Below are 72,089 nucleotides of genomic sequence, written 5' to 3'. Positions count from 1 at the left end.
TAGATACTAACCAGTAGCTGGGTAAATAGATACTAACCAGTAGCAGGGTAAATAGATAGATACTAACCAGTAGCTGGGTAAATAGATAGATACTAACCAGTAGCTGGGTAAATAGACAGATACTAACCAGTAGCATGATAAATAGATAGTAACTAACCAGTAGCAGGGTAAATAGATACTAACCAGTAGCAGGGTAAATAGATAGATACTAACCAGTAGCAGGGTAAATAGATAGATACTAACCAGTAGCAAGGTAAATAGATAGATACTAACCAGTAGCAGGGTAAATAGATAGATACTAACCAGTAGCAGGGTAAATAGATAGATACTAACCAGTAGCAAAGTAAATAGATAGATACTAACCAGTAGCAGGGTAAATAGATAGATACTAACCAGTAGCATGGTAAATAGATAGATAGTAACCAGTAGCTGGGTAAATAGATAGATACTAACCAGTAGGAGGGTAAATAGATAGATACTAACCAGTAGCAGGGTAAATAGATAGATACTAACCAGTAGCAGGGTAAATAGATAGATTCTAACCAGTAGCAGGGTAAATAGATAGATACTAACCAGTAGCAGGGTAAATAGATAGATAGTAACCAGTAGCAGGGTAAATAGATAGATACTAACCAGTAGGAGGGTAAATAGATAGATACTAATCAGTAGCAGGGTAAATAGATAGATACTAACCAGTAGGAGGGTAAATAGATAGATACTAACCAGTAGCAGGGTAAATAGATAGATACTAACCAGTAGGAGGGTAAATAGATAGATACTAACCAGTAGCTGGGTAAATAGATACTAACCAGTAGCAGGGTAAATAGATACTAACCAGTAGCAGGGTAAATAGATAGATACTAACCAGTAGCTGGGTAAATAGATACTAACCAGTAGCAGGGTAAATAGATAGATACTAACCAGTAGCTGGGTAAATAGATAGATACTAACCAGTAGCTGGGTAAATAGACAGATACTAACCAGTAGCATGATAAATAGATAGATACTAACCAGTAGCAGGGTAAATAGATACTAACCAGTAGCAGGGTAAATAGATAGATACTAACCAGTAGCAGGGTAAATAGATAGATACTAACCAGTAGCAAGGTAAATAGATAGATACTAACCAGTAGCAGGGTAAATAGATAGATACTAACCAGTAGCAGGGTAAATAGATAGATACTAACCAGTAGCAAAGTAAATAGATAGATACTAACCAGTAGCAGGGTAAATAGATAGATACTAACCAGTAGCATGGTAAATAGATAGATACTAACCAGTAGCTGGGTAAATAGATAGATACTAACCAGTAGGAGGGTAAATAGATAGATACTAACCAGTAGCAGGGTAAATAGATAGATACTAACCAGTAGCAGGGTAAATAGATAGATTCTAACCAGTAGCAGGGTAAATAGATAGATACTAACCAGTAGCAGGGTAAATAGATAGATAGTAACCAGTAGCAGGGTAAATAGATAGATACTAACCAGTAGGAGGGTAAATAGATAGATACTAATCAGTAGCAGGGTAAATAGATAGATACTAACCAGTAGGAGGGTAAATAGATAGATACTAACCAGTAGCAGGGTAAATAGATAGATACTAACCAGTAGGAGGGTAAATAGATAGATACTAACCAGTAGCTGGGTAAATAGATACTAACCAGTAGCAGGGTAAATAGATACTAACCAGTAGCAGGGTAAATAGATAGATACTAACCAGTAGCAGGGTAAATAGATAGATACTAACCTGTAGCTGGGTAAATAGATAGATACTAACCAGTAGCAGGGTAAATAGATAGATAGTAACCAGTAGCAGGGTAAATAGATACTAACCAGTAGCAGGGTAAAAAGATAGATACTAACCAGTAGCAGGGTAAATAGATAGATACTAACCAGTAGCATTGTAAATAGATACTAACCAGTAGCTGGGTAAATAGATACTAACCAGTAGCATGGTAAATAGATAGATACTAACCAGTAGCAGGGTAAATAGATAGATACTAACCAGTAGCATGGTAAATAGATAGATACTAACCAGTAGCAGGGTACATAGATAGATTCTAACCAGTAGCAGGGTAAATAGATAGATACTAACCAGTAGCAGGGTAAATAGATAGATAGTAACCAGTAGCAGGGTAAATAGATAGATACTAACCAGTAGGAGGGTAAATAGATAGATACTAACCAGTAGCAGGGTAAATAGATAGATACTAACCAGTAGGAGGGTAAATAGATAGATACTAACCAGTAGGAGGGTAAATAGATAGATACTAACCAGTTGCAGGGTAAATAGATACTAACCAGTAGCAGGGTAAATAGATAGATACTAACCAGTAGCAGGGTAAATAGATAGATACTAACCAGTAGCAGGGTAAATATATAGTAACCAGTAGCAGGGTAAATAGATAGATACTAACCAGTAGCAAGGTAAATAGATAGATACTAACCAGTAGCTGGGTAAATAGATAGATAGTAACCAGTAGCAGGGTAAATAGATAGATACTAACCAGTAGCTGGGTAAATAGATAGATACTAACCAGTAGCAGGGTAAATAGATAGATACTAACCAGTAGCAAGGTAAATAGATAGATACTAACCAGTAGCAAGGTAAATAGATAGATACTAACCAGTAGCAGGGTAAATAGATAGATACTAACCAGTAGAAGGGTAAATAGATAGATACTTGTCACGTCTGCTCCCGCTCTTCCCCCCCCCCCCCCCCCTCTGGCGCTTGAGGGCTCCAGAATGACTTGCATCACTCACTCCTGCCATCCATCACGTACACCTGCCTTTCCTCGTCACGCGCATCAGCGTTATTGGACTCACCTGGACTCTCTTATCACCTGTTCATTTCCTCCCCTATATGTGTCAGTTCCCCAGCTCTGTTCCCCGCTTCTGCATTGATTGTTTTCTGTTTGCTAACGCTGTTTATGTCTCGTTCCATGTCCATTATTTATTAAATGTTACTCCCCGTACCTGCTTCGTCTCTCCAGCGTCATCATTGTGACAGATACTAACCAGTAGCAGGGTAAATAGATAGATACTAACCAGTAGCAAGGTAAATAGTTAGATACTAACCAGTAGCAGGGTAAATAGATAGATACTAACCAGTAGCAGGGTAAATAGATAGATACTAACCAGTAGCTGGGTAAATAGATCGATACTAACCAGTAGCTGGGTAAATAGATAGATACTAACCAGTAGCAGGGTAAATAGATACTAACCAGTAGCAGGGTAAATATATAGATACTAACCACTAGCAGGGTAAATAGATACTAACCAGTAGCAGGGTAAATAGATACTAACCAGTAGCATGGTAAATAGATAGATACTAACCAGTAGCAGGGTAAATAGATAGATACTAACCAGTAGCAGGGTAAATAGATAGATACTAACCAGTAGCAGGGTAAATAGATAGATACTAACCAGTAGCAGGGTAAAAAGATAGATACTAACCAGTAGCATGGTAAATAGATAGATACTAACCAGTAGCAGGGTAAATATATAGATACTAACCAGTAGCTGGGTAAATAGATAGATACTAACCAGTAGCAGGGTAAATAGATAGATACCAACCAGTAGCAGGGTAAATAGATAGATACTAACCAGTAGCAGGGTAAATATATAGATACTAACCAGTAGCAGGATAAATAGATAGATACTAACCAGTAGCAGGGTAAATAGATAGATACTAACCAGTAGCAGGGTAAATAGATAGATACTAACCAATAGCAGGGTAAATAGATACTAACCAGTAGCAGGGTAAATAGATAGATACTAACCAATAGCAGGGTAAATAGATACTAACCAGTAGCAGGGTAAATAGATAGATACTAACCAGTAGCCTGGTAAATAGATAGATACTAACCAGTAGCAGGGTAAATAGATAGATACTAACCAGTAGCAGGGTAAATAGATAGATACTAACCAGTAGCAGGGTAAATAGATAGATACTAACCAGTAGCAGGGTAAATAGATAGATACTAACCAGTAGCAGGGTAAATAGATAGATACTAACCAGTAGCAGGGTAAATAGATAGATACTAACCAGTAGCATGGTAAATAGATAGATACTAACCAGTAGCAGGGTAAATAGATAGATACTAACCAGTAGCAGGGTAAATAGATAGATACTAACCAGTAGCAGGGTAAATAGATACTAACCAGTAGCAGGGTAAATAGATACTAACCAGTAGCTGGGTAAATAGATAGATAATAACCAGTAGCATGATAAATAGATAGATACTAACCAGTAGCAGGGTAAATAGATAGATAATAACCAGTAGCATGATAAATAGATAGATACTAACCAGTAGCAGGGTAAATAGATACTAACCAGTAGCAGGGTAAATAGATAGATACTAACCAGTAGCATGATAAATAGATAGATACTAACCAGTAGCAGGATAAATAGATAGATACTAACCAGTAGCAGGGTAAATAGATAGATACTAACCAGTAGCAAGGTAAATAGATAGATACTAACCAGTAGCAAGGTAAATAGATAGATACTAACCAGTAGCAGTTTAAATAGATAGATACTAACCAGTAGCAGGGTAAATAGATAGATACTAACCAGTAGCAGGGTAAATAGATAGATACTAACCAGTAGCAGGGTAAATAGATAGATACTAACCAGTAGCATGATAATCAGATAGATACTAACCAGTAGCAGTTTAAATAGATAGATACTAACCAGTAGCAGGGTAAATAGATAGATACTAACCAGTAGCATTGTAAATAGATACTAACCAGTAGCAGGGTAAATAGATAGATACTAACCAGTAGCTGGGTAAATAGATAGATACTAACCAGTAGCTGGGTAAATAGATACTAACCAGTAGCAGGGTAAATATATAGATACTAACCAGTAGCTGGGTAAATAGATAGATACTAACCACTAGCTGGGTAAATAGACAGATACTAACCAGTAGCATGATAAATAGATAGATACTAACCAGTAGCAGCGTAAATAGATACTAACCAGTAGCAGGGTAAATAGATAGATACTAACCAGTAGCAGGGTAAATAGATAGATACTAACCAGTAGCAAGGTAAATAGATAGATACTAACCAGTAGCAGGGTAAATAGATAGATACTAACAAGTAGCAGGGTAAATAGATAGATACTAACCAGTAGCAAGGTAAATAGATAGATACTAACCAGTAGCAGGGTAAATAGATAGATACTAACCAGTAGCATGGTAAATAGATAGATAGTAACCAGTAGCTGGGTAAATAGATAGATACTAACCAGTAGGAGGGTAAATAGATAGATACTAACCAGTAGCAGGGTAAATAGATAGATACTAACCAGTAGCAGGGTAAATAGATAGATTCTAACCAGTAGCAGGGTAAATAGATAGATACTAACCAGTAGCAGGGTAAATAGATAGATAGTAACCAGTAGCAGGGTAAATAGATAGATACTAACCAGTAGGAGGGTAAATAGATAGATACTAATCAGTAGCAGGGTAAATAGATAGATCCTAACCAGTAGGAGGGTAAATAGATAGATACTAACCAGTACCTGGGTAAATAGATACTAACCAGTAGCAGGGTAAATAGATACTAACCAGTAGCAGGGTAAATAGATAGATACTAACCAGTAGCAGGGTAAATAGATAGATACTAACCTGTAGCTGGGTAAATAGATAGATACTAACCAGTAGCAGGGTAAATAGATAGATAGTAACCAGTAGCTGGGTAAATAGATAGATACTAACCAGTAGCAGGGTAAATAGATACTAACCAGTAGCAGGGTAAATAGATAGATACTAACCAGTAGCATGATAAATAGATAGATACTAACCAGTAGCAGGGTAAATAGATACTAACCAGTAGCAGGGTAAATAGATAGATACTAACCAGTAGCAGGGTAAATAGATAGATACTAACCAGTAGCAAGGTAAATAGATAGATACTAACCAGTAGCAGGGTAAATAGATAGATACTAACCAGTAGCAGGGTAAATAGATAGATACTAACCAGTAGCAAGGTAAATAGATAGATACTAACCAGTAGCAGGGTAAATAGATAGATACTAACCAGTAGCATGGTAAATAGATAGATAGTAACCAGTAGCTGGGTAAATAGATAGATACTAACCAGTAGGAGGTTAAATAGATAGATTCTAACCAGTAGCAGGGTAAATAGATAGATACTAACCAGTAGCAGGGTAAATAGATAGATAGTAACCAGTAGCAGGGTAAATAGATAGATACTAACCAGTAGGAGGGTAAATAGATAGATACTAACCAGTAGGAGGGTAAATAGATAGATACTAACCAGTACCTGGGTAAATAGATACTAACCAGTAGCAGGGTAAATAGATACTAACCAGTAGCAGGGTAAATAAATAGATACTAACCAGTAGCAGGGTAAATAGATAGATACTAACCTGTAGCTGGGTAAATAGATAGATACTAACCAGTAGCAGGGTAAATAGATAGATAGTAACCAGTAGCAGGGTAAATAGATACTAACCAGTAGCAGGGTAAAAAGATAGATACTAACCAGTAGCAGGGTAAATAGATAGATACTAACCAGTAGCAGGGTAAATAGATACTAACCAGTAGCTGGGTAAATAGATACTAACCAGTAGCATGGTAAATAGATAGATACTAACCAGTAGCAGGGTAAATAGATAGATACTAACCAGTAGCATGGTAAATAGATAGATACTAACCAGTAGCAGGGTAAATAGATATATTCTAACCAGTAGCAGGGTAAATAGATAGATACTAACCAGTAGCAGGGTAAATAGATAGATAGTAACCAGTAGCAGGGTAAATAGATAGATACTAACCAGTAGGAGGGTAAATAGATAGATACTAACCAGTAGCAGGGTAAATAGATAGATACTAACCAGTAGGAGGGTAAATAGATAGATACTAACCAGTAGGAGGGTAAATAGATAGATACTAACCAGTAGCAGGGTAAATAGATACTAACCAGTAGCAGGGTAAATAGATAGATACTAACCAGTAGCAGGGTAAATAGATAGATACTAACCAGTAGCAGGGTAAATAGATACTAACCAGTAGCAGGGTAAATAGATACTAACCAGTAGCAGGGTAAATAGATAGATAATAACCAGTAGCATGATAAATAGATAGATACTAACCAGTAGCAGGGTAAATAGATAGATAATAACCAGTAGCATGATAAATAGATAGATACTAACCAGTAGCAGGGTAAATAGATACTAACCAGTAGCAGGGTAAATAGATAGATACTAACCTGTAGCTGGGTAAATAGATAGATACTAACCAGTAGCAGGGTAAATAGATAGATAGTAACCAGTAGCAGGGTAAATAGATACTAACCAGTAGCAGGGTAAAAAGATAGATACTAACCAGTAGCAGGGTAAATAGATAGATACTAACCAGTAGCAGGGTAAATAGATACTAACCAGTAGCTGGGTAAATAGATACTAACCAGTAGCATGGTAAATAGATAGATACTAACCAGTAGCAGGGTAAATAGATAGATACTAACCAGTAGCATGGTAAATAGATAGATACTAACCAGTAGCAGGGTAAATAGATATATTCTAACCAGTAGCAGGGTAAATAGATAGATACTAACCAGTAGCAGGGTAAATAGATAGATAGTAACCAGTAGCAGGGTAAATAGATAGATACTAACCAGTAGGAGGGTAAATAGATAGATACTAACCAGTAGCAGGATAAATAGATAGATACTAACCAGTAGCAGGGTAAATAGATAGATACTAACCAGTAGCAAGGTAAATAGATAGATACTAACCAGTAGCAAGGTAAATAGATAGATACTAACCAGTAGCAGTTTAAATAGATAGATACTAACCAGTAGCAGGGTAAATAGATAGATACTAACCAGTAGCAGGGTAAATAGATAGATACTAACCAGTAGCAGGGTAAATAGATAGATACTAACCAGTAGCATGATAATCAGATAGATACTAACCAGTAGCAGTTTAAATAGATAGATACTAACCAGTAGCAGGGTAAATAGATAGATACTAACCAGTAGCATTGTAAATAGATACTAACCAGTAGCAGGGTAAATAGATAGATACTAACCAGTAGCTGGGTAAATAGATAGATACTAACCAGTAGCTGGGTAAATAGATACTAACCAGTAGCAGGGTAAATATATAGATACTAACCAGTAGCTGGGTAAATAGATAGATACTAACCACTAGCTGGGTAAATAGACAGATACTAACCAGTAGCATGATAAATAGATAGATACTAACCAGTAGCAGCGTAAATAGATACTAACCAGTAGCAGGGTAAATAGATAGATACTAACCAGTAGCAGGGTAAATAGATAGATACTAACCAGTAGCAAGGTAAATAGATAGATACTAACCAGTAGCAGGGTAAATAGATAGATACTAACAAGTAGCAGGGTAAATAGATAGATACTAACCAGTAGCAAGGTAAATAGATAGATACTAACCAGTAGCAGGGTAAATAGATAGATACTAACCAGTAGCATGGTAAATAGATAGATAGTAACCAGTAGCTGGGTAAATAGATAGATACTAACCAGTAGGAGGGTAAATAGATAGATACTAACCAGTAGCAGGGTAAATAGATAGATACTAACCAGTAGCAGGGTAAATAGATAGATTCTAACCAGTAGCAGGGTAAATAGATAGATACTAACCAGTAGCAGGGTAAATAGATAGATAGTAACCAGTAGCAGGGTAAATAGATAGATACTAACCAGTAGGAGGGTAAATAGATAGATACTAATCAGTAGCAGGGTAAATAGATAGATCCTAACCAGTAGGAGGGTAAATAGATAGATACTAACCAGTACCTGGGTAAATAGATACTAACCAGTAGCAGGGTAAATAGATACTAACCAGTAGCAGGGTAAATAGATAGATACTAACCAGTAGCAGGGTAAATAGATAGATACTAACCTGTAGCTGGGTAAATAGATAGATACTAACCAGTAGCAGGGTAAATAGATAGATAGTAACCAGTAGCTGGGTAAATAGATAGATACTAACCAGTAGCAGGGTAAATAGATACTAACCAGTAGCAGGGTAAATAGATAGATACTAACCAGTAGCATGATAAATAGATAGATACTAACCAGTAGCAGGGTAAATAGATACTAACCAGTAGCAGGGTAAATAGATAGATACTAACCAGTAGCAGGGTAAATAGATAGATACTAACCAGTAGCAAGGTAAATAGATAGATACTAACCAGTAGCAGGGTAAATAGATAGATACTAACCAGTAGCAGGGTAAATAGATAGATACTAACCAGTAGCAAGGTAAATAGATAGATACTAACCAGTAGCAGGGTAAATAGATAGATACTAACCAGTAGCATGGTAAATAGATAGATAGTAACCAGTAGCTGGGTAAATAGATAGATACTAACCAGTAGGAGGTTAAATAGATAGATTCTAACCAGTAGCAGGGTAAATAGATAGATACTAACCAGTAGCAGGGTAAATAGATAGATAGTAACCAGTAGCAGGGTAAATAGATAGATACTAACCAGTAGGAGGGTAAATAGATAGATACTAACCAGTAGGAGGGTAAATAGATAGATACTAACCAGTACCTGGGTAAATAGATACTAACCAGTAGCAGGGTAAATAGATACTAACCAGTAGCAGGGTAAATAAATAGATACTAACCAGTAGCAGGGTAAATAGATAGATACTAACCTGTAGCTGGGTAAATAGATAGATACTAACCAGTAGCAGGGTAAATAGATAGATAGTAACCAGTAGCAGGGTAAATAGATACTAACCAGTAGCAGGGTAAAAAGATAGATACTAACCAGTAGCAGGGTAAATAGATAGATACTAACCAGTAGCAGGGTAAATAGATACTAACCAGTAGCTGGGTAAATAGATACTAACCAGTAGCATGGTAAATAGATAGATACTAACCAGTAGCAGGGTAAATAGATAGATACTAACCAGTAGCATGGTAAATAGATAGATACTAACCAGTAGCAGGGTAAATAGATATATTCTAACCAGTAGCAGGGTAAATAGATAGATACTAACCAGTAGCAGGGTAAATAGATAGATAGTAACCAGTAGCAGGGTAAATAGATAGATACTAACCAGTAGGAGGGTAAATAGATAGATACTAACCAGTAGCAGGGTAAATAGATAGATACTAACCAGTAGGAGGGTAAATAGATAGATACTAACCAGTAGGAGGGTAAATAGATAGATACTAACCAGTAGCAGGGTAAATAGATACTAACCAGTAGCAGGGTAAATAGATAGATACTAACCAGTAGCAGGGTAAATAGATAGATACTAACCAGTAGCAGGGTAAATAGATACTAACCAGTAGCAGGGTAAATAGATACTAACCAGTAGCAGGGTAAATAGATAGATAATAACCAGTAGCATGATAAATAGATAGATACTAACCAGTAGCAGGGTAAATAGATAGATAATAACCAGTAGCATGATAAATAGATAGATACTAACCAGTAGCAGGGTAAATAGATACTAACCAGTAGCAGGGTAAATAGATAGATACTAACCAGTAGCATGATAAATAGATAGATACTAACCAGTAGCAGGGTAAATAGATAGATACTAACCAGTAGCAGGGTAAATAGATAGATACTAACCAGTAGCAAGGTAAATAGATAGATACTAACCAGTAGCAAGGTAAATAGATAGATACTAACCAGTAGCAGTTTAAATAGATAGATACTAACCAGTAGCAGGGTAAATAGATAGATACTAACCAGTAGCAGGGTAAATAGATAGATACTAACCAGTAGCAGGGTAAATAGATAGATACTAACCAGTAGCATGATAATCAGATAGATACTAACCAGTAGCAGTTTAAATAGATAGATACTAACCAGTAGCAGGGTAAATAGATAGATACTAACCAGTAGCAGGGTAAATAGATACTAACCAGTAGCAGGGTAAATAGATAGATACTAACCAGTAGCTGGGTAAATAGATAGATACTAACCAGTAGCTGGGTAAATAGATACTAACCAGTAGCAGGGTAAATAGATAGATACTAACCAGTAGCTGGGTAAATAGATAGATACTAACCAGTAGCTGGGTAATTAGACAGATACTAACCAGTAGCATGATAAATAGATAGATACTAACCAGTAGCAGGGTAAATAGATACTAACCAGTAGCAGGGTAAATAGATAGATACTAACCAGTAGCAGGGTAAATAGATAGATACTAACCAGTAGCAAGGTAAATAGATAGATACTAACCAGTAGCAGGGTAAATAGATAGATACTAACCAGTAGCAGGGTAAATAGATAGATACTAACCAGTAGCAAGGTAAATAGATAGATACTAACCAGTAGCAGGGTAAATAGATAGATACCAACCAGTAGCATGGTAAATAGATAGATAGTAACCAGTAGCTGGGTAAATAGATAGATACTAACCAGTAGGAGGGTAAATAGATAGATACTAACCAGTAGCTGGGTAAATAGATAGATACTAACCAGTAGCTGGGTAAATAGACAGATACTAACCAGTAGCATGATAAATAGATAGATACTAACCAGTAGCAGGGTAAATAGATACTAACCAGTAGGAGGGTAAATAGATAGATACTAACCAGTAGCAGGGTAAATAGATAGATACTAACCAGTAGCAGGGTAAATAGATAGATTCTAACCAGTAGCAGGGTAAATAGATAGATACTAACCAGTAGCAGGGTAACTAGATAGATAGTAACCAGTAGCAGGGTAAATAGATAGATACTAACCAGTAGGAGGGTAAATAGATAGATACTAATCAGTAGCAGGGTAAATAGATAGATACTAACCAGTAGGAGGGTAAATAGATAGATACTAACCAGTACCTGGGTAAATAGATACTAACCAGTAGCAGAGTAAATAGATACTAACCAGTAGCAGGGTAAATAGATAGATACTAACCAGTAGCAGGGTAAATAGATAGATACTAACCAGTAGCAGGGTAAATATATAGTAACCAGTAGCAGGGTAAATAGATAGATACTAACCAGTAGCAAGGTAAATAGATAGATACTAACCAGTAGCTGGGTAAATAGATAGATAGTAACCAGTAGCAGGGTAAATAGATAGATACTAACCAGTAGCTGGGTAAATAGATAGATACTAACCAGTAGCAGGGTAAATAGATAGATACTAACCAGTAGCAAGGTAAATAGATAGATACTAACCAGTAGCAGGGTAAATAGATAGATACTAACCAGTAGCAGGGTAAATAGATAGATACTAACCAGTAGCAGGGTAAATAGATAGATACTAACCAGTAGCTGGGTAAATAGATAGATACTAACCAGTAGCAGGGTAAATAGATAGATACTAACCAGTAGAAGGGTAAATAGATAGATACTTGTCACGTCTGCTCCCGCTCTTCCCCCTCCCCCTCCCCCCCCCCCTGGCGCTTGAGGGCGCCAGAATGACTTGCATCACTCACTCCTGCCATCCATCACGTACACCTGCCTTTCCTCGTCACGCGCATCAGCGTTATTGGACTCACCTGGACTCTCTTATCACCTGTTCATTTCCTCCCCTATATGTGTCAGTTCCCCAGCTCTGTTCCCCGCTTCTGCATTGATTGTTTTCTGTTTGCTAACGCTGTTTATGTCTCGTTCCATGTCCATTATTTATCAAATGTTACTCCCCGTACCTGCTTCGTCTCTCCAGCGTCATCATTGTGACAGATACTAACCAGTAGCATGGTAAATAGATAGATACTAACCAGTAGCAGGGTAAATAGATACTAACCAGTAGCTTGGTAAATAGATAGATACTAACCAGTAGCAGGGTAAATATATAGATACTAACCACTAGCAGGGTAAATAGATACTAACCAGTAGCATGGTAAATAGATAGATACTAACCAGTAGCAGGGTAAATAGATAGATACTAACCAGTAGCAGGGTAAATAGATAGATACTAACCAGTAGCAGGGTAAATAGATAGATACTAACCAGTAGCAGGGTAAAAAGATAGATACTAACCAGTAGCATGGTAAATAGATAGATACTAACCAGTAGCAGGGTAAATATATAGATACTAACCAGTAGCTGGGTAAATAGATAGATACTAACCAGTAGCAGGGTAAATAGATAGATACCAACCAGTAGCAGGGTAAATAGATAGATACTAACCAGTAGCAGGGTAAATAGATAGATACTAACCAGTAGCAGGGTAAATATATAGATACTAACCAGTAGCAGGATAAATAGATAGATACTAACCAGTAGCAGGGTAAATAGATAGATACTAACCAGTAGCAGGGTAAATATATAGATACTAACCAGTAGCAGGGTAAATAGATAGATACTAACCAATAGCAGGGTAAATAGATACTAACCAGTAGCAGGGTAAATAGATAGATACTAACCAGTAGCAGGGTAAATAGATAGATACTAACCAGTAGCAGGGTAAATAGATAGATACTAACCAGTAGCATGGTAAATAGATAGATACTAACCAGTAGCAGGGTAAATAGATAGATACTAACCAGTAGCAGGGTAAATAGATAGATACTAACCAGTAGCAGGGTAAATAGATAGATACTAACCAGTAGCAGGGTAAATAGATAGATACTAACCAGTAGCATGGTAAATAGATAGATACTAACCAGTAGCAGGGTAAATAGATAGATACTAAACAGTAGCAGGGTAAATAGATAGATACTAACCAATAGCAGGATAAATAGATACTAACCAGTAGCAGGGTAAATAGATAGATACTAACCAGTTGCAGGGTAAATATATAGATACTAACCAGTAGCAGGATAAATAGATACTAACGAGTAGCAGGGTAAATAGATAGATACTAACCAGTAGCAGGGTAAATAGATAGATACTAACCAGTAGCAGGGTAAATAGATAGATACTAACCAGTAGCAGGGTAAATAGATACTAACAAGTAGCAGGGTAAATAGATAGATAATAACCAGTAGCATGATAAATAGATAGATACTAACCAGTAGCAGAGTAAATAGATAGATAATAACCAGTAGCATGATAAATAGATAGATACTAACCAGTAGCAGGGTAAATAGATACTAACCAGTAGCAGGGTAAATAGATAGATACTAACCAGTAGCATGATAAATAGATAGATACTAACCAGTAGCAGGGTAAATAGATAGATACTAACCAGTAGCAGGGTAAATAGATAGATACTAGCCAGTAGCAAGGTAAATAGATAGATACTAACCAGTAGCAAGGTAAATAGATAGATACTAACCAGTAGCAGTTTAAATAGATAGATACTAACCAGTAGCAGGGTAAATAGATAGATACTAACCAGTAGCAGGGTAAATAGATAGATACTAACCAGTAGCAGGGTAAATAGATAGATACTAACCAGTAGCATGATAATCAGATAGATACTAACCAGTAGCAGTTTAAATAGATAGATACTAACCAGTAGCAGGGTAAATAGATAGATACTAACCAGTAGCAGGGTAAATAGATACTAACCAGTAGCAGGGTAAATAGATAGATACTAACCAGTAGCTGGGTAAATAGATAGATACTAACCAGTAGCAGGGTAAATAGATAGATACTAACCAGTTGTAACAGTCCTGACCTGTTTTATGTTGTTTTTATGTGTTTATGGTCAGGGCATGTGTTTTGGGTGGGCAGTCTATGTTATTCGTTTCTATGTTGGTTTTGGTTTGCCTGGTATGGCTCTTGATTAGAGGCAGGTGGTTTGCATTTTCCTCTAATCAAGAGTCATATTTAGGTAGGGCGTTATCACTGTGTGTTTGTGGGTGATTGTCTCCTGTGATGTCTATCGTGTTGTCGATGTTTTTCACATTTGGAGCTGTTTTGCTGTTCGTTCGTTTTGATGTTCGTTCCTGTTCGTAAGTTTACGTTTGTCCATGTAAGTTTATGTTCAGGTTCCGTTGTACGTCGTTTTCTTATTTTGTAAGTTTTTTGAAAGTATTTTTGTTTTGTTTCGTGTTGCCATCAGTTCATCGTTATAAATAAAGATGGCATATTTTCCAACTGCTGCATTTTGGTCCGTTAATCCGCCACACGATCGTAACAGAATCACCCACCTACAAACAGTGACCAAGCGGTATGGGAATGCTCGACGGAGCAATAAGAACTTCTGGACTTGGGAGGAGATCTTGGACGGTAGAGGACCTTGGGCTCAACCAGGGGAATATCGCCGTCCAAAGGAGGAATTGGAAGCAGCGAAGGCTGAGCGGCGCTGGTATGAGGAGGCAGCGAGACGACGCGGTTGGGAGCCGGTGAGTCAGACCAAAAAATTTCTTGGGGGGGGGCACACGAGGAGTGTGGCAAAGCCGGGTAAGATACCCGAGCAAACTCCCCGTGCTTACCGTGGAGGTAGAAGGCGTCGTATTGGTAAGACACCCTGTTATGCGGTAGAGCGCACGGTGTCCCCAGTACGCGTGCTTAGCCCAGTGCGGGCTATTCCACCTTGCCGCACTGGGAGGGCTAGGTTGGGCATCGAGCCGAGTACCATGAAGCCGGCCCAACGTAGCTGGTCTCCAGTACGTCTCCTCGGGCCGGTGTACATGGCACCAGCCTTACAGGTGGTGTCCCCGGTTCGCCTGCATAGCCCAGTGCGGGCTATTCCACCTCGCCGCACTGGCAGGGCTACGGGGTTCATTCAACCTGGTGGGGTTGGGGAGGCTCGGTGCTCAAGAGCACGTGTCCTCCTTCACGGTCCGGTATATCCGGTGCCACCTCCATGTACCAGTCCTCCGGTGGCAGCCCCCCGTACCAGGCTGTCTCTCCGGGTTCTCTCTCCTGCTGTTTCCTCCTCTCCAGCGCAGCCGGTGCCTAGACCACGCACCAGGCTGTCTCTCCTTCTCCTCCCTACAGAGCTATCTGTCTCCCCAGCGCCATCTGAGCCATCCGTCTCCCCAGCGCCATCTGAGCCATCCGTCTCCCCAGCGCCATCTGAGCCATCCGTCTCTCCAGCGCCATCTGAGCCATCCGTCTCCCCAGCGCCGTCTGAGCCATCCGTCTGCCATGAGCCTGCAAAGCCGCCCGTCTGCCATGAGCCTGCAAAGCCGCCCGTCTGCCATGAGCCTACAGAGCCGTCAGCCAGACAGGAGCCGCTAGAGCCGTCAGCCAGACAGGAGCCGCTAGAGCCGTCAGCCAGACAGGATCTGCCAGAGCCGCCAACCAGACAGGATCTGCCAGAGCCGCCAACCAGACAGGATCTGCCAGAGCCGCCAACCAGACAGGATCTGCCAGAGCCGCCAACCAGACAGGATCTGCCAGAGCCGCCAGCGAGCCATGAGCAGCCAGAGCCGTCAGTGAGCCATGAGCAGCCAGAGCCGTCAAGGAGCCATGAGCAGCCAGAGCCGTCAGTGAGCCATGAGCAGCCAGAGCCGTCAGAGAGCCATGAGCAGCCAGAGCCGTCAGAGCGCCATGAGCGTCGAGAGCCGTCAGCCTGCCATGAGCGTCAAGAGCCGTCAGCCTGCCATGAGCGTCAAGAGCCGTCAGCCTGCCATGAGCGTCGAGAGCCGTCAGCCTGCCATGAGCGTCAAGAGCCGTCAGCCTGCCATGAGCGTAGAGAGCCGTCAGCCAGCATGGACCTGCCAGAGCCGTCCAAACAGGACCTGCCAGAGTCCTTCAGCCGGGATCTGCCCCTTGTCCCGGTGTTGCCCCTTATCCCGGTGCTGCCCCTTGTCCCGGTGCTGCCCCTTGTCCCGGTGCTGCCCCTTGTCCCGGTGCTGCCCCTTGTCCCGGTGCTGCCCCTTATTCCGGTGCTGGTCCTTATCCTGGTGCTGCCCCTTGTCCCGGTGCTGCCCCTTGTCCCGGTGCTGCCCCTTGTCCCGGTGCTGCCCCTTGTTCCGGTGTTGGCCGTTTATTTAGGGGAAAGTGGTTTTAGGGTGGTCATTAGAAGGGGTAGACAGAAGAGGGGAGTGACTAAGGTAGTAAGGGGACAGCGTCCTGAGCCGGAACCACCACCGTGGTCAACTGCCCACCCGGACCCTCCCCTGGACTTTGTGCTTGTGCGCCCGGCGTGCGCATCTTGAGGGGGGGGTACTGTAACAGTCCTGACCTGTTTTATGTTGTTTTTATGTGTTTATGGTCAGGGCATGTGTTTTGGGTGGGCAGTCTATGTTATTCGTTTCTATGTTGGTTTTGGTTTGCCTGGTATGGCTCTTGATTAGAGGCAGGTGGTTTGCATTTTCCTCTAATCAAGAGTCATATTTAGGTAGGGCGTTATCACTGTGTGTTTGTGGGTGATTGTCTCCTGTGATGTCTATCGTGTTGTCGATGTTTTTCACATTTGGAGCTGTTTTGCTGTTCGTTCGTTTTGATGTTCGTTCCTGTTCGTAAGTTTACGTTTGTCCATGTAAGTTTATGTTCAGGTTCCGTTGTACGTCGTTTTCTTATTTTGTAAGTTTTTTGAAAGTATTTTTGTTTTGTTTCGTGTTGCCATCAGTTCATCGTTATGAATAAAGATGGCATATTTCCCTGACTCCGCATTTTGGTCCGAAGATCCTTCTCTCCTCACCTCTTCTGAGGATGAGGAGAGCGACAGCTCTAACACCAGTAGCATGGTAAATAGATAGATACTAACCAGTAGCAGGGTAAATAGATAGATACTAACCAGTAGCATGGTAAATAGATAGATACTAACCAGTAGCAGGGTAAATAGACAGATACTAACCAGTAGCATGATAAATAGATAGATACTAACCAGTAGCAGGGTAAATAGATACTAACCAGTAGCAGGGTAAATAGATAGATACTAACCAGTAGCAGGGTAAATAGATAGATACTAACCAGTAGCAAGGTAAATAGATAGATACTAACCAGTAGCAGGGTAAATAGATAGATACTAACCAGTAGCAGGGTAAATAGATAGATACTAACCAGTAGCAAGGTAAATAGATAGATACTAACCAGTAGCAGGGTAAATAGATAGATACTAACCAGTAGCATGGTAAATAGATAGATAGTAACCAGTAGCTGGGTAAATAGATAGATACTAACCAGTAGCAGGGTAAATAGATACTAACCAGTAGCAGGGTAAATAGATAGATACTAACCAGTAGCAGGGTAAATAGATAGATACTAACCAGTAGCTGGGTAAATAGATAGATACTAACCAGTAGCATGGTAAATATATAGATACTAACCAGTAGCAAGGTAAATAGATAGATACTAACCAGTAGCAAGGTAAATAGATAGATACTAACCAGTAGCAGGGTAAATAGATAGATACTAACCAGTAGCATGGTAAATAGATAGATAGTAACCAGTAGCTGGGTAAATAGATAGATACTAACCAGTAGCAGGGTAAATAGATACTAACCAGTAGCAGGGTAAATAGATAGATACTAACCAGTAGCAGGGTAAATAGATAGATACTAACCAGTAGCAGGGTAAATAGATAGATACTAACCAGTAGCATGGTAAATAGATAGATACTAACCAGTAGCAGGGTAAATAGATAGATACTAACCAGTAGCAGGGTAGATAGATACTAACCAGTAGCAGGGTAAATATATAGATACTAATGGTAATGGCAATACATAATCAATAAACAGCAGCGTAGAAGGGTGGTAATGAACCTTATCAATAATAATTTTAGCATCAGTGTAGATGTGAGGGGGAGCCATTTAACAGTCAGTCTATGCAACTCATATCACTGCATGTAGGCTATCATGGTATGGTCCAAAGTAACTGTGTAGCTGCTATTACAATATAATAGCCTAGATATCAGTCATATTGAAGATATATATGGCTAACATATATATCGCGTACCTAGCTGGCTCATTCATCACTACAGTACAACTTCGGGTATTGAAGAAATTATTGTATAGATCGTAATATATAATACAACCACTAGATGGCGCCACATTCTTGTTTTAGCTCTATGTTTGTTAGTCTTGTCTGATTTCGTCAGTGTCTAGACAGCACCGTCCAGGAGACAAAGCAAGGTGGAGCCGCTATAAGGCAATGTGCTGAGCTGACACTTTGCAGCGGAGAGAAAGATGAAATAGTCCATTTTCTAGGCTATAAATGTCAAGAACAATTAAATGATTGAGTTTTTCCCAAAACATGAACAAATAAAAATAGCAAAATATTATAACAAATGTTTTTAACCCATATTGTGTTCTCTAACAACCTACCGCCCAAAATATAGTATTTTTGTCGATTGATTGATTATGATTTGCACCATGGCAACGCCTCTTGTTGTCTTAACATGCTTTTCCTGCAGACAGTGACCTCATAGGTGGAAAAGTATTCATATTTTTCCTAATGAATAAAGATTATTTCATTTTTTGTATGACAAAATGACAGTGTTTCTATGCTAAACAGTTTTGCTTATCAAGTGTAATATTGGGATGTAAACTCATTATACTTTTGTTTCAAAGTCGCTTTGTTTAAGACTACCAAGAATCCCTTTGTGTGACCCTGATGTAGCACACTGCAGTAAATTACGTGTAAATCCCAGTCCACCGACGCTGGGTCTCGATGGTTCTGCGTCCCGTTGTGACATACGGTAGGTACTCGCCTCAGAGACCACCATTTGACAGGGAATACACAGATGCCAATGTCCACCTCCTTACAATCCCCAACCAACGTGACTCCGGTACTAATCCTCTAGTCATTTGAATGTGTTGACAGTTGGATTACGATCACATTCCCACCATTCCCAACCACCATGACTCTAGTAGGTGTCTTCTATTCATTTGAACGTGTTGTCAGACTGATAACCCCTTTAAGTGTTGACAGACTACGATAAACCCTTTAAGTGTCGACAGACCGATAAACCCTTTAAGTGTTGACAGACTGATAAACCCTTTAAGTGTTGACAGACTGATAACCCCTTTAAGTGTTGACAGACTGATAAACCCTTTAAGTGTTGACAGACTGATAACCCCTTTAAGTGTTGACAGACTGATAAACCCTTTAAGTGTTGACAGACTGATAAACCCTTTAAGTGTTGACAGACTGATAACCCCTTTAAGTGTTGACAGACTGATAAACCCTTTAAGTGTTGACAGACTGATAAACCCTTTAAGTGTTGACAGACTGATAAACCCTTTAAGTGTTGACAGACTTATAAACCCTTTAAGTGTTGACAGACTGATAAACCCTTTAAGTGTTGACAGACTGATAAACCCTTTAAGTGTTGACAGACTGATAAACCCTTTAAGTGTTGACAGACTTATAAACCCTTTAAGTGTTGACAGACTGATAAACCCTTTAAGTGTTGACAGACTGATAAACCCTTTAAGTGTTGACAGACTGATAAACCCTTTAAGTGTTGACAGACTGATAAACCCTTTAAGTGTTGACAGACTGATAAACCCTTTAAGTGTTGACAGACTGATAAACCCTTTAAGTGTTGAAGGACTATGATAAACCCTTTAAGTGTTGACAGACTGATAAACCCTTTAAGTGTTGACAGACTGATAAACCCTTTAAGTGTTGACAGACTGATAAACCCTTTAAGTGTTGACAGACTTCGATAACCCCTTTAAGTGTTGACAGACTGATAAACCCTTTAAGTGTTGACAGACTGATAACCCCTTTAAGTGTTGACAGACTGATAAAGTGTTGACAGACTGATAAACCCTTTAAGTGTTGACAGACTGATAAACCCTTTAAGTGTTGACAGACTGATAAACCCTTTAAGTGTTGACAGACTGATAAACCCTTTAAGTGTTGACAGACTGATAAACCCTTTAAGTGTTGACAGACTGATAAACCCTTTAAGTGTTGACAGACTGATAAACCCTTTAAGTGTTGACAGACTGATAAAGCCTTTAAGTGTTGACAGACTGATAAACCCTTTAAGTGTTGACAGACTGATAAACCCTTTAAGTGTTGAAGGACTGTGATAGACTCTGTACTCTTCGGGAGCTTAATTTAAGATGTTGAATGTAATGCACTTTGCTAATGAACTTAGCAGAACCTTTCTCCTGTGTGTGTGTGTGTGTGTGTGTGTGTGTGTGTGTGTGTGTGTGTGTGTGTGTGTGTGTGTGTGTGTGTGTGTGTGTGTGTGTGTGTGTGTGTGTGTGTGTGTGTGTGTGTGTGTGTGTGTGTGTGTGTGTGTGTGTGTGTGTGTGTGTGTTCATAGAGACTGACAGGAGAGAGACTGAGCTCATCCGTCTCAGATGAAGAGACCTTCAAAGGGACTCTGTTGCTCTTTGTTCACTTCAATTATCATTAATTCATGAATTAAAACAGCCTGCTTCTCCATGGTGACGGTGATAAACAGAGAAAAAGGGAACCCGTTTTAGTTTCCCCGTGTGCTACTGCTCTTGTACTGAAGACCAGCACATCTGATGCAATAGCTGTATCCTATGCGTTTGACTGCACTAATAACACACTAACAGAAAGCCAACACAAATGTTATTGTGTTTAGAATGTAATTTAGACCAGACCACTGTCATATTTGTCTTGAAACATCTCTGTTTAAAAAAATATGTCCAGTAGACAAGCATGTTAGTGTGTAGTTCATTTTGTTATGTTGGTACGCGGAGACTCTCCGTGTTATGTTGGTACACGGAGCAGATCGTGTGGAACGGAGCGTCACAGCCCTTTTACGCAACGTTCAACATTCTACATCAAAACATGTCTTTGTTCCTAAAAAAAGAACACGCAAAAAACCAACCCCTAATTTAGCTTAGACATAACACATAATTTACGTTTATAGACTATTCATAGATAACAACATAGCCTAGGCTACACCACAAGGTTATCTATATTCAAGACACGACTCCTTTGGAGGAAGGCAAATCGATAGGCTCATTAATCAAGATCCATATTCTCTAGCTACCAGGAGTCACCTTCCAATCAGGGAAGAGAGAGAGACAGGTGATGTCATCCACATAGCCCGTCTCCAGAAGAGTTAGACCAGCCTTTGTTTGAGCTGCAGGGGCGGCTACTGTATTTGGAGAGGAGAGAGAGCCCTTTGAATTGACTTGAGAAGTGTGTGTGTGTGTGTGTGTGTGGGGGGGGGGGGGGGGGGGGGGGGGGGGTCTCACGTCTGCTCCCGCCGCTGCATCTGATAGGATTACAGCTCAACCCGGTTACCGAGTCAGGAGCGTTTTCTCACAAACAAGTAACGCCCACCCACTGAACCGGGAAAGTCGCTTCAAACCGTACAGCGTTCTTCACTCTCAAGTCCAATATCCACCCACCGGAAAGGAACGCTCAGCTCCAGAAAAGATGGATAGAGTAACCGAGAGAGAACTTTAATGAACAACACAAGGATATTTACACTCCCTTTTAACACGTTTTGGCAACTTTTGGAAATATTTAGATATTTATTTCTCAGTCAAGAAGCCTATTTTGATTTGTATTTTCTTTATGAGACCGTTTGGAGGCGTCAAGTTTGGGACAAGCTCTTGGAAACTACGTACACTGCGTGCTAACGCGTTGGTTGAACAGGTGGCTCGGGTTCCAGTTAAATTGGCCTATTTACATTCAACGGGGACAACTGACAGGACAGGCAGACGGGAATTTCCTTCAGATGCTCCTCACATACCGGACTGGCCAGGTTTAGAGCGCAGGGGACAACGAGGACGGACAGTTGGAAACTTCTCTAAAGGGTGAAAATAAACCGTCCTTTTGTACTTTGACAGTTGGGAGTTTTTATGCCAGCCGTTGACGTTGACATGGTTGTCGATAGTCCCCGGTTACACGGGTGTAAAGCCCCGGCCTCTACCCCGGAGAATGTTGTCCCCGGGGGTAAAGCCCCGGCCTCTACCCCGGTAAACGTTGTCCCCGGGTGTAAAGCTCCGGCCTCTACCCCGGTAAACGTTGTCCCCGGGTGTAAAGCCCCGGCCTCTACCCCGGAGAACGTTGTCCCCGGGTGTAAAGCTCCGGCCTCTACCCCTGAGAACGTTGTCCCCGGGGGTAAAGCCCCGGCCTCTACCCCGGAGAACGTTGTCCCGGCTTCTCTAGGCAGTCCTGCTGCGGATATCCTCCGTAACTTTTACCACACTAAGCGGGTAGGAAACTACTTGATCGGGAGGAAACTTGGAGAGGGCTCCTTCGCTAAAGTCCGAGAGGGACTTCACGCCATGACTGGAGAGAAGGTAGTTGACAGTTGTCAAACTTATTTGTGAAGTTTTTACTGATGCATGAATACTTTTTGTTCTAATTCTCCATGCATGTGGAATGATTATTTTCAGCAAGCGACGAAAAAACACTTTGCAATTTTTTGTCAGGTGACCCATTTTACCAGTCCCAATTTGATGTGATGATTCATTCCTGATTTGACAACTTTGGCAACTGGATTACAATTAAATACTATTAAACACTTAGAAGACACTTCACATATCAATACTATTAAACACTTCACATATCAATACTATTAAACACTTCACATATCAATACTATTAAACACTTCACATATCAATACTATTAAACACTTCACATATCAATACTATTAAACAGCTAGTAGACACTTCACATATCAATACTATTAAACACTTCACATATCAATACTATTAAACACTTCACATATCAATACTATTAAACAGCTAGTAGACACTTCACAGGTCTACTATACAGTGACTGATAGGTCTACTATACAATGACTGATAGGTCTACTATACAATGACTGATAGGTCTACTATACAATGACTGATAGGTCTACTATACAATGACTGATAGGTCTACTATACAATGACTAATAGGTCTACTATACAATGACTGATAGGTCTACTATACAATGACTGATAGGTCTACTATACAATGACTGATAGGTCTACTATACAATGACTGATAGGTCTACTATACAATGACTGATAGGTCTACTAGTGACTGATAGGTCTACTAGTGACTGATAGGTCTACTATACAATGACTGATAGGTCTACTATACAATGACTGATAGGTCTACTATACAATGACTGATAGGTCTACTATACAATGACTGATAGGTCTACTATACAATGACTGATAGGTCTACTATACAATGACTGATAGGTCTACTATACAATGACTGATAGGTCTACTAGTGACTGATAGGTCTACTATACAGTGACTGATAGGTCTACTATACAATGACTGATAGGTCTACTAGTGACTGATAGGTCTACTATACAATGACTGATAGGTCTACTATACAATGACTGATAGGTCTACTATACAATGACTGATAGGTCTACTATACAATGACTGATAGGTCTACTACTGACTGATAGGTCTACTATACAATGACTGATAGGTCTACTATACAATGACTGATAGGTCTACTATACAATGACTGATATGTCTACTATACAATGACTGATATGTCTACTAGTGACTGATAGGTCTACTATACAATGACTGATAGGTCTACTATACAATGACTGATAGGTCTACTATACAATGACTGATAGGTCTACTATACAATGACTGATAGGTCTACTATACAATGACTGATAGGTCTACTAGTGACTGATAGGTCTACTACACAATGACTGATAGGTCTACTATACAATGACTGATAGGTCTACTATACAATGACTGATAGGTCTACTATACAATGACTGATAGGTCTACTATACAATGACTGATAGGTCTACTATACAATGACTGATAGGTCTACTATACAATGACTGATAGGTCTACTATACAATGACTGATAGGTCTACTATACAATGACTGATAGGTCTACTATACAATGACTGATAGGTCTACTAGTGACTGATAGGTCTACTAGTGACTGATAGGTCTATTAGTGACTGATAGGTCTACTATATAATGACTGATAGGTCTACTAGTGACTGATAGGTTTACTATACAATGACTGATAGGTCTACTATACAATGACTGATAGGTCTATTAGTGACTGATAGGTCTACTATACAATGACTGATAGGTCTACTATACAATGACTGATAGGTCTACTATACAATGACTGATAGGTCTACTAGTGACTGATAGGTCTACTAGTGACTGATAGGTCTATTAGTGACTGATAGGTCTACTATACAATGACTGATAGGTCTACTAGTGACTGATAGGTTTACTATACAATGACTGATAGGTCTACTATACAATGACTGATAGGTCTACTATACAATGACTGATAGGTCTACTATACAATGACTGATAGGTCTACTATACAATGACTGATAGGTCTACTAGTGACTGATAGGTCTATTAGTGACTGATAGGTCTACTATACAATGACTGATAGGTCTACTAGTGACTGATAGGTTTACTATACAATGACTGATAGGTCTACTATACAATGACTGATAGGTCTACTATACAATGACTGATAGGTCTACTAGTGACTGATAGGTCTACTAGTGACTGATAGGTCTACTAGTGACTGATAGGTCTATTAATGACTGATAGGTCTACTATACAATGACTGATAGGTCTACTAGTGACTGATAGGTCTACTATACAAAGACTGATAGGTCTACTAGTGACTGATAGGTCTACTAGTGACTGATAGGTCTACTACACACTGACTGATAGGTCTACAAGTGACTGATAGGTCTACTATACAATGACTGATAGGTCTACTATACAATGACTGATAGGTCTACTATACAATGACTGATAGGTCTACTATACAATGACTGATAGGTCTACTACTGACTGATAGGTCTACTAGTGAGCGATAGGTCTACTATACAATGACTGATATGTCTACTAGTGACTGATAGGTCTACTATACAATGACTGATAGGTCTACTATACAATGACTGATAGGTCTACTAGTGACTGATAGGTCTACTATACAATGACTGATAGGTCTACTATACAATGACTGATAGGTCTACTAGTGACTGATAGGTCTACTACACAATGACTGATAGGTCTACTATACAATGACTGATAGGTCTACTATACAATGACTGATAGGTCTACTATACAATGACTGATAGGTCTACTAGTGACTGATAGGTCTACTATACAATGACTGATAGGTCTACTATACAATGACTGATATGTCTACTAGTGACTGATAGGTCTACTAGACAATGACTGATAGGTCTACTATACAATGACTGATAGGTCTACTATACAATGACTGATAGGTCTACTATACAATGACTGATAGGTCTACTATACAATGACTGATAGGTCTACTATACAATGACTGATAGGTCTACTATACAATGACTGATAGGTCTACTATACAATGACTGATAGGTCTACTAGTGACTGATAGGTCTACTAGTGACTGATAGGTCTATTAGTGACTGATAGGTCTACTATACAATGACTGATAGGTCTACTAGTGACTGATAGGTCTACTATACAATGACTGATAGGTCTACTATACAATGACTGATAGGTCTACTATACAATGACTGATAGGTCTACTAGTGACTGATAGGTCTATTAATGACTGATAGGTCTACTATACAATGACTGATAGGTCTACTAGTGACTGATAGGTCTACTATACAATGACTGATAGGTCTACTAGTGACTGATAGGTCTACTAGTGACTGATAGGTCTACTACACAATGACTGATAGGTCTACAAGTGACTGATAGGTCTACTATACAATGACTGATAGGTCTACTATACAATGACTGATAGGTCTACTATACAATGACTGATAGGTCTACTATACAATGACTGATAGGTCTACTACTGACTGATAGGTCTACTAGTGAGTGATAGGTCTACTATACAATGACTGATAGGTCTACTAGTGACTGATAGGTCTACTATACAATGACTGATAGGTCTACTAGTGACTGATAGGTCTACTACACAATGACTGATAGGTCTACTATACAATGACTGATAGGTCTACTATACAATGACTGATAGGTCTACTATACAATGACTGATAGGTCTACTATACAATGACTGATAGGTCTACTATACAATGACTGATAGGTCTACTATACAATGACTGATAGGTCTACTATACAATGACTGATAGGTCTACTAGTGACTGATAGGTCTACTAGTGACTGATAGGTCTACTAGTGACTGATAGGTCTACTATACAATGACTGATAGGTCTACTAGTGACTGATAGGTCTACTAGTGACTGATAGGTCTATTAGTGACTGATAGGTCTACTATACAATGACTGATAGGTCTACTAGTGACTGATAGGTCTACTATACAATGACTGATAGGTCTACTATACAATGACTGATAGGTCTACTAGTGACTGATAGGTCTACTACACAATGACTGATAGGTCTACTACTGACTGATAGGTCTACTAGTGAGTGATAGGTCTACTATACAATGACTGATAGGTCTACTATACAATGACTGATAGGTCTACTAGTGACTGATAGGTCTACTATACAATGACTGATAGGTCTACTAGTGACTGATAGGTCTACTAGTGACTGATAGGTCTACTAGTGACTGATAGGTCTACTACACAATGACTGATAGGTCTACAAGTGACTGATAGGTCTACTATACAATGACTGATAGGTCTACTATACAATGACTGATAGGTCTACTATACAATGACTGATAGGTCTACTATACAATGACTGATAGGTCTACTAGTGACTGATAGGTCTACTATACAATGACTGATAGGTCTACTATACAATGACTGATAGGTCTACTAGTGACTGATAGGTCTACTACACAATGACTGATAGGTCTACAACTGACTGATAGGTCTACTAGTGAGTGATAGGTCTACTATACAATGACTGATATGTCTACTAGTGACTGATAGGTCTACTATACAATGACTGAAAGGTCTACTAGTGACTGATAGGTCTACTATACAATGACTGATAGGTCTACTATACAATGACTGATAGGTCTACTAGTGACTGATAGGTCTACTACACAATGACTGATAGGTCTACTATACAATGACTGATAGGTCTACTATACAATGACTGATAGGTCTACTATACAATGACTGATAGGTCTACTATACAATGACTGATAGGTCTGCTACACAATGACTGATAGGTCTACTATACAATGACTGATAGGTCTACTATACAATGACTGATAGGTCTACTATACAATGACTGATAGGTCTACTATACAATGACTGATAGGTCTACTATACAATGACTGATAGGTCTACTAGTGACTGATAGGTCTACTATACAATGACTGATAGGTCTACTAGTGACTGATAGGTCTACTAAACAATGACTGATAGGTCTACTAGTGACTGATAGGTCTACTACACAATGACTGATAGGTCTACTAGTGACTGATAGGTCTACTATACAATGACTGATAGGTCTACTAGTGACTGATAGGTCTGCTACACAATGACTGATAGGTCTACTATACAATGACTGATAGGTCTACTACACAATGACTGATAGGTCTACTATACAATGACTGATAGGTCTACTATACAATGACTGATAACCTTAATATTCTTAATATTATCATCGCTGTTTAATAACACATCTTAATGTTATCATCATTGTTTAATAACACATCTTAATGTTATCATCACTGTTTAATAACACATCTTAATGTTATCATCACTGTTTAATAACACATCTTAATGTTATCATCGCTGTTTAATAACACATCTTAATGTTATCATCGCTGTTTAATAACACATCTTAATGTTATCATCGCTGTTTAATAACACATCTTAATGTTATCATCGCTGTTTAATAACACATCTTAATGTTATCATTGCTGTTTAATAACACATCTTAATGTTATCATCGCTGTTTAATAACACATCTTAATGTTATCATCGCTGTTTAACCTGAGATGTGAATAACACATCTTAATGTTTCATTATGAATGGGCTCTTATAGTGCCAGGTGTGGATGGACAACTAACACAGTGAGGCACACACACACACACACTCTCCTGCCCAAAACCCAGCTTGACTATTGTCAATATTTACTGCAGTGTGTGTTCTGTACCATGTGCAGGGTAGTGGCTGTGCTGTGGAGAGGTCTCCTCAGTAGCTTTGCTCAACCATACTGAGACTGTTCTGCTGTCTAGTAGTGACCTCACCTCCACTGTATGTCTGTCTCTCTCTCTGTCTCTCTCTGTGTGTGTGTGTGTGTCTCTCTCTCTCTGTGTGTGTCAGTGTCTCTCTCTCTGTCTCTCTGTGTGTGTGTGTGTGTGTGTGTGTGTGTGTGTGTGTCTCTCTCTGTGTCTCTCTGTGTGTGTCAGTGTCTCTCTCTCTCTCTCTCTCGCTCTCTCTCTCTCTGTCTCTCTCTGTTGGGAAACGTATGTTAACATTGTCAAAGCAAGTGATGTAGATAATAAACAAAAGTGAAAAACAATAAAAATGTACATTAAACATTACACTTACACAAGTTATAAAGGAATAAAGACATTTCAAATGTCATATTATTTATATATACAGTGTTGTAACGATGTGCAAATAGTTAAAGTACAAAAGGGAAAATAAATAAACATAAATATGGGTTGTATTTACAATGGTGTTTGTTCTTCACTGGTTGACCTTTTCTTGTGGCAACAGGTCACAAATCTTGCTGTTTTTTTGTTAATTCTTTCCAATGTGTCAAGTAATTATCTTTTTGTTTTCTCATGATTTGGTTGGGTCTAATTGTGCTGTTGTCCTGAGGCTCTGTGGGGTGTGTTTGTGTTTGTGAACAGAGCCCTAGGACCAGCTTGCTTAGGGGACTCTTCTCCAGGTTCATCTCTCTGTAGTTGATGGCTTTGTTATGGAAGGTTTGGGAATCGCTTCCTTTCAGGTGGTTGTAGAATTTAACGTCTCTTTTCTGGATTTTGATAATTAGTGGGTATCGGCCTAATTCTGCTCTGCATGAATTGTTTTGGTGTTTTACGTTGTACAAGGAGGATATTTTTGCAGAATTCAGCATGCAGAGTCTCAATATGGTGTTTGTCCCATTTTGTGAATTCTTGGTTGGTGAGCGGACCCCAGACCTCACAACCATGAAGGGCAATGGGCTCTATGACTGATTCAAGTATTTTTAGCCAGATCCTAATTGGAATGTTGAATTTTATGTTCCCATAGAAGTTATAAAATTATAATTACAGATTAAATGTTCCTTAAAAGGTGAAGTAACTACAAACATGAAGAAACAGAGATCTTGCCTTATCTTTTAGATTTGACAGGGAAGCTGGGAGGTCAAATATACTGTTTAGGTTTTCTACTGCCAAGTTGACACCTTCACTAATACAGTGGAGCATTTTGTCCAGGAAGTTGTCTGAAATGGTTTGAATGTGTCGTAGGGCTGGGCGGTATACCGTATTTTATGATATACCGGTATTAATGCAGGGACCGGTTTGAGTTTTTACTTTACCTTCTATACCGGTATTTGAATGTTTGGTTTGTTAAATGGGATACACCATGTGTCATGTCTATTTGTATAGTTTACTATTTACTATTTGAGTCATCTCTCTCCGCTCTTTCTCTCTACGTACCGCTTTCCACACAGACCTAGCCACGCCCCCTGTCACTCAAGGAGCGCATTAGATGATCCTCAACCACGTGACACTTTGCGTTCAGTCTGCCTGGTCAACGCAGCGCATACAACAACGCTGGTTTCACTTTGCTTCTTAATATAAATCCACTAGCGTTCTATAGTGACACTATTAGTTTGTGTTTCCTACATCAGCAAACAGCTAGTTTGTCTTTTCTTAGCAAGTTGCCCTACATCTTGTGAGACGCTAATTGTTAGCCGCTAATGCTAATAGCTAGCTAATAAATGTACTGAGTCAGAGCAAACGTAGCTAGCTAATACAGCCTGCTAATACCAGTGATGGTGTAGACTTAAATCAGCATGTTATTTGTGCAACAGTATCTACTAAATCAAAGAGGAATATGTAAAGAATGAATATGTTAGCTACATGAAGTAGCTAAGAGAAAAAATGCAATGTAGCCAAAGCTTATTGGGTCCCCAAGGAAACACTTACCAACAATTTAGTTCCTACCCTGTCACAATATCTCCTCCCTGACATTTTAATTCGTTGTCATGTCAAATAACACTGTATTCAAAGTGACTACTATTATATTCTAGCTATAGAATTAGAATAGTCATTCTATTTCCATGATTCCAACAGTTTTGCTCTAATTCGCAAGTCAAATCGCAATTGCAACATTTGGTTAAAAATAAGTCCAAGATGATTTGCCCATATCGTGCAGCCCTACGTGGCAGTGTGGGAATTATCTCTACTGAGCAGTGGTGTAAAGTACTTAAGTAAAGTACTACTTAAGTTATTTTTGTTGGTATCTGTACTTTAATTTACTATTTTCGACAACTTTTACTTCACTACATTCCGACAGAAAATACTGTACTTTTTACTCCATACATTTTCGCTGACACCCAAAAGTACTCGTTACATTTTGACAGGAAAATGGTCTAATTCACGCACGAGAGAACATCCCTGATCATCTCTACTGCCTCTGATCTGGCGGACTCACTAAACAGAGAACATCCCTGATCATCTCTACTGCCTCTGATCTGGCGGACTCACTAAACAGAGAACATCCCTGATCATCTCTACTGCCTCTGATCTGGCGGACTCACTAAACAGAGAACATCCCTGGTCATCCCTACTGCCTCTGATCTGGAGGACTCACTAAACAGAGAACATCCCGGGTCATCCCTACTGCCTCTGATCTGGAGGACTCACTAGACAGAGAACATCCCTGGTCATCCCTACTGCCTCTGATCTGGAGGACTCACTAGACAGAGAACATCCCTGGTCATCCCTACTGTCTCTGATCTGGTGGACTCACTAAACAGAGAACATCCCTGGTCATCCCTACTGCCTCTGATCTGGAGGACTCACTAAACAGAGAACATCCCTGGTCGTCCCTACTGCCTCTGATCTGGAGGACTCACTAAACAGAGAACATCCCTGGTCATCCCTACTGCCTCTGATCTGGAGGACTCACTAAACAGAGAACATCCCTGGTCATCTCTACTGTCTCTGATCTGGCGGACTCACTAAACAGAGAACATCCCTGGTCATCCCTACTGCCTCTGATCTGGAGGACTCACTAAACAGAGAACATCCCTGGTCATCCCTACTGCCTCTGATCTGGAGGACTCACTAAACAGAGAACATCCCTGGTCATCCCTACTGCCTCTGATCTGGAGGACTCACTAAACAGAGAACATCCCTGGTCATCCCTACTGCCTCTGATCTGGAGGACTCACTAAACAGAGAACATCCCTGGTCATCCCTACTGCCTCTGATCTGGTGGACTCACTAAACAGAGAACATCCCTGGTCATCCCTACTGCCTCTGATCTGGAGGACTCACTAAACAGAGAACATCCCTGGTCATCCCTACTGCCTCTGATCTGGAGGACTCACTAAACAGAGAACATCCCTGGTCATCCCTACTGCCTCTGATCTGGAGGACTCACTAAACAGAGAACATCCCTGGTCATCCCTACTGCCTCTGATCTGGAGGACTCACTAAACAGAGAACATCCCTGGTCATCCCTACTGCCTCTGATCTGGTGGACTCACTAAACAGAGAACATCCCTGGTCATCCCTACTACAGGTGTTTGTCCCCCTGTTGAGGGTGTCAGGTTCTTGTCCAGTTCTGGCAGGTCTCACTCTCTCTGTGTCTCTCTCTCTCTCTCTCTGTGTCTCTCTGTCTCTGTCTCTCTCTCTCTCTCTCTCTCTCTCTCTCTCTCTCTCTCTCTCTCTCTCTCTCTCTCTTTCCTCTCTCTCTCTCTCTCTCTCTCTCTCTCTCTCTCTCTCTCTCTCTCTCTCTCTCTCTCTCTCTCTCTCTCTCTCTCTGTGTCTCTCTCTGTCTCTGTCTCTGTCTCTCTCTCTCTCTCTCTCTCTCTTTCTCTCTCTCTCTCTCTCTCTCTCTCTGTGTGTCTCTGTCTCTCTCTCTCTCTCTCTCTCTCTCTCTCTCTCTCTCTCTCTGTGTTTCTCTCTGTCTCTCTCTCTCTCTCTCTCTCTCTCTCTCTCTCTCTCTCTCTCTCTCTCTTTCTCTCTCTCTCTCTCTCTCTCTCTCTCTGTGTCTCTCTCTGTCTCTCTTTCTGTCTCTCTCACTGTGTCATATACATTTTATATACACATTGTGGTACATACATATTAAATTATGTCTTTGATAAATGGTGTGTGTGTTTGTGTTTCATAGTGATTCTATCAGCTCGGGGCTGTGGTGTGGTATACCTGTGTGTGTGTGTGACTTGAATTAGACCCCCCCCCCCCCCCCCAGCCCTGTACCCCTTTTCACTCTGTTGCTGAGGAGAGAGAGAGAACGCTCCTCTCCTTTTCCCCCCTCCTCCCCTCGTTCTCTTTGTGTGGATGATGCAAACATTTGGCAATCACAGTCAGAGAGGAGAGAGGCGAGGAGATAGGGGAGGAGAGAGGTGGGGTGGAGCGAGGTGGGAGGCGAGGAGAGAGGTGGGAGGCGAGGAGAGGAGAGGAGAGAGGTGAGGTGGTGGGAGGGGAGGAGAGAGAAGTAAGGCAGCAGTAGTAAAGATAGAATAGAGGAGGGGGCTGTGCTAGGAGGGGGGAGAATAGAGGAGGGAGAATAGAGGAGGGGGCTGTGCTAGGAGGGGGGAGAATAGAGGAGGGAGAATAGAGGAGGGGGCTGTGCTAGGAGGGGGGAGAATAGAGGAGGGAGAATAGAGGAGGGGGGTGTGCTAGGAGGGGGGAGAATAGAGGAGGGGGGTGTGCTAGGAGGGGGGTAAATAGAGGAAGGGGGAGAATAGAGGAGGGAGAATACAGGAGGGGGCTGTGCTAGGAGGGGGGAGAATAGAGGAGGGGGCTGTGCTAGGAGGGGGGAGAATAGAGGAGGGAGAATAGAGGAGGGGGGTGTGCTAGGAGGGGGGAGAATAGAGGAGGGAGAATAGAGGAGGGGGGTGTGCTAGGAGGGGGGAGAATAGAGGAGGGGGTTGTGCTAGGAGGGGGGTGAATAGAGGAGGGGTGCTAGGAGGGGGGTAAATAGAGGAAGGGGGAGAATAGAGGAGGGAGAATACAGGAGGGGGCTGTGCTAGGAGGGGGGAGAATAGAGGAGGGGGCTGTGCTAGGAGGGGGGAGAATAGAGGAGGGGGGTGTGCTAGGAGGGGGGAGAATAGAGGAGGGGGCTGTGCTAGGAGGGGGGTAAATAGAGGAGGGGGCTGTGCTAGGAGGGGGTGAATAGAGGAGGGAGAATAGAGGAGGGGGCTGTGCTAGGAGGGGGGTGAATAGAGGAGGGGGCTGTGCTAGGAGGGGGGAGAATAGAGGAGGGGGGAGAATAGAGGAGGGGGCTGTGCTAGGAGGGGGGAGAATAGAGGGGGGAGAATAGAGGAGGGGGCTGTACTAGGAGGGGGGAGAATAGAGGAGGGGGCTGTGCTAGGAGGGGGTGAATAGAGGAGGGGGCTGTGCTAGGCGGGGGGTGAATAGAGGAGGGGGCTGTGCTAGGAGGGGGGAGAATAAAGGAGGGAGAATAGAGGAGGGGGCTGTGCTAGGAGGGGGGAGAATAGAGGAGGGAGAATAGAGGGGGCTGTGCTAGGAGGGGGTGAATAGAGGGAGAATAGAGGAGGGAGAATAGAGGAGGGGGCTGTGCTAGGAGGGGGTGAATAGAGGAGGGGGGTGTGCTAGGAGGGGGGAGAATAGAGGGGGGAGAATAGAGGAGGGGGTTGTGCTAGGAGGGGGGTGAATAGAGGAGGGGTGCTAGGAGGGGGGTAAATAGAGGAAGGGGGAGAATAGAGGAGGGGGAGAATAGAGGGGGGAGAATAGAGGAGGGGGTTGTGCAAGGAGGGGGTGAATAGAGGAGGGAGAATAGAGGAGGGAGAACAGAGGAGGGGGCTGTGCTAGGAGGTTGGTGAATAGAGGAGGGGGCTGTGCTAGGAGGGGGGAGAATAGAGAAGGGGGTTGTGCTAGGAGGGGGTGAATAGAGGAGGGGGGTGTGCTAGGAGGGGGGAGAATAGAGGGGGGAGAATAGAGGAGGGGGCTGTGCTAGGAGGGGGGTGAATAGAGGAGGGAGAATAGAGGAGGGGGCTGTGCTAGGAGGGGGTGAATAGAGGAGGGGGCTGTGCTAGGAGAGGGTGAATAGAGGAGGGAGAATAGAGGAGGAGGCTGTGCTAGGAGGGGGGAGAATAGAGAAGGGGGTTGTGCTAGGAGGGGGTGAATAGAGGAGGGGGGTGTGCTAGGAGGGGGGAGAATAGAGGAGGGAGAATAGAGGAGGGGGCTGTGCTAGGAGGGGGTGGATAGAGGAGGGAGAATAGAGGAGGGGGTTGTGCTAGGAGGGGGTGAATAGAGGAGGGGGGTGTGCTAGGAGGGGGTGAATAGAGGGGGGAGAATAGAGGAGGGGGCTGTGCTAGGAGGGGGGAGAATAGAGGAGGGGGGAGAATAGAGGAGGGGGAGAATAGAGGAGGGAGAATAGAGGAGGGGGTTGTTCAAGGAGGGGGGTAAATAGAGGAGGGAGAATAGAGGAGGGGGGAGAATAGAGGAGAGGGGGGAGAATAGAGGAGGGAGAATGGAGGGGGCTGTGCTAGGAGGGGGGTGAATAGAGGAGGGTGAATAGAGGAGGGGGGTGCTAGGAGGGGTAGTGAATAGAGGAGGGAGAATAGAGAATAGGGGGAGAACAGAGACAGGAGGGAGTGGAGACTGACCAGGACAGGTTACTATATACAGGGAGTGGAGACAGACCAGGACAGGTTACTATATACAGGAGGGAGTGGAGACAGACCAGGACAGGTTACTATATACAGGGAGTGGAGACAGACCAGGACAGGTTACTATATACAGGAGGGAGTGGAGACAGACCAGGACAGGTTACTATATACAGGGAGTGGAGACAGACCAGGACAGGTTACTATATACAGGGTATGGAGACAGACCAGGACAGGTTACTATATACAGGGAGTGGAGACAGACCAGGACAGGTTACTATATACAGGGAGTGGAGACAGACCAGGACAGGTACTATATACAGGGAGTGGAGACACAGGACAGGTTACTGTATACAGGAGGGAGTGGAGACAGACCAGGACAGGTTACTATATACAGGGAGTGGAGACAGACCAGGACAGGTTACTATATACAGGGAGTGGAGACAGACCAGGACAGGTTAGTATATACAGGGTATGGAGACAGACCAGGACAGGTTACTATATACAGGGAGTGGAGACAGACAAGGACAGGTTACTATATACAGGGAATGGAGACAGACCAGGACAGGTTACTATATACAGGGAGTGGAGACAGACCAGGACAGGTTACTATATACAGGGAGTGGAGACAGACAAGGACAGGTTACTATATACAGGGTATGGAGACAGACCAGGACAGGTTACTATATACAGGGTATGGAGACAGACCAGGACAGGTTACTATATACAGGGAGTGGAGACAGACAAGGACAGGTTACTATATACAGGGAATGGAGACAGACCAGGACAGGTTACTATATACAGGGAGTGGAGACAGACCAGGACAGGTTACTATATACAGGGAGTGGAGACAGACCAGGACAGGTTACTATATACAGGAGGGTTTGGAGACAGACCAGGACAGGTTACTATATACAGGGAGTGGAGACACACCAGGACAGGTTACTATATACAGGGAGTGGAGACAGACCAGGACAGGTTACTATATACAGGGAATGGAGACAGACCAGGACAGATTACTATATACAGGAGGGAGTGGAGACAGACCAGGACAGGTTACTATATACAGGGAGTGGAGACAGACCAGGACAGGTTACTATATACAGGGAGTGGAGACAGACCAGGACAGGTTACTATATACAGGAGGGAGTGGAGACAGACCAGGACAGGTTACTATATACAGGGAGTGGAGACAGACCAGGACAGGTTACTATATACATGGAGTGGAGACAGACCAGGACAGGTTACTATATACAGGGAATGGAGACAGACCAGGACAGGTTACTATATACAGGGAGTGGAGACAGACCAGGACAGGTTACTATATACAGGAGGGAGTGGAGACAGACCAGGACAGGTTACTATATACAGGAGGGAGTGGAGACAGACCAGGACAGGTTACTATATACAGGGAGTGGAGACAGACCAGGACAGGTAAAATGGAGACAGACCAGGACAGGATACTATACACAGGAGGGAGTGGAGACAGAGCTGGACAGGTTACTATATACAGGGAGTGGAGACAGACCAGGACAGGTTACTATATACAGGGAGTAGAGACAGACCAGGACAGGTTACTATATACAGGGAATGGAGACAGACCAGGACAGGTTACTATATACAGGAGGGAGTGGAGACAGACCAGGACAGGTTACTATATACAGGGAGTGGAGACAGACCAGGACAGGTTACTATATACAGGAGGGAGTGGAGACAGACCAGGACAGGTTACTATATACAGGGAGTGGAGACAGACCAGGACAGGTTACTATATACAGGAGGGAATGGAGACAGACCAGGACAGGTTACTATATACAGGGAGTGGAGACAGACCAGGACAGGTTACTATAAACAGGGAGTGGAGACAGACCAGGACAGGTTACTATATACAGGGAATGGAGACAGACCAGGACAGGTTACTATATACAGGGAGTGGAGACAGACCAGGACAGGTTACTATATACAGGGAATGGAGACAGACCAGGACAGGTTACTATATACAGGGCGTGGAGACAGACCAGGACAGGTTACTATATACAGGGAGTGGAGACAGACCAGGACAGGTTACTATATACAGGAGGGAGTGGAGACAGACCAGGACAGGTTACTATATACAGGGAGTGGAGACAGACCAGGACAGGTTACTATATACAGGAGGGAGTGGAGACAGACCAGGACAGGTTACTATATACAGGAGGGAGTGGAGACAGACCAGGACAGGTTACTATATACAGGGCGTGGAGACAGACCAGGACAGGTTACTATATACAGGGAGTGGAGACAGACCAGGACAGGTTACTATATACAGGGGGGAGTGGAGACAGACCTGGACAGGTATAATGGAGACAGACCAGGATAGGTTACTATATATAGGGAGTGGAGACAGACCAGGACAGGTTACTATATACAGGTCAGGCTGTCTCAGAGAGAGGAGAGGTCAGGCTGTCTCAGAGAGAGGAGAGGTCAGGCTGTCTCAGAGAGAGGAGAGGTCAGGCTGTCTCAGAGAGAGGAGAGGTCAGGCTGTCTCAGAGAGAGGAGAGGTCAGGCTGTCTCAGAGAGAGGAGAGGTCAGGCTGTCTCAGAGAGAGGAGAGGTCAGGCTGTCCCAGAGAGAGGAGAGGTCAGGCTGTCTCAGAGAGAGGAGAGGTCAGGCTGTCCCAGAGAGAGGAGAGGTCAGGCTGTCTCAGAGAGAGGAGAGGTCAGGCTGTCTCAGAGAGAGGAGAGGTCAGGCTGTCTCAGAGAGAGGAGAGGTCAGGCTGTCTCAGAGAGAGGAGAGGTCAGGCTGTCTCAGAGAGAGGAGAGGTCAGGCTGTCTCAGAGAGAGGAGAGGTCAGGCTGTCCCAGAGAGAGGAGAGGTCAGGCTGTCTCAGAGAGAGGAGAGGTCAGGCTGTCCCAGAGAGAGGAGAGGTCAGGCTGTCTCAGAGAGAGGAGAGGTCAGGCTGTCTCAGAGAGAGGAGAGGTCAGGCTGTCCCAGAGAGAGGAGAGGTCAGGCTGTCTCAGAAAGAGGAGAGGTCAGGCTGTCTCAGAGAGGTCAGGCTGTCTCAGAGAGAGGAGAGGTCAGGCTGTCTCAGAGAGAGGAGAGGTCAGGCTGTCTCAGAGAGAGGAGAGGTCAGGCTGTCTCAGAGAGAGGAGAGGTCAGGCTGTCCCAGAGAGAGGAGAGGTCAGGCTGTCTCAGAGAGAGGAGAGGTCAGGCTGTCTCAGAGAGAGGAGAGGTCAGGCTGTCTCAGAGAGAGGAGAGGTCAGGCTGTCTCAGAGAGCGGAGAGGTCAGGCTGTATCAGAGAGAGGAGAGGTCAGGCTGTCTCAGAGAGAGGAGAGGTCAGGCTGTCTCAGAGAGAGGAGAGGTCAGGCTGTCCCAGAGAGAGGAGAGGTCAGGCTGTCTCAGAGAGAGGAGAGGTCAGGCTGTCCCAGAGAGAGGAGAGGTCAGGCTGTCTCAGAGAGGTCAGGCTGTCTCAGAGAGAGGAGAGGTCAGGCTGTCTCAGAGAGAGGAGAGGTCAGGCTGTCTCAGAGAGAGGAGAGGTCAGGCTGTCCCAGAGAGAGGAGAGGTCAGGCTGTCTCAGAGAGAGGAGAGGTCAGGCTGTCCCAGAGAGAGGAGAGGTCAGGCTGTCCCAGAGAGAGTAGAGGTCAGGCTGTCTCAGAGAGAGGAGAGGTCAGGCTGTCCCAGAGAGAGGAGAGGTCAGGCTGTCTCAGAGAGAGGAGAGGTCAGGCTGTCTCAGAGAGAGGAGAGGTCAGGCTGTCTCAGAGAGAGGAGAGGTCAGGCTGTCTCAGAGAGAGGAGAGGTCAGGCTGTCTCAGAGAGAGGAGAGGTCAGGCTGTCTCAGAGAGAGGAGAGGTCAGGCTGTCTCAGAGAGAGGAGAGGTCAGGCTGTCTCAGAGAGAGGAGAGGTCAGGCTGTCTCAGAGAGAGGAGAGGTCAGGCTGTCTCAGAGAGAGGAGAGGTCAGGCTGTCTCAGAGAGAGGAGAGGTCAGGCTGTCTCAGAGAGAGGAGAGGTCAGGCTGTCTCAGAGAGAGGAGAGGTCAGGCTGTCTCAGAGAGAGGAGAGGTCAGGCTGCTCTGTGTCTATCATGTATAGGGTGCAGTCCAAACACTCAAAAGACACCTGATCCCCTCAGCCCTCAAATGAAGTGGACACTTCTGATGACGTATCATGACATCTGACGAGTATACACTTGCAGGGCAAGGGGCGAGGCAGGAAGGAATTCTTTTTAAATGGACCGCCCTTGACCAGAAATTCTTCACTTGTTCGTCCCTCAATGATTGTGTTTTCAGCCACTGGTAGCTTGTGGTGCTTTATATGCTCTACAGTCAACTATGATTGTATGTCTACTTATATTAAATATTTAATTATTAATATACACCTACTGTATAATAGCTAGCATATTAATTAGCTAACTAGCGTTAGCCTGCCTAGCTGGAACTTCTGAAGACGGAAAATGTTTTATTTCTGCAATTTCCAAAAGATAACAAAACAAAAACATCATTACTTTAACGTGACGTGTTTGTGCCTTCATGTGCATTCGTTGCACAATTTCTTACTTATTTACATTGGTTTTTACTTCCACTTGTATGTTGACTTCTCCATATTGATGTTGAGGGTTTAAGTTTTGGCTGACTTTTCTTAGCGGATGGACAATCATTGTGAATTGAATTATGGGGCGTTTCAGGTTCCGAAGTGAACATAATTGTACACTCGCAAACTCCATTAAAAAACGAGGGCTGAGGGGCTTGCGTTGCTAACTTCCCTTGATTGGCTAAATATTTGGACCGACGACAAATATGGCCGCGGGGATTCCCCCCCAAGGGCAAGAGGCGAGGGTAAGTGGGCGAGGGTAAGTGGACGAGAGAGTGCGTCTTTTATGAGTTTGAAACGCAGCCAGAGTCGAGACTGATTTGTGTGTTTTTTATCTCTCTTGTCCTCACTCCCTCCACCTCCTCCCGGTCCCAGGTCGCGGTAAAGGTGATCGATAAGAGGAAGGCGAAGAAGGACTCTTACGTGACTAAGAACCTCCGTAGAGAAGGTCAAATCCAACAGATGATCAGACACCCCAACATCACCCAGCTGCTGGACATACTGGAGACTGAGAACAGGTACTATACTATACTATACTATAGACTACTGGACATACTGGAGACTGAGAACAGGTACTATACTATACTATAGACTACTGGACATACTGGAGACTGAGAACAGGTACTATACTATAGACTACTGGACATACTGGAGACTGAGAATAGGTACTATACTATACTATACTATACTGGAGACTGAGAACAGGTACTATACTATGCCGGAGACTGAGAACAGATAATATACTATACTATACTGGAGACTGAGAACAGGTACTATACTATACTGGAGACTGAGAACAGGTACAATACTATACTATACTATACTGGAGACTGAGAACAGGTACTATACTATACTATGCCGGAGACTGAGAACAGATAATATACTATACTATACTGGAGACTGAGAACAGGTACTATACTATACTATACTGGAGACTGAGAACAGGTACTATACTATACTGTACTATAGACTACTGGACATACTGGAGACTGAGAACAGGTACTATAATATACTATACTGGATACTGAGAACAGGTATTATACTATACTATACTGGAGACTGAGAACAGGTACTATACTATACGACAGACTACTGTACATACTGGAGACTGGGAACAGGTACTATACTATACTATACTGGAGACTGAGAACAGGTACTATACTACACTATACTGGAGACTGAGAACAGGTACTATACTATAATATACTGGAGACTGAGAACAGGTACTATACTATACTATACTGGAGACTGAGAACAGGTACTATACTATACTATACTATAGACTACTGGACATACTGGAGACTGAGAACAGGTACTATAATATACTATAGACTACTGGACATACTGGAGACTGAGAACAGGTACTATACTACACTATAGACTACTGGACATACTGGAGACTGAGAACTGGTACTATACTATACTATACTATAGACTACTGGACATACTGGAGACTGAGAACAGGTACTATACTATACTATAGACTACTGGACATACTGGAGACTGAGAACAGGTACTATACTATAGACTACTGGACATACTGGAGATTGAGAACAGGTACTATACTATACTGGAGACTGAGAACAGGTACTATACTATACTATAGACTACTGGACATACTGGAGACTGAGAACAGGTACTATACTATAATATAGACTACTGGACATACTGGAGACTGAGAACAGGTACTATACTATACTATACTGGAGACTGAGAACAGGTACTATACTATACTATAAACTACTGGACATACTGGAGACTGAGAACAGGTACTATACTATAATATAGACTACTGGACATACTGGAGACTGAGAACAGGTACTATACTATACTGGAGACTGAGAACAGGTACTATACTATACTATAAACTACTGGACATACTGGAGACTGAGAACAGGCACTATACTATAATATAGACTACTGGACATACTGGAGACTGAGAACAGGTACTATACTATACTATAGACTACTGGACATACTGGAGACTGAGAATAGGTACTATACAACACTATACTGGAGACTGAGAACAGGTACTATACTATAATATAGACTACTGGACATACTGGAGACTGAGAATAGGTACTATACTATACTGGAGACTGAGAACAGGTACTATACTATACTATACTGGGGACTGAGAAAAGGTACTATACTATACTGGGGACTGCGAACAGGTACTATACTATACTATACTGGAGACCGAGAACAGATACTATACTATACTATACTGGAGACTGAGAACAGGTACTATACTATACTGGAGACTGAGAACAGGTACTATACTATACTACACTATACTGGAGACTGAGAACAGGTACTATACTATACTATAGACTACTGGACATACTGGAGACTGAGAATAGGTACTATACTACACTATACTGGAGACTGAGAACAGGTACTATAATATACTATAGACTACTGGACATACTGGAGACTGAGAACAAGTACTATACTATACTATACTGGAGACTGAGAACAGGTACTATACTATACTATACTGGAGACTGAGAACAGGTACTATACTATACTATAGACTACTGGACATACTGGAGACTGAGAACAGGTACTATAATATACTATAGACTACTGGACATACTGGAGACTGAGAACAGGTACTATACTACACTATAGACTACTGGACATACTGGAGACTGAGAACAGGTACTATACTATACTATACTATAGACTACTGGACATACTGGAGACTGAGAACAGGTACTATACTATACTATAGACTACTGGACATACTGGAGACTGAGAACAGGTACTATACTATAGACTACTGGACATACTGGAGACTGAGAACAGGTACTATACTATACTGGAGACTGAGAACAGGTACTATACTATACTATAGACTACTGGACATACTGGAGACTGAGAACAGGTACTATACTATACTATAGACTACTGGACATACTGGAGACTGAGAACAGGTACTATACTATACTATACTGGAGACTGAGAACAGGTACTATACTATACTATAAACTACTGGACATACTGGAGACTGAGAACAGGTACTATACTATAATATAGACTACTGGACATACTGGAGACTGAGAACAGGTACTATACTATACTGGAGACTGAGAACAGGTACTATACTATACTATAAACTACTGGACATACTGGAGACTGAGAACAGGCACTATACTATAATATAGACTACTGGACATACTGGAGACTGAGAACAGGTACTATACTATAATATAGACTACTGGACATACTGGAGACTGAGAATAGGTACTATACTATACTGGAGACTGAGAACAGGTACTATACTATACTATACTGGGGACTGAGAAAAGGTACTATACTATACTGGGGACTGCGAACAGGTACTATACTATACTATACTGGAGACCGAGAACAGATACTATACTATACTATACTGGAGACTGAGAACAGGTACTATACTATACTGGAGACTGAGAACAGGTACTATACTATACTACACTATACTGGAGACTGAGAACAGGTACTATACTATACTATAGACTACTGGACATACTGGAGACTGAGAATAGGTACTATACTACACTATACTGGAGACTGAGAACAGGTACTATAATATACTATAGACTACTGGACATACTGGAGACTGAGAACAAGTACTATACTATACTATACTGGAGACTGAGAACAGGTACTATACTATACTATACTGGAGACTGAGAACATGTACTATACTATACTATAGACTACTGGACATACTGGAGACTGAGAACAGGTACTATACTATACTATACTGGAGACTGAGAACAGGTACTATACTATACTGGAGACTGAGAACAGATAATATACTATACTATAGACTACTGGATGTCCTTTATCATCAGTTATTACCTGGTGATGGAGTTGTGTCCTGTCATCATCAGTTATTACCTGGGGATGGAGTTGTGTCCTGTCATCATCAGTTATTACCTGGTGATGGAGTTGTGTCCTGTCATCATCAGTTATTACCTGGTGATGGAGTTGTGTCCTGTTATCATCAGTTATTACCTGGTGATGGAGTTGTGTCCTGTTATCACCAGTTATTACCTGGGGATGGAGTTGTGTCCTGTTATCACCAGTTATTACCTGGTGATGGAGTTGTGTATTGTCATCTGTTATCATCAGTTACTACCTGGTGATGGAGTTGTGTCCTGTCATCATCAGTTATTACCTGGTGATGGAGTTGTGTCTTGTCATCTGTTATTATCAGTTATTACCTGGTGATGGAGTTGTGTCCTGTCATCTGTTATCACCAGTTATTACCTGGTGATGGAGTTGTGTCCTGTCATCTGTTATCACCAGTTATTACCTGGTGATGGAGTTGTGTCCTGTCATCTGTTATCACCAGTTATTACCTGGTGATGGAGTTGTGTCCTGTCATCTGTTATCACCAGTTATTACCTGGTGATGGAGTTGTGTCCTGGAGGAAACCTCATGAACCGGATCTACGATAAGAAGAAGCTGGACGAGAGAGAGACGCAGAAAAACGTACGGCAGCTGGTGATGGCTGTGGAACATCTACACAGAGCCGGAGTAGTGCACAGGTAGAGACACACACGCACGCACGCCCGCCTACTCTAATGTAGGGAGGACAGTCTGAGTGATAAGACTACTCTAATGTAGGGAGGACAGTCTGAGTGATAAGACTACTCTAATGTAGGGAGGACAGTCTGAGAGATAAGACTACTCTAATGTAGGGAGGACAGTCTGAGTGATAAGACTACTCTAATGTAGGGAGGACAGTCTGAGTGATAAGACTACTCTAATGTAGGGAGGACAGTCTGAGAGATAAGACTACTCTAATGTAGGGAGGACAGTCTGAGAGATAAGACTACTATAATGTAGGGAGGACAGTCTGAGAGATAAGACTACTCTAATGTAGGGAGGACAGTCTGAGAGATAAGACTACTCTAATGTAGGGAGGACAGTCTGAGAGATAAGACTACTCTAATGTAGGGAGGACAGTCTGAGTGATAAGACTACTCTAATGTAGGTAGGACAGTCTGAGCGATAAGACTACTCTAATGTAGGGAGGACAGTCTGAGTGATAAGACTACTCTAATGTAGGGAGGACAGTCTGAGTGATAAGACTACTCTAATGTAGGGAGGACAGTCTGAGAGATAAGACTACTCTAATGTAGGGAGGACAGTCTGAGAGATAAGACTACTCTAATGTAGGGAGGACAGTCTGAGAGATAAGACTACTCTAATGTAGGGAGGACAGTCTGAGTGATAAGACTACTCTAATGTAGGGAGGACAGTCTGAGCGATAAGACTACTCTAATGTAGGTAGGACAGTCATAAGACTACTCTAATGTAGGTAGGACAGTCTGAGCGATAAGACTACTCTAATGTAGGTAGGACAGTCATAAGACTACTCTAATGTAGGGAGGACAGTCTGAGCGATAAGACTACTCTAATGTAGGTAGGACAGTCTGAGAGATAAGACTACTCTAATGTAGGGAGGACAGTCTGAGAGATAAGACTACTCTAATGTAGGGAGGACAGTCTGGGTGATAAGACTACTCTAATGTAGGGAGGACAGTCTGAGTGATAAGACTACTCTAATGTAGGTAGGACAGTGGAATTAAATGGAAACACATGGAAACAACTGCCACGACCCACATTGCCAGGCGGTTACAGTGTGTGGTGACTGTGCTGATAAGGTGGTCCTATTTGTTGTGTTCTGTGTTGACTGTGTGTCTGTCTCACAGGGACCTGAAAATTGAAAACCTGCTCTTGGATGAACAGGAACACATCAAGCTCATAGGTACAACTGACCCAACCCTGTCTCTCTGTGTTAACCAACTCTGTCTCTCTGTGTTAACCAACCCTGTCTCTCTGTGTTAACCAACCCTGTCTCTCTGTGTTAACCAACCCTGTCTCTCTGTTTACTGACCCAACCCTGTCTCTCTGTGTTAACCAACCCTGTCTCTCTGTTTACTGACCCAACCCTGTCTCTCTGTGTTAACCAACCCTGTCTCTCTGTTTACTGACCCAACCCTGTCTCTCTGTGTTAACCAACCCTGTCTCTCTGTGTTAACCAACCCTGTCTCTCTGTGTTAACCAACCCTGTCTCTCTGTGTTAACCAACCCTGCCTCTCTGTGTTAACCAACCCTGTCTCTCTGTGTTAACCAACCCTGTCTCTCTGTGTTAACCAACCCTGTCTCTCTGTGTTAACCAACCCTGTCTCTCTGTGTTAACCAACTCTGTCTCTCTGTGTTAACCAACCCTGTCTCTCTGTTTACTGACCCAACCCTGTCTCTCTGTGTGAACCAACCCTGTCTCTCTGTGTGAACCAACCCTGTCTCTCTGTGTGAACCAACCCTGTCTCTCTGTGTGAACCAACCCTGTCTCTCTGTTATCCAACCCTGTCTCTCTGTGTTAACCAACCCTGTCTCTCTGTGTTAACCAACCCTGTCTCTCTGTGTTAACCAACCCTGTCTCTCTGTGTTAACCAACCCTGTCTCTCTGTGTTAACCAACCCTGCCTCTCTGTGTTAACCAACCCTGCCTCTCTGTGTTAACCAACCCTGTCTCTCTGTGTTAACCAACCCTGTCTCTCTGTGTTAACCAACCCTGTCTCTCTGTGTTAACCAACCCTGTCTCTCTGTGTTACCCAACCCTGTCTCTCTGTGTTAACCAACCCTGTCTCTCTGTGTTAACCAACCCTGTCTCTCTGTGTTAACCAACCCTGTCTCTCTGTGTTAACCAACCCTGTCTCTCTGTGTTAACCAACCCTGTCTCTCTGTTTACTGACCCAACCCTGTCTCTCTGTGTTAACCAACCCTGTCTCTCTGTGTTAACCAACCCTGTCTCTCTGTGTTAACCAACCCTGTCTCTCTGTGTTAACCAACCCTGTCTCTCTGTGTTAACCAACCCTGTCTCTCTGTGTTAACCAACCCTGTCTCTCTGTGTTAACCAACCCTGTCTCTCTGTGTTAACTAACCCTGTCTCTCTGTGTTAACCAACCCTGTCTCTCTGTGTTAACCAACCCTGTCTCTCTGTGTTAACCAACCCTGTCTCTCTGTGTTAACCAACCCTGTCTCTCTGTGTTAACTAACCCTGTCTCTCTGTGTGTGTTTGTATCTTAAATGTACCAAAATCAGCTCAGTTCCAGGAGGCTTGAACTATTCCAGGAGTTAAAGTTCTCTGCTAAACAAACAGGCAGACGATGACAACAACACAGCTAGACTCCAGTAGCTGGGTCAGACAGAACCTCTGGTGCCTCCAGTAGCTGGGTCAGACAGAACCTCTGGTGCCTCCAGTATCTGGGTCAGACAGAACCTCTGGTACCTCCAGTAGCTGGGCCAGACAGAACCTCTGGTGCCTCCAGTAGCTGGGTCAGACAGAACCTCTGGTACCTCCAGTAGCTGGGCCAGACAGAACCTCTGGTGCCTCCAGTAGCTGGGTCAGACAGAACCTCTGGTGCCTCCAGTAGCTGGGTCAGACAGAACCTCTGGTGCCTCCAGTAGCTGGGTCAGACAGAACCTCTGGTGCCTCCAGTAGCTGGGTCAGACAGAACCTCTGGTGCCTCCAGTAGCTGGGTCAGACAGAACCTCTGGTGCCTCCAGTAGCTGGGTCAGACAGAACCTCTGGTACCTCCAGTAGCTGGGCCAGACAGAACCTCTGGTGCCTCCAGTAGCTGGGTCAGACAGAACCTCTGGTGCCTCCAGTAGCTGGGTCAGACAGAACCTCTGGTGCCTCCAGTAGCTGGGCCAGACAGAACCTCTGGTGCCTCCAGTAGCTGGGTCAGACAGAACCTCTGGTGCCTCCAGTAGCTGGATCAGACAGAACCTCTGGTGCCTCCAGTAGCCGGGTCAGACAGAACCTCTGGTGCCTCCAGTAGCTGGGTCAGACAGAACCTCTGGTGCCTCCAGTAGCTGGGTCAGACAGAACCTCTGGTGCCTCCAGTAGCTGGGTCAGACAGAACCTCTGGTGCCTCCAGTAGCTGGGTCAGACAGAACCTCTGGTGCCTCCAGTAGCTGGGTCAGACAGAACCTCTGGTGCCTCCAGTAGCTGGATCAGACAGAACCTCTGGTGCCTCCAGTAGCTGGGTCAGACAGAACCTCTGGTGCCTCCAGTAGCTGGGTCAGACAGAACCTCTGGTGCCTCCAGTAGCTGGGTCAGACAGAACCTCTGGTGCCTCCAGTAGCTGGGTCAGACAGAACCTCTGGTGCCTCCAGTAGCTGGGTCAGACAGAACCTCTGGTGCCTCCAGTAGCTGGATCAGACAGAACCTCTGGTGCCTCCAGTATCTGGGTCAGACAGAACCTCTGGTGCCTCCAGTAGCTGGGTCAGACAGAACCTCTGGTGCCTCCAGTAGCTGGGTCAGACAGAACCTCTGGTGCCTCCAGTAGCTGGGTCAGACAGAACCTCTGGTGCCTCCAGTAGCTGGGTCAGACAGAACCTCTGGTGCCTCCAGTAGCTGGATCAGACAGAACCTCTGGTGCCTCCAGTATCTGGGTCAGACAGAACCTCTGGTGCCTCCAGTAGCTGGGTCAGACAGAACCTCTGGTTCCTCCAGTATCTGGGTCAGACAGAACCTCTGGTGCCTCCAGTATCTGGGTCAGACAGAACCTCTGGTGCCTCCAGTATCTGGGTCAGACAGAACCTCTGGTGCCTCCAGTAGCTGGGTCAGACAGAACCTCTGGTGCCTCCAGTAGCTGGGCCAGACAGAACCTCTGGTGCCTCCAGTATCTGGGTCAGACAGAACCTCTGGTGCCTCCAGTAGCTGGATCAGACAGAACCTCTGGTGCCCCCAGTAGCTGGGTCAGACAGAACCTCTGGTTCCCCCCAGTATCTGGGTCAGACAGAACCTCTGGTTCCCCCCAGTATCTGGGTCAGACAGAACCTCTGGTGCCTCCAGTAGCTGGGTCAGACAGAACCTCTGGTGCCTCCAGTATCTGGGTCAGACAGAACCTCTGGTGCCTCCAGTATCTGGGTCAGACAGAACCTCTGGTTCCCTCCAGTAGCTGGGTCAGACAGAACCTCTGGTTCCCCCCAGTATCTGGGTCAGACAGAACCTCTGGTTCCCCCCAGTATCTGGGTCAGACAGAACCTCTGGTGCCTCCAGTAGCTGGGTCAGACAGAACCTCTGGTGCCTCCAGTATCTGGGTCAGACAGAACCTCTGGTGCGTCCAGTATCTGGGTCAGACAGAACCTCTGGTGCCTCCAGTAGCTGGGTCAGACAGAACCTCTGGTTCCCTCCAGTATCTGGGTCAGACAGAACCTCCGGTGCCTCCAGTATCTGGGTCAGACAGAACCTCTGGTGCCTCCAGTAGCTGGGTCAGACAGAACCTCTGGTGCCTCCAGTAGCCGGGTCAGACAGAACCTCTGGTGCCTCCAGTATCTGGGTCAGACAGAACCTCTGGTGCCTCCAGTAGCTGGGTCAGACAGAACCTCTGGTGCCTCCAGTAGCTGGGTCAGACAGAACCTCTGGTGCCTCCAGTATCTGGGTCAGACAGAACCTCTGGTGCCTCCAGTAGCTGGGTCAGACAGAACCTCTGGTGCCTCCAGTAGCTGGGTCAGACAGAACCTCTGGTGCCTCCAGTAGCTGGGTCAGACAGAACCTCTGGTGCCTCCAGTAGCTGGGTCAGACAGAACCTCTGGTGCCTCCAGTATCTGGGTCAGACAGAACCTCTGGTGCCTCCAGTATCTGGGTCAGACAGAACCTCTGGTGCCTCCAGTAGCTGGGTCAGACAGAACCTCTGGTTCCCTCCAGTAGCTGGGTCAGACAGAACCTCTGGTGCCTCCAGTATCTGGGTCAGACAGAACCTCCGGTGCCTCAACACATTATTTACCGTTCATGTTTATTGGTTACAACATCATCTAAAACAAACTGCAAACACATCCAACAAGTTGGTAGAGTCACAGGCTGCATGTTATCACTGCATGTTAGGAACAGGGGACCAAATCCTGAACCATGACTACTTTAATAATACTTTATTATTAATGTTATGACACCTTCAGATGGGGGGGGGGGTCTACATGCTTTCATTCCTCAACGGTAAAACACACGTGTAATTTTTTTATTTAATACATTTTTTTTTTTTTAAATGTAACCTTTATTTAACTAGGCAAACCAGTTAAGAACTAATTCTCATCGTCCTAACCCCCCCCCCCCCCCCCCCCCCCCCCCGGGCCAAATCCGGACGACGTTGGGCCAATTGTGCGCCGCTTTATGGGAAATCCAATCATAACCGGATGTGATTCAGCCTGGATTCGAACCAGGGACTGTAGTGATGCCTCTTGCACTGAGATGACTTGCCTAGCTAAATAAAGGTAAAAAAAAAAAAAAGCTGGAGTATAGAGCCAAATTAAACGTTTTAGCTTCACTGTCCAAATAAATACGTAGAGGAGTGTACATTATAACGCATATATTTAACCAATAAGGCCAGAGGGGGTGTGGTATATTTAACCAATAAGGTCTGAGGGGGTGTGGTATATTTAACCAATAAGGTCTGAGGGGGTGTGACACACACACACTCCTCTCTTTCTAACTAGTTCTGTCTTTATGTTGTTACAATCTCTCCCTCTTTCAAAAAAAAACCCTCAATGACATTCAGAACCTGTCTCCTCCCCCCGTAGATTTTGGTCTCAGTAACTGTGCAGGGATTCTGGGTTATTCAGACCCGTTCAGTACGCAGTGCGGGAGCCCAGCCTACGCTGCTCCAGAACTACTGTCCCGCAAGAAGTACGGACCCAAGGTGGACGTCTGGTCCATGTGAGTCCATAAACCATACACCTGACAGGTTTTATACATAAACCATATACACCTGACAGGTTTTATACACAAACCATACACCTGACAGGTTTTATACATAAACCATATACACCTGACAGGTTTTATACATAAACCATATACACCTGACAGATTTTATACATAAACCATATACACCTGACAGGTTTTATACATAAACCATATACACCTGACAGGTTTTATACATAAACCATATACACCTGACAGGTTTTATACATAAACCATATACACCTGACAGGTTTTATACATAAACCATATACACCTGACAGGTTTTATACATAAACCATATACACCTGACAGGTTTTATACACAAACCATATACACCTGACAGGTTTTATACATAAACCATATACACCTGACAGGTTTTATACATAAACCATACACCTGACAGGTTTTATACATAAACCATATACACCTGACAGGTTTTATACATAAACCATACAACTGACGGGTTTTATACATAAACCATACAACTGACAGGTTTTATACACAAACCATATACACCTGACAGGTTTTATACATAAACCATATACACCTGACAGGTTTTATACATAAACCATACAACTGACGGGTTTTATACATAAACCATACAACTGACAGGTTTTATACACAAACCATACAACTGACGTTTCCTGTCAACCGTTTACAACAAACACGTTTCCTGTCTACCGTTTACAACAAACACGTTTCCTGTCTACCGTTTACAACAAACACGTTTCCTGTCTACCGTTTACAACAAACACGTTTCCTGTCAACCGTTTACAACAAACACGTTTCCTGTCAACCGTTTACAACAAACACGTTTCCTGTCAACCGTTTACAACAAACACGTTTCCTGTCTACCGTTTACAACAAACACGTTTCCTGTCTACCGTTTACAACAAACACGTTTCCTGTCAACCGTTTACAACAAACACGTTTCCTGTCAACCGTTTACAACAAACACGTTTCCTGTCTACCGTTTACAACAAACACGTTTCCTGTCTACAGTTTACAACAAACACGTTTCATATCTACAGCTCATGTCATGGGTAATGTTCATTCACACACCGTATTTCTCTGTCAGAGTAAACACACTTCTAGACTGTAAACAGTAAAGACATCTAAACAAACTACGAGATCACTTCTCAACCAGTTAAGTTGAGAACTCATTTTTTTAATGACATGTCTTCGTGTCTGGGTGAGTGAGTGTTGTAGACGGGTGTGTAACATCCCTGTTTCCCTGACAGAGGAGTGAACATGTACGCCATGCTGACTGGCAGCCTCCCCTTCACGGTGGAGCCCTTCAGTCTCAGAGCTCTGCACCAGAAGATGGTGGACAAGGATATGAACCCTCTACCGCCCTCTCTCTCTACAGGTACACACAGAGACTAGCACACAGAGACTAGCACACAGAGACTAGCACACAGAGACTAGTACACAGAGACTAGCACACAGAGACTAGCACACAGAGACTAGCACACAGAGACTAGTACACAGAGACTAGCACACAGAGACTAGCACAAAGAGACTAGCACACAGAGACTAGCACACAGAGACTAGCACACAGAGACTAGTACACAGAGACTAGCACACAGAGACTAGCACACAGAGACTAGTACACAGAGACTAGCACACAGAGACTAGCACACAGAGACGAGCACACAGAGACGAGCGCACAGAGACGAGCACACAGAGACGAGCGCACAGAGACTAGCATACAGAGACTAGCACACAGAGACTAGCACACAGAGACTAGCACACAGAGACTAGTACACAGAGACTAGCACACAGAGACTAGCACACAGAGACTAGTACACAGAGACTAGCACACAGAGACTAGCACACAGAGACGAGCGCACAGAGACTAGCGCACAGAGACGAGCGCACAGAGACGAGCGCACAGAGACGAGCACACAGAGACTAGCACACAGAGACTAGCACACAGAGACTAGTACACAGAGACTAGCACACAGAGACTAGCACACAGAGACAAATGTACCAAAACTAGTGGCTGGCGGCTGTTTTGTTGTTTTTCGAATCCCATAATGTAGCTTTAACAAATTCTCACCCCCTTCCCTCTTTTTCCATCTCTCTCTCTCTTTCCATCTTTGTCTTTCCATCTCGCTCTCCATCTCTCTCTCTTTCATCTCTCCATCTCTATCTATCTATCTATCTATCTATCTATCTCTCTCCATCTTTTTCTCTCTCTCTCTTTCCATCTCTCTCTCCATCTTTCTCTCTCTCTCTTTCCATCTTTGTCTTTCCATCTCTCTCTCCATCTCTCTCTCTCTCCATCTCTCTCTCTCTCTTTCTCTCTCTCTCTCTCTCTCCACAGCGGCCATCTGTCTAATGAAGAAGCTGTTAGAACCAGATCCAGCTAAGAGACCCAACATCCACCAGGTCATGTCTGACTCCTGGCTTCAGCTGGCTAACGCTAACACTGGAGCACCCTACCTCAACAGGTACACACACACACACACACACACACACACACACACACACACACACACACACACACACACACACACACACACACACACACACACACACACACACACACACACACACACACACACACACACAGACACACACAGGTCAGCTGGCTAACGCTAACACTGGAGCACCCTACCTCAACAGGTACACACACACACACACACACACACACACACACAGACACACACAGGTCAGCTGGCTAACGCTAACACTGGAGCACCCTACCTCAACAGGTACACACACACACACACACACACACACACACAGACACACACAGGTCAGCTGGCTAACGCTAACACTGGAGCACCCTACCTCAACAGGTACACACACACACACACACACACACACACACACACACACACACACACACACACACACACACACACACACACACACACACACACACACACACACACACACAGACACGGGTCAGCTGGCTAACGCTAACACTGGAGCACCCTACCTCAACAGGTACACACACACACACACACACACACACACACACACACACACACACACACACACACACAGACACACACGGGTCAGCTGGTTAACCTCTGTCTGTCTCTCCAGGATCCACATTGAGGAGATCAACCACACGGTATTACTCCATATGACGGAGAGGATGGGCTATAAACACAGCGAGGTGCTGAGCGCCGTGCTCACCAACAGAGCATGTCACACCCTGGCCGTCTACTTCCTGCTCAACAACAAGATGAAGAGGCTCTCCAAGGAGTACAGGGTAGGTCGGGGGTAAACAACACCATGGCAACCATGGAACTCAGGATGACAACATCATGTCACTGAGGCACCAGAGGTTCTGTCTGACCCAGCTAGGTTCTAACACACAACACATGGAGTACAGGCTAGGTTAGGGTAAACAACACCATGGAGTACAGGCTAGGTTAGGGTAAACAACACCATGGAGTACAGGCTAGGTTAGGGTAAACAACACCATGGATTACAGGCTAGGTTAGGGTAAACAATACCATGGAGTACAGGCTAGGTTAGGGTAAACAACACCATGGAGTACAGGCTAGGTTAGGGTAAACAACACCATGGAGTACAGGCTAGGTTAGGGTAAACAACACCATGACAGTACAGGCTAGGTTAGGGTAAACAACACCATGGAGTACAGGCTAGGTTAGGGTAAACAACACCATGGATTACAGGCTAGGTTAGGGTAAACAACACCATGGATTACAGGCTAGGTTAGGGTAAACAACACCATGACAGTACAGGCTAGGTTAGGGTAAACAACACCATGGAGTACAGGCTAGGTTAGGGTAAACAACACCATGGAGTACAGGCTAGGTTAGGGTAAACAACACCATGGAGTACAGGCTAGGTTAGGGTAAACAACACCATGACAGTACAGGCTAGGTTAGGGTAAACAACACCATGGAGTACAGGCTAGGTTAGGGTAAACAACACCATGGAGTACAGGCTAGGTTAGGGTAAACAACACCATGACAGTACAGGCTAGGTTAGGGTAAACAACACCATGACAGTACAGGCTAGGTTAGGGTAAACAACACCATGGAGTACAGGCTAGGTTAGGGTAAACAACACCATGACAGTACAGGCTAGGTTAGGGTAAACAACACCATGGAGTACAGGCTAGGTTAGGGTAAACAACACCATGACAGTACAGGCTAGGTTAGGGTAAACAACACCATGACAGTACAGGCTAGGTTAGGGTAAACAACACCATGGAGTACAGGCTAGGTTAGGGTAAACAACACCATGGAGTACAGGCTAGGTTAGGGTAAACAACACCATGGAGTACAGGCTAGGTTAGAGTAAACAACACCATGACAGTACAGGCTAGGTTAGGGTAAACAACACCATGGAGTACAGGCTAGGTTAGGGTAAACAACACCATGGAGTACAGGCTAGGTTAGGGTAAACACCACCATGACAGTACAGGCTAGGTTAGGGTAAACAACACCATGGAGTACAGGCTAGGTTAGGGTAAACAACACCATGACAGTACAGGCTAGGTTAGGGTAAACAACACCATGACAGTACAGGCTAGGTTAGGGTAAACAACACCATGACAGTACAGGCTAGGTTAGGGTAAACAACACCATGGAGTACAGGCTAGGTTAGGGTAAACAACACCATGGAGTACAGGCTAGGTTAGGGTAAACAACACCATGGAGTACAGGCTAGGTTAGGGTAAACAACACCATGACAGTACAGGCTAGGTTAGGGTAAACAACACCATGGAGTACAGGCTAGGTTAGGGTAAACAACACCATGGAGTACAGGCTAGGTTAGGGTAAACAACACCATGGAGTACAGGCTAGGTTAGGGTAAACAACACCATGACAGTACAGGCTAGGTTAGGGTAAACAACACCATGACAGTACAGGCTAGGTTAGGGTAAACAACACCATGGAGTACAGGCTAGGTTAGGGTAAACAACACCATGGAGTACAGGCTAGGTTAGGGTAAACAACACCATGGAGTACAGGCTAGGTTAGGGTAAACAACACCATGGAGTACAGGCTAGGTTAGGGTAAACAACACCATGACAGTACAGGCTAGGTTAGGGTAAACAACACCATGGAGTACAGGCTAGGTTAGGGTAAACAACACCATGACAGTACAGGCTAGGTTAGGGTAAACAACACCATGGAGTACAGGCTAGGTTAGGGTAAACAACACCATGGAGTACAGGCTAGGTTAGGGTAAACAACACCATGACAGTACAGGCTAGGTTAGGGTAAACAACACCATGGAGTACAGGCTAGGTTAGAGTAAACAACACCATGGAGTACAGGCTAGGTTAGGGTAAACAACACCATGGAGTACAGGCTAGGTTAGGGTAAACAACACCATGACAGTACAGGCTAGGTTAGGGTAAACAACACCATGACAGTACAGGCTAGGTTAGGGTAAACAACACCATGACAGTACAGGCTAGGTTAGGGTAAACAACACCATGACAGTACAGGCTAGGTTAGGGTAAACAACACCATGGAGTACAGGCTAGGTTAGGGTAAACAACACCATGGAGTACAGGCTAGGTTAGGGTAAACAACACCATGGAGTACAGGCTAGGTTAGGGTAAACAACACCATGACAGTACAGGCTAGGTTAGGGTAAACAACACCATGGAGTACAGGCTAGGTTAGGGTAAACAACACCATGGAGTACAGGCTAGGTTAGGGTAAACAACACCATGGAGTACAGGCTAGGTTAGGGTAAACAACACCATGACAGTACAGGCTAGGTTAGGGTAAACAACACCATGACAGTACAGGCTAGGTTAGGGTAAACAACACCATGGAGTACAGGCTAGGTTAGGGTAAACAACACCATGGAGTACAGGCTAGGTTAGGGTAAACAACACCATGGAGTACAGGCTAGGTTAGGGTAAACAACACCATGGAGTACAGGCTAGGTTAGGGTAAACAACACCATGACAGTACAGGCTAGGTTAGGGTAAACAACACCATGGAGTACAGGCTAGGTTAGGGTAAACAACACCATGACAGTACAGGCTAGGTTAGGGTAAACAACACCATGGAGTACAGGCTAGGTTAGGGTAAACAACACCATGGAGTACAGGCTAGGTTAGGGTAAACAACACCATGACAGTACAGGCTAGGTTAGGGTAAACAACACCATGGAGTACAGGCTAGGTTAGAGTAAACAACACCATGGAGTACAGGCTAGGTTAGGGTAAACAACACCATGGAGTACAGGCTAGGTTAGGGTAAACAACACCATGGAGTACAGGCTAGGTTAGGGTAAACAACACCATGACAGTACAGGCTAGGTTAGGGTAAACAACACCATGGAGTACAGGCTAGGTTAGGGTAAACAACACCATGGAGTACAGGCTAGGTTAGGGTAAACAACACCATGACAGTACAGGCTAGGTTAGGGTAAACAACACCATGGAGTACAGGCTAGGTTAGCCCTGCACTTTCACTGGCTGTTGTCATATCGATTCCGTTACAGGGATTGCAGCCATATGAATTAAACCACCTGTTAATAACAGGAACTTACTATAATGATATTCTCTGCACGAAAAGCAGTAGGCATAACTCTAGAGTAATGCTTGAAAGCAGTATGCATAACTCTAGAGTAATGCTTGAAAGCAGTATGCATAACTCTAGAGTAATGCTTGAAAAGCAGTAGGCATAACTCTAGGGTAATGCTTGAAAGCAGTAGGCATAACTCTAGAGTAATGCTTGAAAAGCAGTAGGCATAACTCTAGAGTAATGCTTGAAAAGCAGTAGGCATAACTCTAGAGTAATGCTTGAAAAGCAGTAGGCATAACTCTAGAGTAATGCTTGAAAAGCAGTAGGCATAACTCTAGAGTAATGCTTGAATGCAGTAGGCATAACTCTAGAGTAATGCTTGAAAAGCAGTAGGCATAACTCTGGAGTAATGCTTGAAAAGCAGTAGGCATAACTCTAGAGTAATGCTTGAAAGCAGTAGGCATAACTCTAGAGTAATGCTTGAATGCAGTAGGCATAACTCTGGAGTAATGCTTGAATGCAGTAGGCATAACTCTAGAGTAATGCTTGAAAGCAGTAGGCATAACTCTAGAGTAATGCTTGAAAAGCAGTAGGCATAACTCTAGAGTAATGCTTGAAAAGCAGTAGGCATAACTCTAGAGTAATGCTTGAAAAGCAGTAGGCATAACTCTAGAGTAATGCTTGAAAAGCAGTAGGCATAACTCTAGAGTAATGCTTGAAAAGCAGTAGGCATAACTCTAGAGTAATGCTTGAAAAGCAGTAGGCATAACTCTAGAGTAATGCTTGAAAGCAGTAGGCATAACTCTAGAGTAATGCTTGAAAAGCAGTAGGCATAACTCTAGGGTAATGCTTGAAAGCAGTAGGCATAACTCTAGAGTAATGCTTGAATGCAGTAGGCATAACTCTAGAGTAATGCTTGAAAGCAGTAGGCATAACTCTAGAGTAATGCTTGAAAGCAGTAGGCATAACTCTAGAGTAATGCTTGAAAGCAGTAGGCATAACTCTAGAGTAATGCTTGAAAAGCAGTAGGCATAACTCTAGAGTAATGCTTGAATGCAGTAGGCATAACTCTAGAGTAATGCTTGAAAGCAGTAGGCATAACTCTAGAGTAATGCTTGAAAAGCAGTAGGCATAACTCTAGAGTAATGCTTGAAAAGCAGTAGGCATAACTCTAGAGTAATGCTTGAAAAGCAGTAGGCATAACTCTAGAGTAATGCTTGAATGCAGTAGGCATAACTCTAGAGTAATGCTTGAAAAGCAGTAGGCATAACTCTAGAGTAATGCTTGAAAAGCAGTAGGCATAACTCTAGAGTAATGCTTGAAAGCAGTAGGCATAACTCTAGAGTAATGCTTGAAAAGCAGTAGGCATAACTCTGGAGTAATGCTTGAAAAGCAGTAGGCATAACTCTAGAGTAATGCTTGAATGCAGTAGGCATAACTCTAGAGTAATGCTTGAAAGCAGTAGGCATAACTCTGGAGTAATGCTTGAAAAGCAGTAGGCATAACTCTGGAGTAATGCTTGAAAAGCAGTAGGCATAACTCTAGAGTAATGCTTGAATGCAGTAGGCATAACTCTAGAGTAATGCTTGAAAAGCAGTAGGCATAACTCTAGAGTAATGCTTGAAATGCAGTAGGCATAACTCTAGAGTAATGCTTGAATGCAGTAGGCATAACTCTAGAGTAATGCTTGAATGCAGTAGGCATAACTCTAGAGTAATGCTTGAATGCAGTAGGCATAACTCTAGAGTAATGCTTGAAAAGCAGTAGGCATAACTCTAGAGTAATGCTTGAAAGCAGTAGGCATAACTCTAGAGTAATGCTTGAAAGCAGTAGGCATAACTCTGGAGTAATGCTTGAAAAGCAGTAGGCATAACTCTAGAGTAATGCTTGAAAGCAGTAGGCATAACTCTAGAGTAATGCTTGAAAGCAGTAGGCATAACTCTAGAGTAATGCTTGAAAGCAGTAGGCATAACTCTAGAGTAATGCTTGAAAGCAGTAGGCATAACTCTAGAGTAATGCTTGAAAGCAGTAGGCATAACTCTAGAGTAATGCTTGAATGCAGTAGGCATAACTCTGGAGTAATGCTTGAAAGCAGTAGGCATAACTCTGGAGTAATGCTTGAAAGCAGTAGGCATAACTCTAGAGTAATGCTTGAAAGCAGTAGGCATAACTCTAGAGTAATGCTTGAAAAGCAGTAGGCATAACTCTAGAGTAATGCTTGAAAGCAGTAGGCATAACTCTAGAGTAATGCTTGAAAAGCAGTAGGCATAACTCTAGAGTAATGCTTGAAAAGCAGTAGGCATAACTCTAGAGTAATGCTTGAATGCAGTAGGCATAACTCTAGAGTAATGCTTGAAAAGCAGTAGGCATAACTCTAGAGTAATGCTTGAATGCAGTAGGCATAACTCTAGAGTAATGCTTGAATGCAGTAGGCATAACTCTGGAGTAATGCTTGAATGCAGTAGGCATAACTCTAGAGTAATGCTTGAAAGCAGTAGGCATAACTCTAGAGTAATGCTTGAAAAGCAGTAGGCATAACTCTAGAGTAATGCTTGAAAAGCAGTAGGCATAACTCTAGAGTAATGCTTGAAAAGCAGTAGGCATAACTCTAGAGTAATGCTTGAATGCAGTAGGCATAACTCTAGAGTAATGCTTGAAAAGCAGTAGGCATAACTCTAGAGTAATGCTTGAAAAGCAGTAGGCATAACTCTAGAGTAATGCTTGAAAGCAGTAGGCATAACTCTAGAGTAATGCTTGAAAAGCAGTAGGCATAACTCTGGAGTAATGCTTGAAAAGCAGTAGGCATAACTCTAGAGTAATGCTTGAATGCAGTAGGCATAACTCTAGAGTAATGCTTGAAAGCAGTAGGCATAACTCTGGAGTAATGCTTGAAAAGCAGTAGGCATAACTCTGGAGTAATGCTTGAAAAGCAGTAGGCATAACTCTAGAGTAATGCTTGAATGCAGTAGGCATAACTCTAGAGTAATGCTTGAAAAGCAGTAGGCATAACTCTAGAGTAATGCTTGAAATGCAGTAGGCATAACTCTAGAGTAATGCTTGAATGCAGTAGGCATAACTCTAGAGTAATGCTTGAATGCAGTAGGCATAACTCTAGAGTAATGCTTGAATGCAGTAGGCATAACTCTAGAGTAATGCTTGAAAAGCAGTAGGCATAACTCTAGAGTAATGCTTGAAAGCAGTAGGCATAACTCTAGAGTAATGCTTGAAAGCAGTAGGCATAACTCTGGAGTAATGCTTGAAAAGCAGTAGGCATAACTCTAGAGTAATGCTTGAAAGCAGTAGGCATAACTCTAGAGTAATGCTTGAAAGCAGTAGGCATAACTCTAGAGTAATGCTTGAAAGCAGTAGGCATAACTCTAGAGTAATGCTTGAAAGCAGTAGGCATAACTCTAGAGTAATGCTTGAAAGCAGTAGGCATAACTCTAGAGTAATGCTTGAATGCAGTAGGCATAACTCTGGAGTAATGCTTGAAAGCAGTAGGCATAACTCTGGAGTAATGCTTGAAAGCAGTAGGCATAACTCTAGAGTAATGCTTGAAAGCAGTAGGCATAACTCTAGAGTAATGCTTGAAAAGCAGTAGGCATAACTCTAGAGTAATGCTTGAAAGCAGTAGGCATAACTCTAGAGTAATGCTTGAAAAGCAGTAGGCATAACTCTAGAGTAATGCTTGAAAAGCAGTAGGCATAACTCTAGAGTAATGCTTGAATGCAGTAGGCATAACTCTAGAGTAATGCTTGAAAAGCAGTAGGCATAACTCTAGAGTAATGCTTGAATGCAGTAGGCATAACTCTAGAGTAATGCTTGAATGCAGTAGGCATAACTCTGGAGTAATGCTTGAATGCAGTAGGCATAACTCTAGAGTAATGCTTGAAAGCAGTAGGCATAACTCTGGAGTAATGCTTGAAAAGCAGTAGGCATAACTCTAGAGTAATGCTTGAAAGCAGTAGGCATAACTCTAGAGTAATGCTTGAAAGCAGTAGGCATAACTCTAGAGTAATGCTTGAAAGCAGTAGGCATAACTCTAGAGTAATGCTTGAAAGCAGTAGGCATAACTCTAGAGTAATGCTTGAAAGCAGTAGGCATAACTCTAGAGTAATGCTTGAAAAGCAGTAGGCATAACTCTAGAGTAATGCTTGAAAGCAGTATGCATAACTCTAGAGTAATGCTTGAAAAGCAGTAGGCATAACTCTAGGGTAATGCTTGAAAGCAGTAGGCATAACTCTAGAGTAATGCTTGAAAAGCAGTAGGCATAACTCTAGAGTAATGCTTGAAAAGCAGTAGGCATAACTCTAGAGTAATGCTTGAAAAGCAGTAGGCATAACTCTAGAGTAATGCTTGAAAAGCAGTAGGCATAACTCTAGAGTAATGCTTGAAAAGCAGTAGGCATAACTCTAGAGTAATGCTTGAAAAGCAGTAGGCATAACTCTAGAGTAATGCTTGAAAGCAGTAGGCATAACTCTAGAGTAATGCTTGAAAAGCAGTAGGCATAACTCTAGGGTAATGCTTGAAAGCAGTAGGCATAACTCTAGAGTAATGCTTGAATGCAGTAGGCATAACTCTAGAGTAATGCTTGAAAGCAGTAGGCATAACTCTAGAGTAATGCTTGAAAGCAGTAGGCATAACTCTAGAGTAATGCTTGAAAGCAGTAGGCATAACTCTAGAGTAATGCTTGAAAAGCAGTAGGCATAACTCTAGAGTAATGCTTGAATGCAGTAGGCATAACTCTAGAGTAATGCTTGAAAGCAGTAGGCATAACTCTAGAGTAATGCTTGAAAAGCAGTAGGCATAACTCTAGAGTAATGCTTGAAAAGCAGTAGGCATAACTCTAGAGTAATGCTTGAAAAGCAGTAGGCATAACTCTAGAGTAATGCTTGAATGCAGTAGGCATAACTCTAGAGTAATGCTTGAAAAGCAGTAGGCATAACTCTAGAGTAATGCTTGAAAAGCAGTAGGCATAACTCTAGAGTAATGCTTGAAAGCAGTAGGCATAACTCTAGAGTAATGCTTGAAAAGCAGTAGGCATAACTCTGGAGTAATGCTTGAAAAGCAGTAGGCATAACTCTAGAGTAATGCTTGAATGCAGTAGGCATAACTCTAGAGTAATGCTTGAAAGCAGTAGGCATAACTCTGGAGTAATGCTTGAAAAGCAGTAGGCATAACTCTGGAGTAATGCTTGAAAAGCAGTAGGCATAACTCTAGAGTAATGCTTGAATGCAGTAGGCATAACTCTAGAGTAATGCTTGAAAAGCAGTAGGCATAACTCTAGAGTAATGCTTGAAATGCAGTAGGCATAACTCTAGAGTAATGCTTGAATGCAGTAGGCATAACTCTAGAGTAATGCTTGAATGCAGTAGGCATAACTCTAGAGTAATGCTTGAATGCAGTAGGCATAACTCTAGAGTAATGCTTGAATGCAGTAGGCATAACTCTAGAGTAATGCTTGAAAAGCAGTAGGCATAACTCTAGAGTAATGCTTGAAAAGCAGTAGGCATAACTCTAGAGTAATGCTTGAATGCAGTAGGCATAACTCTAGAGTAATGCTTGAAAAGCAGTAGGCATAACTCTAGAGTAATGCTTGAATGCAGTAGGCATAACTCTGGAGTAATGCTTGAAAAGCAGTAGGCATAACTCTAGAGTAATGCTTGAATGCAGTAGGCATAACTCTGGAGTAATGCTTGAAAAGCAGTAGGCATAACTCTAGAGTAATGCTTGAATGCAGTAGGCATAACTCTGGAGTAATGCTTGAAAAGCAGTAGGCATAACTCTAGAGTAATGCTTGAAAAGCAGTAGGCATAACTCTAGAGTAATGCTTGAAAGCAGTAGGCATAACTCTAGAGTAATGCTTGAAAGCAGTAGGCATAACTCTAGAGTAATGCTTGAATGCAGTAGGCATAACTCTAGAGTAATGCTTGAATGACGTTGTAGTAATGTTTTGATAACGGTGTAACAACAATGTAAAGTAAGTCTGGTCAGAGCCAGAATGGCTCATAGGGCAGGAGCCGATCTCCTGTTTCTGTAGCGTCAGGAAGTTTGATGTCCTCCAGAAGGTGTACCAGGTTGTATAAACATTGTAATACCGTCTCTGTGTTTCAGGAGAAGGTGTACCAGGTTGTAATACCGTCTCTGTCCTCCAGGAGAAGGTGTACCAGGTTGTAATACCGTCTCTGTCCTCCAGGAGAAGGTGTACCAGGTTGTAATACCGTCTCTGTGTTTCAGGAGAAGGTGTACCAGGTTGTAATACCGTCTCTGTGTTTCAGGAGAAGGTGTACCAGGTTGTAATACCGTCTCTGTCCTCCAGGAGAAGGTGTACCAGGTTGTAATACCGTCTCTGTCCTCCAGGAGAAGGTGTACCAGGTTGTATAAACATTGTAATACCGTCTCTGTCCTCCAGGAGAAGGTGTTTCAGGAGAAGGAGAAGAAGACAGAGAAGAATGAATACTTCCAAACCCAGTGGAGGAAACACGTAGAGAAGGTCACCATTCCTCCTAAACAGACTCCTGTCTACCTGGCCTACAGCAAGGGGCCTAGCAAGGAGAAGAAGCACAGGAATGGTGAGACCAGAGAGAGACACACAGGCTGGAGCACTGACTGCTATCAACAACAATGGCTGATGCCACCCCTCCATCCCAAACCTCCACCCCTCCATCCCTCCACCCCAAGCCCCGTCCCTCTATCTCAAACCTCCACCCCATCCCTCTACCCCAAACCTCCACCCCATCCCTCCACCCCAAACCCCCATCCCTCCATCCCAAACCTCCACCCCATCCCTCCACCCCAAACCTCCACCCCTCCACCCCAAACCCCCATCCCTCCATCCCAAACCTCCACCCCATCCCTCCACCCCAAACCCCCATCCCTCCATCCCAAACCTCCACCCCCATCCCTCCACCCCATCTCTCCATCCCCATAAGACAGGTGACACCACAAGCTTACACACACACAGCCAACATTGTCCTGAGTCTGCCTTGGAACGGGCCTGAATCTGCCTTGGGATGGGCCTGAGTCTGCCTTGGAACGGGCCTGAGTCTGCCTTGGAACGGGCCTGAGTCTGCCTTGGGATGGGCCTGAGTCTGCCTTGGAACGGGCCTGAGTCTGCCTTGGAACGGGCCTGAGTCTGCCTTGGGATGGGCCTGAGTCTGCCTTGGAGTGGGCCTGAGTCTGCCTTGGAATGGGCCTGAGTCTGCCTTGGAACGGGCCTGAGTCTGCCTTGGAACGGGCCTGAGTCTGCCTTGGAACGGGCCTGAGTCTGCCTTGGAACGGGCCTGAGTCTGCCTTGGAATGGGCCTGAGTCTGCCTTGGAATGGGCCTGAATCTGCCTTGGAACGGGCCTGAGTCTGCCTTGGAACGAGCCTGAGTCTGCCTTGGAACGGGCCTGAGTCTGCCTCGGAACGGGCCTGAGTCTGCCTCGGAAAGGGCCTGAGTCTGCCTCGGAGTGGGCCTGAGTCTGCCTTGGGATGGGCCTGAGTCTGCCTTGGATTGGGCCTGAGTCTGCCTTGGAACGGGCCTGAGTCTGCCTTGGAACGGGCCTGAGTCTGCCTTGGCATGGGCCTGAGTCTGCCTTGGCATGGGCCTGAGTCTGCCTTGGCATGGGCCTGAGTCTGCCTTGGAAAGGGCCTGAGTCTGCCTTGGAACGAGCCTGAGTCTGCCTTGGAACGAGCCTGAGTCTGCCTTGGAACGGGCCTGAGTCTGCCTCGGAATGAACCTGAGTCTGCCTCGGAATGAGCCTGAGTCTGCCTCGGAAAGGGCCTTAGTCTGCCTCGGAACGGGCCTGAGTCTGCCTTGGAACGAGCCTGAGTCTGCCTTGGAACGGGCCTGAGTCTGCCTTGGGATGGGCCTGAGTCTGCCTTGGGATGGGCCTGAGTCTGCCTTGGAACGGGCCTGAGTCAGCCTTGGAACGGGCCTGAGTCTGCCTTGGAACGGGCCTGAGTCTGCCTTGGAGCGGGCCTGAGTCTGCCTTGGAGTGGGCCTGAGTCTGCCTTGGGATGGGCCTGAGTCTGCCTTGGGATGGGCCTGAGTCTGCCTTGGGATGGGCCTGAGTCTGCCTTGGAGTGGGCCTGAGTCTGCCTTGGGATAGGCCTGAGTCTGCCTTGGGATAGGCCTGAGTCTGCCTTGGGATAGGCCTGAGTCTGCCTTGGGATAGGCCTGAGTCTGCCTTGGAATAGGCCTGAGTCTGCCTTGGAATGGGCCCTTGGCGTGTATGTTATGGCCTCTTGTGCCTTGTGAAAGTCTACACCCCATCACACAGCCTTACAATTACATCTATAAAGGGATTAAATGAAATGGTTTTCCTACCGATCGACTCTACATTTACAAAATGAAAGAAAAATTCTAGAAATGTTTCCAAATTAATATCAAATTTAAAAAATGAAGATGAATTGATTGCATATGTCTTCACCCCCCTGAGGTAATAACTGATGGAAACACCTTTGGCAGCCATTACAGCTGTGAATCATTTGGAAAACGATTCTACCAACCTGAATCAACTCTTAGGGGAACATATATCTATTGTTTTTCTTAAAATTGCTCAAGTATTGTGGTGGCAGCATCATGTTATGGGCATGCTTGTCACCCGCAGGGACTGGGGAGTTTGTCAGGATCAAAATAAATATAAAAGGAGGGAAGTCTGGGTAAAAAGTTAGAGGAAAACCCACCTCAGTCAACTGAACATCCAACCCTGAGATAGTTTTGTTATTCAGGGAGACATTTACACACATTTTCATGCCAAAGACACTCCAGAATGGCTTTCCAAGAGGTGATGAGTGGTCCATTCTCACGGACGTGTTCCTGAGTGGTCCAATCTCACGGACGTGTTCCTGAGTGGTCCAGACTCACGGACGTGTTCCTGACTGGTCCAGACTCACGGACGTGTTCCTGAGTGGTCCAGTCTCACGGACGTGTTCCTGAGTGTTCCAGTCTCACGGACGTGTTCCTGAGTGTTCCAGTCTCACGGACGTGTTCCTGAGTGGTCCAGACTCACGGACGTGTTCCTGAGTGGTCCAGACTCACAGACGTGTTCCAGTATCACGGACGTGTTCCTGAGTGTTCCAGACTCACGGACGTGTTCCTGAGTGTTCCAGACTCACGGACGTGTTCCTGAGTGTTCCAGACTCACGGACGTGTTCCTGAGTGTTCCAGACTCACAGACGTGTTCCTGAGTGGTCCAGACTCACAGACGTGTTCCTGAGTGGTCCAGACTCACGGACGTGTTCCTGACTGGTCCAGACTCACGGACGTGTTCCTGAGTGGTCCAGTCTCACGGACGTGTTCCTGAGTGGTCCAGACTCACAGACGTGTTCCTGAGTGTTCCAGACTCACAGACGTGTTCCTGAGTGTTCCAGACTCACGGACGTGTTCCTGAGTGTTCCAGACTCACAGACGTGTTCCTGAGTGTTCCAGACTCACAGACGTGTTCCTGAGTGTTCCAGACTCACAGACGTGTTCCTGAGTGGTCCAGACTCACGGACGTGTTCCAGACTCACGGACGTGTTCCTGAGTGGTCCAGACTCACGGACGTGTTCCTGACTGGTCCAGACTCACAGACGTGTTCCTGAGTGGTCCAGACTCACGGACGTGCTCCAGACTCACGGACGTGTTCCTGAGTGGTCCAGACTCACGGACGTGTTCCTGAGTGGTCCAGACTCACGGACGTGTTCCAGACTCACGGACGTGTTCCTGACTGGTCCAGACTCACAGACGTGTTCCTGAGTGGTCCAGACTCACGGACGTGTTCCTGAGTGGTCCAGTCTCACGGACGTGTTCCTGAGTGGTCCAGTCTCACGGACGTGTTCCTGAGTGGTCCAGACTCACGGACGTGTTCCTGAGTGGTCCAGACTCACGGACGTGTTCCAGACTCACGGACGTGTTCCAGACTCACGGATGTGTTCCAGACTCACGGACGTGTTCCTGAGTGGTCCAGACTCACGGACGTGTTCCTGAGTGGTCCAGACTCACGGACTGATTGGTTTTATTTTAGGGTAAAAAGACCACCATTGTGTGGATACATGTCAGCCCAGAAGGTAACACTTTTCTCTCTCCTCTTCCTCATCTCTCTCAGGTCTGCTGCGAGCGGTAACGGGTAACTTCCACCGTGCCTCTCCTCTCGCCCCGTCCGGCACCGTTGCCTCGTCGTCCATGGAATACCTAGAGATCCACCCCCTCTTCCCCTGCACTTCACAGCCAACCAGGCACCTAGAAACCCTCCAGGCAGCCAATACCAGCCCAGACCACATCCCCGCCCCCCCGGCTCCTTCTCCAATCGGCATGCACTCCTACGACTCCCTCGCCAAAGCTGAGACATTCGACGACGTTGTGGTCCCCGCCTCGGCCACACCCTGGTACAAACTGACCAATGGGACCTTCTCTCCTCCGCGACACGTCTCGGCCTTCCACCCTGATTCGTCCTACCTTAAAAAAGCGACTATCCCCAGCCCCCCCGTCCTCATCGTCAACCCCCAGCCCAAAAAGTCCTCCTCTAACTCGGGTGACAACCCCCCTAGTATCTTCGGCAGCCCCCTGGGGGGCTCAGCCTTCAGTCCCCTCAACCCGTCATCTGCGTTCAGTCCTCCGTCCATCGGGGGCAGCGTTGAGCCAGACAGCCCCCAGCACAGTAAGTTCCCTTCTATGGGCATCGGTCAGATCCTGAAGAAGAAGGTTCCCTTCCAGCCGTTCAGTTTCAGGGCGGAGCAGGCGGTGGAGGAGGAGCTGGTGTCTCCGCCCCCTTACCACATGCAGACGCTGCTCTGCGCCTCCGGGGCGCTCAAGACCCTCTGCTGAAGCATTGTGGGTAGCGGTACGAAGATGAAGGAAGACCATCTGTAGGGTGTGGCTCTGGTCCAAAGTATGAAACGAGGGGAGAGGGTGTGGTCGTTTTGAGAGAGTTTGGATCTCACTCCTTGGAACTCGTCCTCTGCTGAGGCAGTCGCCATGACGACACTACGACTCTAGAGACCCTCTTGGTGTTAGAGAGACTATTGCGATAATAGAAATTAATGCATTAAACATTAAAGACATAGAGAAAGACTAAAGTGGATAAAATGCCACTTTGTCAACGAGTGTTTCGGCTGACGAAAGGCCTTTGTTGTGACACCGGTGACTGGAACGCGTGACCGACCAAGCTCCACAGTGTTACCTGTCATTGTTGTATATTGTGTTGTGAGAGAGCTGAGTGACACACACAGAGAGAGAGGGAGAGCTGAGTGACTGAGTGACACACACAGAGAGAGAGGGAGAGCTGAGTGACTGAGTGACACACACAGAGAGAGAGGGAGAGCTGAGTGACTGAGTGACACACACAGAGAGAGAGGGAGAGCTGAGTGACTGAGTGACACACACAGAGAGAGAGGGAGAGCTGAGTGACACACACACACAGAGAGCTGAGTCACATACACAGAGAGAGAGAGAGAGCTGAGTCTCTCACACACACACACACACACACACACACACACACACACACACACACACACACACACACACACACACACACACAGAGAGAGAGAGCTGAGTGACACACACACACACACACAGAGAGAGAGAGAGCTGAGTCACACACACACACAGAGAGAGAGAGAGAGAGCTGAGTCACACACAGAGAGAGAGAGAGCTGAGTGATTCATGTCATGTTAAGTAAAAGTGACTGTAGTCTGTGCTGTAATAGTACTATATATGTGTGTTCTGCCGGTATTGTCGGTATTGCCGGTATTGCCAAGGTGTTCTGAACAAATGTAAACGGTGGTAGTGAAGTACGTTTCTTGTAAATACTACATGTTCCAATGCTGGACTCTAGTGTAAAATTCACTAAGATGTGACATTCATATATTCACCCTATTGGACTAACTAATGCTTCCATGTACTGTACACAAGGCTTTTCACTGTTGAGGTGGGTCTTTCATACACAAGGCTTATCACTGTTGAGGTGGGTCTTTCATACACAAGGCTTATCACTGTTGAGGTGGGTCTTTCATACCTGGCCAAATCTGCATGCAAAACCGTTTTAATATGTAAATGTGTTTGTAAACAAGAAATGTCTTTGTAAATCTTTTGTTGTTGTTGTCAATATTGCTATTGATTCGGACTGATTTGAGTCACGTTCTTTAGTAAGCTTTTGTATTTTTTTTATTTATTTTGAGTGTCGAGAGATTTTTTATGATGCCTTATGAAATATTTTAAACATTTATACTAAATCCATGATGTCTCTGTCTGCTTCTTCTATGCCACATGATCCTTGTCTGGGGGCTTGTCAGTACACACGCTGTGTGTCTGTCTGTCTGTCTGTCTGTCTGTCTGTCTGTCTGTCTGTCTCTGTCTGTCTCTGTCTGTCTCTGTCTGTCTCTCTGTGTGTGTGTCTCTCTGCGTGTGTGTCTGTCTGTGTGTGTGTCTGTCTGTCTGTCTGTCTGTCTGTCTGTCTGTCTGTCTGTCTGTCTGTCTGTCTGTCTGTCTGTCTGTGTGTGTGTGTGTGTGTGTGTGTGTGTGTGTGTGTGTGTGTATGTATACTCAGCCTTTTAATGAATATTCCTGAAATGCTATTCATACTATATATTTGTCAATAAAATCCAGATTTATACATATAAACCAAATAATCCAGTGTTTATGTCACACAAAATAAACCATTGATCAAATCAAATGTTCAGTTTAATTATGATTAAATCATGGAAAGTACCCGTGTCTCACCCCTGGAAAATAAGTGAAGAAGACTGTGGATTACCTCGTTCCCTGTAGGGTGATGAGGAAACAGACATGGCCTCCTGTGGCTTCTCCCTACACATGGTGTATCCACTTCCCACAAGACATCTGTGGTGGTCATGAAACCAGCACCACAGCTAAACAACTCCCCCCCCCCCCCCGATGTTAATCCACTCAAGTACGGCGCCCCGGTCCATAAACCGTTCTCTGTCACGACCAGACAAAGAAAGGGGGGTCCCCAAAGCTCTGTGAGACATGCACACAGCAAAAACAGGACTCCCTGGTTAAATCCGTGTGGCTGAGCCGCTGAGAGCCGTCGTGGGGGGGTGGGGGGGTGTATTAGGGTCTAAGCCCTTTGTTTACCAATGGGGGACAGTGAGAGCCAAATCCCCCCCGTAGCACCAGAAACAGACTATGACACAGACCCCTATAGCTTAGCCACAGACCGGACCGAAAGGGTGATACCCACTACACACCTGAAAACACTCTGGGTTAACTACAGGCTACGAACCTGAAAACACTCTGGGTTAACTACAGGCTACGAACCTGAAAACAACTACAGGCTACGAACCTGAAAACACTCTGGGTTAACTACAGGCTACGAACCTGAAAACAACTACAGGCTAGGAACCTGAAAACACTCTGGGTTAACTACAGGCTACGAACCTGAAAACACTCTGGGTTAACTACAGGCTAGGAACCTGAAAACACTCTGGGTTAACTACAGGCTAGGAACCTGAAAACACTCTGGGTTAACTACAGGCTACGAACCGGAAAATACTCTGGGTTACCTACAGGCTAGGAACCTGAAAACACTCTGGGTTAACTACAGGCTAGGAACCTGAAAACACTCTGGGTTAACTACAGGCTACGAACCTGAAAACACTCTGGGTTAACTACAGGCTACGAACCTGAAAACACTCTGGGTTAACTACAGGCTAGGAACCTGAAAAACTCTGGGTTAACTACAGGCTAGGAACCTGAAAACACTCTGCGTTAACTACAGGCTACGAACCTGAAAACACTCTGGGTTAACTACAGTCTACGAACCTGAAAACACTCTGGGTTAACTATAGGGTACGAACCTGAAAACACTCTGGGTCAACTACAGGCTACGAACCTGAAAACACTCTGGGTTAACTACAGGCTACGAACCTAAAAACACTCTGGGTTAACTACAGGCTAGGAACCTGAAAACACTCTGGGTTAACTACAGGCTACGAACCTGAAAACACTCTGGGTTAACTACAGGCTACGGACCTGAAAACACTCTGGGTTAACTACAGGCTAGGAACCTGAAAACACTCTGGGTTAACTACAGGCTAGGAACCTGAAAACACTCTGGGTTAACTACAGGCTACGAACCTGAAAACACTCTGGGTTAACTACAGGCTACGAACCGGAAAACACTCTGGGTTAACTACAGGCTACGAACCGGAAAACACTCTGGGTTAACTACAGGCTAGGAACCTGAAAACACTCTGGGTTAAGTACGGGCTACGAACCTGAAAACACTCTGGGTTAACTAAAGGCTACGAACCTGAAAACACTCTGGGTTAACTACAGGCAACGAACCTGAAAACACTCTGGGTTAACTACAGGCTAAGAACCGGAAAACACTCTGGGTTAACTACAGGCTAGGAACCTGAAAACACTCTGGGTTAACTACAGGCTAGGAACCTGAAAACACTCTGGGTTAACTACAGGCTGGGAACCTGAAAACACTCTGGGTTAACTACAGGCTAGGAACCTGAAAACACTCTGGGTTAACTACAGGCTAGAAACCTGAAAACACTCTGGGTTAACTACAGGCTAGAAACCTGATAACACTCTGGGTTAACTACAGGCTACGAACCTGAAAACACTCTGGGTTAACTACAGGCTACGAACCTGAAAACACTCTGGGTTAACTACAGGCTACGAACCTGAAAACACTCTGGGTTAACTACAGGCTACGAACCTGAAAACACTCTGGGTTAACTACAGGCTACGAACCTGAAAACACTCTGGGTTAACTACAGGCTAGGAACCTGAAAACACTCTGGGTTAACTACAGGCTAGGAACCTGAAAACACTCTGGGTTAACTACAGGCTAGGAACCTGAAAACACTCTTGGTTAACTACAGGCTAGGAACCTGAAA

The 72,089-nt window shown here is 44.0% G+C and overlaps 1 protein-coding gene across 2 annotated transcripts; it reads left to right on the top strand.

The window, feature by feature from the left end:
- The first annotated feature begins 21,984 nt into the window (after window positions 1-21,984).
- Window positions 21,985-69,453, top strand: LOC129867898 (hormonally up-regulated neu tumor-associated kinase homolog A-like). Of its 2 annotated transcripts, XR_008761688.1 has the most exons (11): window positions 21,985-23,039; window positions 40,391-40,533; window positions 44,410-44,559; window positions 45,730-45,785; window positions 50,605-50,740; window positions 52,006-52,133; window positions 53,094-53,220; window positions 53,825-53,993; window positions 63,662-63,821; window positions 67,325-69,145; window positions 69,218-69,453. XR_008761688.1 is itself a non-coding variant. In XM_055941371.1 (10 exons), the coding sequence occupies exons 1-10, from the start codon at window positions 22,596-22,598 to the stop codon at window positions 68,041-68,043; spliced, it is 2,232 nt and encodes a 743-aa protein (XP_055797346.1). In that variant the 5' UTR covers window positions 21,985-22,595; the 3' UTR covers window positions 68,044-69,453. The 2 variants fall into 2 exon arrangements, 1 of the variants encoding a protein (XP_055797346.1); XM_055941371.1 differs by having other exon boundaries at window positions 67,325-69,453.
- Window positions 69,454-72,089: the final 2,636 nt, after the last annotated feature.

This window comes from Salvelinus fontinalis, chromosome 13, assembly GCF_029448725.1.
Source record: "Salvelinus fontinalis isolate EN_2023a chromosome 13, ASM2944872v1, whole genome shotgun sequence".
Taxonomy (NCBI): Eukaryota; Metazoa; Chordata; class Actinopteri; order Salmoniformes; family Salmonidae; genus Salvelinus; species Salvelinus fontinalis.
This window is presented reverse-complemented; position numbering and strand designations above follow the sequence as displayed.

Excerpts from the sequence above, each read along its gene's own strand:
- LOC129867898 (XM_055941371.1), top strand. The coding sequence starts at position 22,596 with ATGCCAGCCGTTGACGTTGACATGGTTGTCGATAGTCCCCGGTTACAC. Across the intron at positions 45,786-50,604 it reads GGAACACATCAAGCTCATAG|ATTTTGGTCTCAGTAACTGT; the intron begins GTACAACTGACC and ends CTCCCCCCGTAG. Across the intron at positions 53,994-63,661 it reads GGCTCTCCAAGGAGTACAGG|GAGAAGGTGTTTCAGGAGAA; the intron begins GTAGGTCGGGGG and ends TCTGTCCTCCAG.